Consider the following 60,948-nt stretch of genomic DNA (forward strand, 5'->3'; position numbering starts at 1 on the left):
ATAACCATTCTGGCAAATGGTTGATAGGTAGAAAAATCTGAAATGGTTCAGGAAGATGGTTTCCTGAGATGATTGATCCCATTCACCATCCACCCAATAAGAGCTCCAGCATGGAACAAATGCTGTAGGGGCTTTGCGGCACTCAGTTGACCATACAAAGGGCCAGAGCAGGTAGCAAGTGGCTTGTGAGATGGCCATGGTGTCAAAATGCTGTAATATGGATTATTTACATGTATATGTCTGTGCCTTCAAAACAATTTTGACTCCTAGCAGCTATGTTTACTAAACCTTGCAGGTGTTTTAGCAAGGTTCCAGAAGTAGGGGCTGTCATTGCCTGCTTCCTAGGCTGAGACTAACTGGCCCAAGGTCACACAGCTGCCTTTGGGCACAGGTGTGCTAGGACTCAAAGTGCCTTTATTTCTAGTCTGATGCTAAAGCAGTAGAAAAAAATGGGTATTAGATTTTTTTTTTAATGATTTCGGTCTCACCTTTTAAATTTATAGGGCAAAATAAATTTGAAGAATAGTATTTTGAAGCGTGACCATTTTTTCTTTTTAAAACATAATTAGAAGAAAATGTGTAAAAGGCAGGAAGAAGGACACGGCCGTCAAAGGAAGATAAGATGACGACTGCTGTAAGGGAGAAGACACAACAAGTGAGCCAGTGTTATGAAGCATCCTTGGATGGAAGCTGCATTGAATGAAAACAACTGCCTCAAATGGGTTGTTAAGTAAGGTACCGTATATACTCGAGTATAGGCCGACCCGAATATAAGCCGAGGCACCTAATTTTACCACAAAAAACTGGAAAAGTTATTGACTCGAGTATAAGCCTAGGGTGGGAAATGCAGCAGCTACCGGTAAATTTCAAAAATAAAAATAGATACCAATAATGTTTTTGAATATTTATTTCAAAGAAAAACAGTAAACTAGCGGTGTATTCAATGAAATACTTCACTCACCTCATGATGCTGATGTCCCGCTGTGATGATGATGTCCCGTGCAGCCGCGGGAGCGATGTCCCGCCTCCTATGACACACGGCACAGTGATTCCTATCATTGGATCACTGTACCAGAGGAGGTGGGACATCGCTATGTGGCTGCTTGCCATAACAAGGAGGAGGTGGGACATCGTTGCAGAGCGGCAGGAGGGGGAGGAAGGGGAATCATAAGACAGCCCTGCATTACATTAGAACGTGAGGAGGGGGGATGGTGCGGTGCGCGCTGCGCGGCAAACTGACACAGAGGGAGGGGAAACTCACAGGGGCACTGGGCCATTCACGAGTGTCACCCAGCGGCATGGCCCCGCCCCTTTTTCTCCTCCATTTCGGGCAAATTTTTCACTGACTCGAGTATAAGCCGAGGCGGCTTTTTTCAGCCCAAAAAGTGGGCTGAAAAACTAGGCTTATACTCGAGTATATACAGTACTTGAGATTTTGCAATGGATCCTATTGTTTTAATAGCAATATTGAGTCTTTTCATAACTTTTTGCAAGTCGGGATGATTAAGGTACAAAATTTGAATCAATTGTCCATAAAGAGATTCTACTTAAAAGTAAACTGGTGTGCATACCAGTTATAGAATGCAAGTAAAGAAACTAAAATTAATTTGAATTTACAATTGCAACATTTTCAATTAGCGTCTTGTCACTCATTGCAGAAAAAGAAATACAATTAGTAGAAAGATTAACCCTACTACTAATACAACTAAGAAATCCCACATGTGAAGTAAAATATCAAACATTTCATCCTTCATTTCTGGCACATTAATTATTCAAATAACAATGTTATAATGTAAATTAATCAGCAATATACACTTATTGTAGATTGGAAAATCAAAATACAAATCTAATCATTTGCCTCAACTGAAGTCTTTATTCTAAGTGGCTTTTAAGGTAAAAGATCCATATAAATGATCAGAATGTCTAATTTTTCCTTCCCTCTCACCCACTTTCTATACTGTATCTTTTTCCTTGGCACATGAGATAAACTGAGCATAGTGGCAAAGGAATACATTCCCCACAAGCAAAAAATAAAATAAAATAAACTTGCTATCTGTAAGGCTAGCCTTGGTGCTGTAAAGTTATCAAAAGAATGGAGGGAAGAGTGGTTGTTTGAAATCAACAGGGTCACCCAAACTCTTCCCTCCTGACTATTCCAAATGTCATGGCTCTAGGTTTTCTTTTTCTACAAAAATGAAAAGATGCCGCTTTCCCTTTTGCAGTTTTTCACAAGGAGCATTACAGTACCCAATCAGAATGGGAATGTTTAAAATAAAGGCACAACACCTGGCAAATTCAAAGTCCAGGACAGGAGCTGCAACTTTTCGCCCCTTCTTCAGAAATAAAGGCTAGGAAGGACAGGATCTGTTGGTAAAGAATAAAGATGATCAAGCACTCATTCATTTATTGGAGGATTCAAATCTATGTAACAAATCTTTCCTTCTTAGCTTTAGAAAACATGGTCTTTTAAAGGAGTACATTGTTTTAGATCTTGGGCTTCAAAATCGGAATTTGCACATACTGGTAGTCCTTGACTTGTGACTACAATTCAGTCCAAAATTTCCATTGCCAAGAAAGACAATTGTTAAGGGAGTTTTGCCCCAACAGTGAATCTATTTTTCCCATTGATTCTGATAGTCAGAATGTTGCAAAGGTTGTAAATCGAACGCAGGAGTGCATCTGTCTTAAATAGAGGCCAGCTGCCATGTGTCCAAAGTTTGATAACATGACTTTTGAGCCAAGGTGGTGCAGTGGTTAAATGCAGCACTGCAGGCTACTGCTAGATCAGCAGGTCAGCGGTTCAAATCTCACCGGCTCAGGGTTGACTCAGCCTTCCATCCTTCCGAGGTGGGTAAAATGAGGACCCAGATTGTTGGGGGCAATATGCTGACTCTCTGTAAACCGCTTAGAGAGGCCTGAAAGGCCTATGAAGCGGTATATAAGTCTACTGCTATTGCTATTGCTATTTTGGATGCTGCAATGGTCGTAAGTGTGAAAATCATTTTCTTTAGTGCCATTGTTTTATTTATTTTATTTTTATTTATTTTATTTATTTGTCAACATGTACAAGGAAACAAGTATGAAAACACATTAAGAATGACACAAATAAATAGGTATAAATAAACAAAACATAGCCATAAACACAGAAAAAGAGTATATATAAATGGGACCGTAGGACAGGGATGGTAGGCACGGTGGTGCGTTTATGCACGCCCCCTCAGGGAGATCTTAAGAAATGTGTAAGGTCCACGGTAGACTACTTAAGGTAAAAGGTATGAGGGTTAGAGGAACTAACAACAGGATCAATACAATACAATACAATACAATACAATACAATACAATACAATAGCAGAGTTGGAAGGGACCTTGGAGGTCTTCTAGTCCAACCCCCTGCCTAAGCAGGAAACCCTATACCATTTCAGACAAATGGCTATCCAACATCTTCTTAAAGACTTGGGGGCATTCACAACTTCTGGAGGCAAGTTGTTTCACTGATTTATTGTTCTAACTGTCAGGAAATTTCTCCTCAGTTCTAAGTTGCTTCTCTCCTTAATTAGTTTCCACCCATTTCTTCTTGTTCTGCCCTCAGGTGCTTTGGAGAATAGTTTCACTTCCTCTTCTTTGTGGCAACCCCTGAGATATTGGAACACTGGATCAGATAGCTGAAATCTGGGCTTTTTAGATTGTGGCTTAGAATCCTAACCATATTCCAGCTTTGCTCTTAAAATGACATTTAATGAAGGAAGAAACATCTTAGGAATTTTATACAAGTCATCATAACTGATTTAGCCTAGGTAGAAACTATTCAGAAAGATGAGGGTTTTTAAATTAATTTATACCTGGAGTTTAACAGCAATACTGGAAACTGTTCTGACCCTAAGAAATTGAGTTTTATGTGGATTCTTTGTGTTTTCGTGTCTGTGGGTTTTCCTATTTGTGTTTGACCCCTACGTGGACAAGTTAATGCAGGTGTTTTAGCAAGGTTGTGAAAGGGGGTTGCCATTGCCTGCTTCCTAGGTTGAGAGTAACTGGCCCAAGGCCAAAATTTACAAAACAAGACTGAGGTAGGCACTATGTTGGTGGCTGCAGAATTCAAGGAGTACCTTTATTCCCAAGCAATTTTTTACTTCATTTGTTGGTTGTTCAAAACAATTGCAGTTTTTTCAGTGATCTCTTTTAGGAAAAGATTTTCTTGAGTGACCAAGATAAACCCATACCCCAAATTCCCCATCACACATGTAGATAGCTGGTTTTCCTTTTTGCATATTTCAGTAAGTGATTATTTATTTGCTCTTACAAAAATAATATAAAAGAGTCAATTAAAATATGTTTACTCACTGTTGTTTTTAGCACCAGTAGTCTAAAAAGATTGATTTTTAAAAATGAATTGTTAAAAAATGATTTACAACTGGTTAATCTTGATTTCTAATAACTTCTTAAAATATTTTAAAACCTATTATTTGTCTTCTCATAATATTAGACAAAATGCCCCAGCATGCTGTTTATTGTTTATTAAATTTATAGGCCGCCCAATCCCGGCGGCTTACAGAAACAAAAATTAAGAAAGATTAAAAATAGATAAAACACGACAAATTTTTAAAAAGACACAACATGCACCCAATCTAAGCGGGGCTGGACCTCAATCCAGAGGTCAACAGCCCCAGGCCTGCTGGAATAGCCAGGTTTTTATAGCTTTTTGGAAGGCCATGAGAATGGGTAGGGTCCAGATCTCTGGGGGTAGCTCATTCCATAGAGCCGGAGCAGCAACAGAGAAGGCCCTACTCCGAGGCGTCGCCAGCCGGCATTGTCCAGCTGATGGCACCTGGAAAAGGCCCATCCTGTGCAATCTTATCGGTCTTAGGGAGGTGTGCGGCAGAGACGGTCTCGTAGATATCCGGGTCCTAGGCCATGTAGGGCTTTAAAGGTGATAACCAGCACCTTGAATCGTGCTCGGAGACCAATAGGAAGCCACTGCAGCTCGCGGAGGATAGGTGTAGTGTGGGTGTACCTAGGTACACCCAGTATCGCTCGTGCTGCTGCATTCTGGACTAATTGTAGTCTCCGAACACTTTTCAGGGGCAGCCCCATGTAGAGTGCATTACAGTAATCCAGTCTTGAGGTGACGAGGGCGTGAGTGACTGTTTGCAGTGCCTCCCGGTCCAAATAGGGCCGCAACTGGTGCACCAAGTGAACCTGGGCAAAGGGCCCCTGGTCACAGATGATAGATGATGTTCCAACGTCAGCTGTGGATCCAGGAGGACCCCCAAGTTGCGGACCCTCTCTGAGGGGAGCAAATTTTCTCCTCCCAGGCTTAGGGATGGACTAGTTGGACTGTCCTTAGGAGGCAACATCCACAGCCACTTGGTCTTGTCAGGATTGAGTGCAAGTTTGTTCACTCCCATCCAGCTTCCAGGCACTGGCACATCACTTCCACCACTACGCTGAGTTGGCACGGGGCGGACAAATACAACTGTGTATCGTCCGCATATTGGTGGTATTTGATCCCGTGCTGGCGAATGATCTCACTCAGTGGCTTCATGTAGATATTAAATAGGAGGGGGGACAGGACCGACCCCTGCGGCACCCCATAATTAAGGGGCCTAGGAGTCGACCTCTGCCATCGCTCCCATGGCCTTGTCCACTTCATCAGGGGTGACAAGCTGGAACTCATTCCAGGAAATCTGAGCAAGACCCTCCCCCATCATCTCCGCTGGTTCTGTCCAAGTGGAGTCAAGGTCTGTCCGAATCTGAGTGATTTTGTCCAACAGAAACTGGGCAAACTAATTAAGGGGCCTAGGAGTTGACCTCTGCCATCGCTCCCATGGCCTTGTCCACTTCATCAGGGGTGACAAGCTGGAACTCATTCCAGGAAATCTGAGCAAGACCCTCCCCCATCATCTCCGCTGGTTCTGTCCAAGTGGAGTCAAGGTCTGTCCGAATCTGAGTGATTTTGTCCAACAGAAACTGGGCAAACTCCTCAGCCGTCCCTGTAAGGCATCCCCCGCTTCCCCCCCTTTCAGGAGGGAATGGGTTATCCTAAACAGGGCGGCTGGGCGAGATTCTGCGGACGCAATAAGAGCGGAAAAATGTACACTAAATAAGTCCTAGTAAAGGCTCTTAGTAGTGTTCGGTCGGATTCGGAGTTGCTAGCCCTCCAGCGTCGCTCTAGGCATCTCTTTTGGCACTTCATCTTCCGGAGTTCCTTGGTGAACCAAGGTGCCCTCCTGGATCCACTGCCGCGGAGAGGCCGCAAAGGCGCAATCCAGTCTAGCGCCTCAGTCGCCGCTGTATTCCAGGCGGCGACCAAGGACTCTGTCGGATTGTGGGCAAGAGAGTCAGGTATCTCCCCAAGCTCCTTCTGAAATCCCAGAGGGTCCATCAGGTGCCTGGGGCAGAACCACTTAATCGGTTCCACCTCCCTGCAGTGGGGGAGTAGCTTTGCTAGTTAAATACAGTAAACATTTCAGGTGCAGCACATCTGTGTTTTATCGGTACATCACTCTCCTGATTTTAATACAGACAAAATTCATATTTGGTTGATTATCCACCACCCCAAGGGTTTGATGGGAGGCATCTATGCTACCTCTGAAGTTTTGCTATTTGAGATATTTTGGAAGCCTTAAATTTAATGAGACATTTATCATTAAAACTGCAGTAAGATGATCCTAGTCTTTCCTTTTCTTATCTATTTTAGATGCTACTATGTGAGTCTTTTGCTACTTTAAAATGTGCACAGCTGTTGAGAGAAGAGCTAACAAAAACATGCAAGGTGGAACTATATCCGGGGAAGTCATTGCTTAATAACTGGTCACATAGCAAGTGTTCTAAGTTCAGGTAGATCCTGGAACAGTTATTTATGACCAGTGCCCTCCTCCACTATCTACCCCCATCCCTAAAAAGTATGTAGAGATTCTCACTCATCCAGGTCATGGTTGTCCCAAATGTGTTTTTTTCAGGAGGCAACTGGACTTTCTGGTTTTTTCTTTGAAGATGTTTTGCTTCTCATTCAAGAAGCTTTTTCAGCTCTGACCAGCTGTCTGCAAGGAATATAAATCCTTCCATTCCATCACTATCATGTCAAAACTGAAGAAACTTCTTGGATGAGAAGCGAAACATCATCAAAGAAAAAACAGAAAGTCCAGTTACCTCCTGAAAAATATTTGGGTACCCCCATCCCTCTTCACCAGATCCCTGCAGACTTGTGCCTGCTTTCCACTCTGCCAGACTCCACACCTATGTCCTTACTTACCTTTTGAAGATCTGCAGAACTCCATGGCTTGGGTTAGGGAAGTGAATTGTCACTTGAAAAATGGCTTCTGCCTTCCGAATTGCATGACATGGCTATACAACAAAGTAATCCATTCTACTTTCTCAAGGCATTCTGTGCAGCACTGTGATATGCTCCTGAGCTCCAGAAATCTTCAAAAAATATATGTGTGATGGGGGTTGGGAAGGAGGCTTAAGCCCTGCAGGAACCTTTGCAGTGGGGTCGATGGGTGGGTGGAAAGTCGGCCCAAGGGCAGTGAAGATCTCAAGGTATAGGAAGTCTCAAGAGATGGGAGAGGTCTTGTGAGGCCTCTGACAGGCAGGCATGCCTGGGCCTGTGCTAGGCTGTCCAGGTTCTTCCTATTCTTGAGATATCCCATACAAAGCTTAATGACCCAAAAGGTCATTTAACAACTGCATCAAACAGAGCAGAGTGTGTAGGTCATCAACCAAGACCATCTTGCTTAATGGACATACCATTTGCGACCATAATTGGCAGACTTCTTTACTGTTTAAGTTTAGACTATCTGGTAAGATAGGGTCCTTCTTTTAAAGATAGATTATTCTCTTTTAATTATAAATGCCAACTGTTTAACAACTACATCAGGCAGTGGGTGGGGTCATTAAGCAAAATTGTCTCATTTAACTGCCATCACGTGATTGCAATGGGCAGACTCAATCATGGCCATAAGTTGAGGACTATCAGTGGTGAGAAAAAGTTCTTTTAAACAAAGAGGAATATTCTCTTTTAAGATTTATAATAAAATATAATCCAATATTCCTTGGATTATACTCTCAAGAAATATTGGATTACATCTTATTTTTTAAATAAGCATTTAAGAAAAATTATATGTTATTGATCATATTGAGTACTTCAGAGAAATATTGGATTATATCTTATTGTTGAAATAAGCATTTAAGAGAATCTAAATTAAGATTCCAAATGGAACATATATCTGCATCAAACTAGCTATGACTGGCAAATGTTGCAAACATTCACCATAAACCAACAATTGTTGCATTTGAGAAATCTTTTTCTTACCTTTTTGTATTTTCTGCCTCTGCCACTCGTAAAATGGGCATCTTATTTAAGTTATTGTGACTATAACAGTGCTTTTTATGCTTAATAATACTGTTTAATATGGTTGCATCCCAATTTTTGGATTGTGCTGCCCATAGTTAGTATGAATTTCTTTTTTGGTATGAAACCATGCAATTTAAACAAATTTTGATTTGTTTGATTAGTTTTCATTTTTCTTATCATTATTATACTTTTATAACTATATACCTATTGATGTAAGATCCATTGAGAATGAAGAATATTTATCTTAGGATTCCTTTTTCATTTTGATTTCATTTCATGAATGTTGCCATTTTTCAGTAGATATTAGCGCCACAAAATAAAGAGAGCAATTTCATGAAAAAAGAACCGTACATAAAACAACTCCTGTCCCAGAGAACAAAAGCAACCTTGCACCCTTCCTTCCACTTAAAAGGGCCTGCCCAGCCTCAAGGCTTGGGGGAAGAGTCATTTAAAGAATGATTCAGCAGGTTCTGACCAGTTCTGGAGAACCGGTAGCAGAAATTTTGAGTAGTTCAGAGAACCAGAAAATACCATCTCTAATTAGTCCTACTGCATCTATTCTCTGCCTCCCGAGTCTCAGCTGATCAGGAGGAAATGGGGATTTTACAGTATCCTTCCCCTGCCACACCCACCAAGCCACACCACACCCAGCAATCCATGCCCACAGAGCCGGTAATAAACTTTTTTGAATCCCACCACTGACAACAGCATCCCTGTGGCCAATCTAGCGCAAAGCCAAGGAGTGCAGTGCATCCAAACCTATAGTATACATCTCCTAAATAGTCTCAGGCTGAGGAAAAGCATCAAAACTAGCCTGCACCAGTGCAGCCAATTCCCTATTTCTACTCAATATACTTATCATTTGATTTTGAATGGCTTGACTTTTGTATAGCAAACATCTTAATTAAGAATTTATGTGGATCAAAACATTTCTAGTATTCTAAGTACCGGAGGTCTTACTTGAATATAAGATCTGGTTTTTTTCTGCCTGCAAAAGTAATGATAATCTAAAGTGTCTAAAATTGATTATCCAGTTTTATGCTGCTAACTTTATTGGTGTAGTTAACTGGCCAAGTGCTATTACACATTGCCAGTAGGCCATATTCTATGCAAAGCAGATTAGATAGGTATGCTTTTAGATAGCTATCTAAAAGCAAATATAACTTTGATGAAGCTCATATAATGTCATGTCATAATAATGCAGGATTCAGGATAGTTTTAACAGCTTAAATTGTGATTAATGGAAGTTGAAGGTTGTCAAGAACTGGATCCCTAGTGATTAGCATTCCAAAAAACTGATAAGAGAACCAAAAATTTAGATGTATACAGTAAAAAAAAAACCTATGTGTGAAAAAGTCCATCTATTAGAAAGGTAAAGTGAACATAGTTTCTGGAATGCTGAACAGGACATACCCTGCAATTTTTGATGCAGCTTCCATTTGTATTATATAAACCTTAATTTTCAAAATATTGACAATAAAACTCTATGACTTTTTTAAAAAGTTTAAGATGACTGATTTGATTTAAGAAGGAATAACAAAATGTTAAGTGGGAAAATGTGGAAATAGCTACAGGTATACACAGTAAGATTAATTAAAAGAATAAAAATCTAAATTTGAATATGAATGACCACATCAAACTGTTTAATGCTCCATTCTCTCTATTTATTCTGAAAAACAATGCATGAGGATTTAACAATCTCAGATAAAATTGCTATCCTCAAAGAAATGCTGCCTGTTTATTACTCATATATATATGAAAAATAAAACAAGTGCAAGCATTAAGAAATTCAGAAATGATATAATATATGAATATAATATAGTATATAGTTTGTTGAATAAGAATTGTAGATTAAAAAGTAGAAAGTTGAAATAAAATTCAATAATCTAGATACAAGTAGTCCTCAATTTACAACCTCAATTGAGCCCAAAATTTCCATTGTTAAGCAAGACAGTTGTTAAGTGAGCCTTGCCCAATTTTGATCTTTTTGTCACAGTTGTTAAGTGAAATATTGTAGTTAAGTTAATAACACCATTGTTGAGTGAATCTGGTTTCCCCATTGACTTTGCTTGTTGGAAGATAGCAAAAGGGAATCACGCACAAGCATCACAAATACTTTTTTTCAATGGTGTTGTAACTTTGAATGGTTATTAAACAAATGGTTATACATTGAGGACTGCATTTATACCTTAAAGGATAGTATCTCTTCAGCTATGATCAGCATGCATTGAAAAAACATTGTGGTTTACAGTTTAGACTCGGTGATTATTTAACATCCGCATGCCAAGCTGTTCACGATCGCGACAATCACGACGATCACGACGATCACGACGATTGAGGCGAAGAGTTGGGATGCTCTCTAGCAGTTTCTCCTCCACAATACGTTTCATGATGATTTGTGCAGCATCCACAATAAACAATGTACTTGCGCAGAAACCAAATGTCTGTTGAATAAAAATAAACCACAGTCACCTATGCGTCATCCCCTTATATTGGCTTGCACTTACATAGAAACAACCCATACATGCATACATGTTTGAAACAGAAAAATCCTGAAATGTTTGTCATTAATAAAATAATTTTGAACCATGGATGGCAGGCAATTTAAGGAAGGAGATAAAAAGTCTCTGAAGAGTTTCAATCATCCAGGTTATGATTGTCTCAAAGGTGCTTTTCACAAAGGCAACTGAACTCATTTGGGTTTTTTCCCTTGAAAAAGTTTTGCTTTGCATCCAAAAAGCTTCTTCAGTTTTAACTGACTGGTGGGAAAGAAAGGATTTCTGCAATCATCTGATTTCTGCAGAGTGTTCAGGCCTTCAGAGTGATAAAGACCAGATGATTTTCATTGCAAAGGACCAATAAACAGGTTTTTTTTGCTGCAATGCCAAATTACAGGGCCAATGAATTTCCATTTCTTTTACATAGTAAGTGGTTTTATATTATATGGGGCAAGTTTACATTTTAAATCAGGTGAAGATTTTTTTTTATAGTGTCAATTTTATAAAAGTAAGATATGTTCACGCTAATTTAAATGTTAGGTTCTCTCTTAGTGTGTTTAATAGCATTATAGACCGGCAACTTGTCCTTCCTTTCTTTAAAAAGAATCCTGGCAATCCTAGCAATCTGTTAAATATGAACTCACAATTGCAGTATTTTCAATCAGTTGCTTCTCAGCGGTTACAGTAAATATAATTGAAGCCAGGAAGAACAGGAATCCTACTATTGCAGCAACAAAAAAATCCTACAAAGAAAAAAAAAGTAAAAGTATCATACATGTCATTTTTATCCTTCATTTCTATCACATTAATTACAAGTAGTTCTCAACTGACTACAGTCCGCTAAGTGACCATTTAGTTAAGATGAGAAAAGTGAGTTATGACTGTTTTTCACACTTACAACCATTGCAGTATCCTCATGGTCACATGGTCAAAATTCAGATGCTTGGCAACTGACTCATATATATGATGGTATTGGTTTCCTGTGGGTCATGTGATCACTTTTTGTGCCTTTCTGACTAGCAGAATCAATGGGGAAGCCAGATTCATTTAACTGAGTTATTAATTTAACAATTGCAGTGATTCACTTAACAACTGTGGCAAGACAGGTTGGAAAATAGAACAAAATTAACTTAACAAATGTCTTATTTAGTAACACAAATTTTTGGCTCAGTTGTGGTCATACATTGAGGAGTACCTATATAAAATAACATTTTTATAATCTGAATTAATCTTCAACATATATTGCTGGTCGGAAAGTTAAAATAATGATATTTGTCTTAGCTCAAAATCACCTCTCACCCATTTTTTACTGAGTAACTTTTTAAATGGCATGTGAAATAAGTTGAATATAGAGACAAAGCAACAATTCCACACAAGCAAAATAAAATAATCTTCTGTAGGTTGAGCCTTGGTGCTACATAGTTATGAAAGAAATGGAAGGAAAGACAGTTTATGAAATCTTTAAAATGGAATCACCAAAACTCTTCTCTGTTGACCATATTAAATTTTGTGCTTCCAGGTTTTTTTTACAAAAATGAAAGGATCCCTCTTTACCACACAAGTCACTCTCTCTTCTCCAGCCTTTTGATAAACAGCAGTACAGTATAAAACCAGGATTAAGATGCTTAAAATAAAGGCACTGCAGCTGGCAAACTCAAAGATGTAAAGTCCAGGACAGGAGTCAGTTCTCTTCACAGCTTCTTCAGCCATAAAGGCTAGGAAGGATACCATCTGTTGATAAAGAATAAAGATGATTAAGCAAGCAATCATTTATTGGATGATTCAATTCTATGTAACAAACCTTTCTTTCTTATCTTAAAAGACACATTCTTTTAAATAAATGCCTTGTTTTAGATCTCAGGCTTCAAGAAAGGAATCTGCATTTATTGAGAATACAAGATTATGTCAAAATTTGAACAAAGCTTGAATGACTGAGTTATCTACTAAATTATATTTATCTCTTCTATTAATATCAAACTACAGGCATTATCTTTTTCTTTTAATGTGCATTATTTGAATCAAATAGAAAGAGAAATGTGTCTTACCTATTTTTGCTTATCTATTTTATTCACACAAACAAATATTTGAAAGTGATATGATATGGGAAGAAATACTGCTCAGCAAAAAAGCACAGCACAGCAAATGATATCTTTACTTAATCCATTTATTATTGATAATCAATCACTGAAGCCACTCTAGGTAACATGCAGGGTAATAACCAGTTAAAAGTAAAGCAAAATCTGCACAATAATAATTATAAATATAAAAATTATTATCAGAGAATGAATGCAACCTAACATTCACCAACTGTGGATGACAGAGTCAGCACGATATACTACTTACCAGGACTCTGCAATGCTTTGGTTTATTTCAGAAATGGAGCTGTTGTTGTAGGTATGACATAGTATTTAGCTACTACTCTTTAAAACAGTTGTGTCTTTACAAAGTCTGCACATCTGGTTTAAGAAATAGCAGGCAGCTGCTGTGAACACACCTTTCTGCATTCTGAAACACTTTTCCTGTGTATTGCAGAGATCTATGGTTTATATTACTGGTGAAAAGCTGACATTGTACCAAATGCCTATGAAATTTATAGAATGTGTGACTTTTTAGGCAAAGGGTGAAATGTCTGTGTTATTTTAACATGCTATATACTTTCCCTAGGCATTGAATAGAATACCTAGGTATTATGCAGAGTGATAAATACTATTTAGACCAAGTATGAAAAGAGAGTCATGAAAAGGGTTTGGGTTATCCCTAATCCTTTATTGAAAAGATGTATATGAAAATGAAAGAAGAAATGCAAAATAAAGTACAGGACTTTCCTACCAGAAAAAAACAAGAGAAAAAGTCTAGTATTGTTATACTTATTGTAACAAGGAGGGTTAGAATGGCATTTTAGCAGGAGTATTTATATTTTGCTGGTTTATTTTTGGTATTGCACAGAATGTCAAGGATATGTGTGAAATGTTAAAATCAAATTACTTTGACCTCCCATTGTTGGCATTCTATAGATTTTCTAGGCATTCTACAAAATGCCTAATTTCCCCCATTTATAACATAATGACCAATTCAATAGCCAAGACATTTGTCACTTCTCCATATCTCCAAATTTAAAGTATTTAAAGATTGTAGCATTCTCCTAAAGAGACTTGGGTGTGAGATAATAAAACTCTTAAAAGATCTGATTATTTCATGAAAATAATGTGTGGATAAATTAAGTTATTAAGTGCAATTGTAAGATGAATTCTGAAAAGACTATCAAAATTTGATTAAGAATGTCAAAAATAGGAATGAGAAAACCAAATTTCAAATCTCCACTTAGCTATGAAACTTGTATGGATTTAGACCATACATGTCTGGTCTAAAGTTATAGTTACTTAGACTCTGGGGAAAAATATTTGCTAGCTGCTTAACACAAAATACTATGGGTTGAAGCAAACAAGAGATAAAATACCAGACTATCATATTATAAAGTTTTATAAAATATGGGGAAAGTTGTAGCAAAATATTATAGAATTAATTTTCTAGATGGGCTTAATCAAGTAAGTGTAAAGCAGGCTTCAATTATTTTTCCTTTAAGACTTCCTTTCCAAAGAGGAATTCATAATTATCCCATAATCAATTTCCTGACTGGAAAACTTAACACATTTGAGTGACATCCTGGTAATGTGCTTCTTCATTTGTTAGCACTATTTTGGTATTGAAATGCTTTTAAACTAATGTCTTTCTCACCATACTTTAAAGACTCTCATATCAAAGTTAAAGAAATAATTATGGAACCATAAACCGCAAAAAGCAAATAGAGGGACAGTATGTTAGAAAAACGGTACCTGATACAATAATATAATGAAAAAGAAATACTGCCAATAAATGGATTGGTCAGTAGTTCACCAGAAAGCAGTGGAATCAAGTGGGAACTTGAATCTAGATCACCCGCTTTCCCCCCAACCTTTAACCACGAGGGTATTGAAAGTAGTCGAACAATTCCTTTATTTCCATGCAAAAACTGCTCGAATCGAGAAGCTGTCCTCTCTAAACTTTAGCGAGCCGCTTGTAATACGGACAAAGATTAGAATTAATCAACCGTCTAAGCGCAGCTTCTCAGAATGATGTGAAAACAGCCCCAAATAAGCCGCACGAACGGCGGCTTCAGACCCGTAAGACAAGCGACTGCAAAAATGGCCCAGAAAATAAGTCACTTTCTCAGAAAAAAAGCTATCCAGAAGCTGACCGAGTTTGCAATTTTGCAAGAGTTTGCAATTTTACGTGTTTACTGCGTTCGATGAGGTGCCAACAGGATAGTTCCCCCTTCTCTCCCGGACCCTCCGTGTAAACATCGGTAGTGAGACAGTGGGCTTCACTAGAATTAGAGACGGTTTAAAAGACACGAAAGGGCCAGTTTGGTCTAGTAGTTAAAGCACCAGGCTAGAACGGAAGATCGTGAGTTTAGTCCCTAGTCAGCTGAGGGACTTTTGGATCAGCCACTCTCTCAACCCAACCCATCTCATAGGGTTGTTGTGGGTAAAGTAGGAGGAGGAAGGTGGGTTACATGCGTTCACCGCTTTGAGATATTTGTAAAAATATTAAAAGCAGAATGCAAATAAGTAACAAATGTAAAATAAATAAAATTTCGAACTCTTCTACGCCTAAGAACTGCTGAAAACGAATACAAGATAAACGCAAAGAATGGAAGACGGCGCCGAAGTCGGCTGTGCCACCTGCTTGCTTCCTTCCTCTCCTACCTATTCATAAAACCCAACTTACCAGTTGCGCAAACTTGAGGGATAGTCGCCAGTTGCTCAAGTTCTTGAGGGTGCAGCCCTTCAAGAAACGCCACTTGTTCGGTTCGGTCATTGCGCCGGGTTGCTCGAAAAACGGCACTCCGTTCTCCATGGCCACGAAGTAATAGAACGGTCAGACGAAAGCAAGTTCTGTAAGACAATAGAAAGAAAAGGAGTCGCGGTTTCAGCCCAGAGGACCCCAACTGCCCTTTGGCTGCTGCCCCGAACCTAGAGGAGGAGGAAGAGAAAGCGGAGTGGATTGCACCTCTGTCTCCAAACTGAGCGAATAGCCCTGAATTTCTCCGCGCGTATGATAAAAAAGCACCGCATTTTCCCCCCCAGCCAATCAAAGCAGCAGGGAGGTCCCAGAAAGTTTGGCTCAGGACCAAATGCTCCCCGCAAAGTTTACGGCGTTGAAGCATCAGTTTGGGAAAGGGGTTATGCCCAGAGAAAGAGGATGAACTGTGTCCCTCTCCTCCTCCCTCCTATTTTGCAAATTTCTGGATTTTTAATTATCTTCCCTGTTGAATAGCCCTTGAAACTGAAGGCACACAACTATTAACAGTTTTTTTTAACTAGGGCAAAGGATATTTTGTACAAGTCTAAAGGGGTATAAACACTCTCATTGTAGACATTAATATAGATGAATTAATACACAAGAATTTAAAAGGCTAACAAAAGCAGCAATTCTTTATTGCGGTCATACAAAATTGCACCTTATAGTGGCTTTCCATTTTCCATCCCCTTTTCAGCATTTGAAATATTCATATATGATTGGCAAGTTTACATTTGAATTACAACCTTGGAAAAATGCAAAAAATAATCATGCTCTTTGCTTTAAACAGCTTTTAAGGGGCAGCTCATTTACATGAGTATAATATTCACTATGAAAATGACTAGAAAAGATATATTATCAAGGTACACTTGGTTTAACAAGAATCAGTAGTACTACTTAACATTGAAAAAATCAGAATAAAAGATGCAATTAACTAATGTAGAATTATTTCCAATCAAGAACATGTTTGTATTATTCATGCATCACTATAGTTCCATTGTTCTTTATTTAAAATATGACACTTCATATTTCCATTTTAGTTTTATTTCTAAGCTATCCTTTCTACATTGTATAATTATATCACATCCCTGCTGCTTCATTTTTTAAGCAGAAATGGAAGTGTAGCAAACATCTCTAATTAGCAAAAGTATACAGATAGTAAACAATTCTTGTATACATATTAGTATCTGACAAACAACTCCCATAATAACTTTGAAAGATTACAGATTCAATTTAATTTGTCATATTAATCTTTAAAACTGTACTTTTCATGAATTCCTTACAGCACTGAGAATTAGTTGAACAGAGCTTTATTTGTTGGTCTTTCAGAAAGTACTGCAGTGACTTAACTACACAGTTTTATTCAAAGCATACTCCATTGAACTGCAGTGTAATTCATTGTAAAGCAAATATATATGTAGAACATAGGATTATTTAGCATCTTTGAAGCTAAAGAAAGGTATTCTACAATGAAGTTTCATCATTAATATTCCATACAAAGCAGTGGGAAAACCTTCTTTGCTATTTAAATGTTGTTTTAATACATATTGTGCTAAATCAGGATTTTAAAATAATGGTTTATTGAATTAGCTGTAATTAGTTTATATATTCTTAAGTTTCAATGTCTCTGTTCATACCTTGTACTAAGCTAAAAATAAACTTTATACAATGTGTGAATCTAAACAATTAATATGATTTTGTTCCATGCTTCAGTAGATTGTAATCTGAACTACACTTGTCTATTTAACATGAGGTACAGATTGTATTTATATGAAAAAAATGGCAATAGTTTTCTGGTGGCAAATTGGGGTCAGTCTTACAGTGCTTACAGACTTAATAGCTAGATGGGTAATTCCTCTGTAAAGCATATACAAGGCTATGTGTGAAGATAAGTTATTAAACTTTATGTATTACTGCCCTCTAGTGGTGCTTACTTTGGAAGATTGCAGGGAAGCTTCAGAGTGCTTACAACTTTTCAGGAATAGATGTAACACCAGTAACTAATTAATGAATGCATTAATCACTTTCAATTAATTTTTTTTCATACAGTTGCATTTGATTTTTGGAGATTGCCTGCACAGGTCCCTGCAGTTTTTCTTGGCAAGATTTTTTCATAAGTGGTTTGCCATTGCCTTTTCCAAGGGCAGAAAGGAAGTGATTGGCCCAAGATCATCCAGCTGGCTTTGTGCCCAAGACAGGACCAGAATTCACAGTCTCCCAATTTCTACATCAAATTGGCTCTAAATTTCTGTTTACTTGTTTTTTAAAGAAAATCCCTTATATTTGGGAATTGTTACTTTTTAAAAATGAAATTGTTAATTAAAGTTCAAAATGTGCTTTTAAGCTCCAATAAATAATAATCTGCAACAATTAAAATGAAAAATGCTGATCCAGATAGTCATTTGTGCCACTTACCAAGTCTCACCTTTTAATTCTGCATATTTGTTTGTTTTGGGAACTTTTACTTGATGTAACTGCACCACGAAGTAAAAGCTGCCAAATATTATTCTAATATTTCTTAGAATAATAACCTAAGGCCACTTAAATTACCTCAGAAAGGTTACTTCTGCTCTTAAATCTCACAGGAAGCTTTGATTATCAGACATAAACCACGTGTCAAATTGAAAGGAATAGAGAATGACATTTGCAGTAGTAGCTATACAAATAACACATTTCCCCAAAGGGCAAGCAGAACACATAAATGTCAATGTAGTTGGTTTCAAGCATATACAGTATGTGCGCATGTGCGAACTACGAATGGCTGCTATTCCTTCCCTGCTCCGACTAGGTGGACGGAAAAACATCGGAAACATCACCGAGCCTAGTCAGAACAGATGCGGGAGGGAATCCTAAAGGTAGAGGGTGATTCAGGGGTCATGAATGGGTGGCTGTCAGAGGGTTGCGGCTCTCCGAACGGCTCCCAGGCTGCACGATTGCCCTTGGTAGTCCTCCGACTTTCTAGCGATAGAGGAAATGGCGGCATGCTGACGACGCTGCTCCCTGGCGGTTTTCAATGCTCCCAGCGTTTTTTGACTTCGCTGCGGAGTTCTCGACCAGGAGAAGCCCCAAATTCGGATTTTCGGTGGGCAGTGGTGCCGGAGAGGGGGTGGCTGATTTCGGGTGGCACTGAGGGGACCTGGCGGTTGGCTTTGCTCGCTTCGCCCGCCGCCGTTGCGTTCCTCCCGGAGGCCCCCCCCATCGCTTTATCAGCTGGCGACGATCTGGACGCATCCCAGCCTTTTCCTGGCCTTCTCCAAGCTTTTGGTTTTGCTGCCCACAACTGAGAGGAGCCTGAAGGAGCCCCTGGATTTTTTACAAGCTGACTTGGGCCCGATAGTGTTAACGAGGCCGGTGACTTACATCTTTATTCACTGGGTGAGAGACCAAATAGTCCTTTCATGGATTGAACCGAACTGGGAACTAAATTGGGAACTGTCGTGTCAGGGAGGGGGTAGCTGCCTTGGATACCATCAGAGGGGATTGTCTGGCAGGCCCTGGTGCCGCTGTTACGCCCCCCCCCCAGGCGCCCACCCCTCCCTTATATTACTCTAACGACTATGGAGATTACTTCCTTTATTTTGCCATCTTTACCATCTGACTCTCCCCTGGTGCTCCCTTGCTGGATACCTGGCATCCCCCTATTGAGGTACTCCATCACCTGGCCGCCCCCAACTGTGGACTTTGGACCTTTTGGCCTGTTGGTACAGCCGCTCTTGACATCCACCGCTATTACCATTATTTTCCATCATTGCCTTGGGGGCTTTACCCGGAACACAACTTATGGAAAAAGCCACCTGTCTGCTCCCAACTATCTTGGACTTTTCTGGCCTATAAGAGGAGGACTCAACTTATTCCTCCGTAAACCCCGCCCGGACTATAGCTGGACTTCAGCCATCCTGAACGCTAAGAACTATTTAGCCTTGTCAGATCTCGCACTTTAATTTTAGCGCAATTTTTTCTTCTATTCTTTTTCTTTTCTTGTCTTCTTTCTTCCTTTTGTTTGGGATATGTTTGGAAGATGCGTGTGATTGCGTGAATGTGCCCACTTTTTATTGCCCTATTTTGCTGTATTTTATGTGTTTTTAACTATTACGTGGGGATTGGTTGAGTGAACGAATGAGTGTGTTTGATTCGGAGGGCCTGGCAGGGAATGCGGGAGCTATAGGTGTGGTTGAGGGGACCACGGACACGGGAGTGGGTCGGAGCATTACGGTCGTAACGGGGAGGGGCAGATATGGCGGGGACTTTAGGGCTGGCCATTACCGGGGAAGGAGGGCTCGCTACGTTATAGAGATCCCTCCTTCCGGCCCTATGAGTCCCACTCCGAGGCCAGATGGCACGAGTAATAAGGACCCTGGTCTCCGGCTGTTGTCGCTAAATGCCAGGTCTGTAGTTCACAAAGCTCCCCTCGTCCGGGACTTAATTTTAGACGAGGGGGCAGACCTGGCATGTATTACTGAGACCTGGCTGGGCCCGGAGGGAGGAGTCCCCCTCGTAGAGATGTGCCCAGAAGGATTTCAGGTGCTTCATCAGCCGAGAGCTCAGGGAAGGGGTGGGGGTGTGGCTATTGTTATTCGGGAGTCTTTAGTACCTCATAGGATCCCTGCTCCGGAGCTTGTCGGGTGTGAGTCCCTGCTGGTGAAGTTGGACCTCAAGGGTCAAGTGGGTCTGCTGTTAACGTACCTGCCTCCCAACTGCATTGCAGCAGCCCTCCCCTCGCTCCTCGAGTCGGTAGCCGAGCTAGCAATTGAGTTCCCCAGGCTTGTGGTCCTGGGGGATTTCAATTTGCCTACGCTCGGTGAACACTCTGATGGGGCGCAGGAGTTCATGGCTTCCATGACAGCCATGGGCTTGACCCAGGTAATTCGGGGTCCAACCCACTCAGCGGGTCACACGCTCAACCTCGTATTCCTCTCGGAGCAGTGGATTTGTGATCTTGGTCTGAGGGGTAATGAGATCATACCCCTGTCGTGGTCAGACCACTGCCTACTGAGGCTTGACTTCCGGAGACCAAACCCCCACTTTAGGGAGGAGGAACCGACCAAGTGGTTCCGCCCCAGGCGACTTATGGACCCTTTGAGGTTCCAGACGGAGCTTGGGGTTATTCCTGATACTCTCGCCCACAGTCCGGTGGAGACTCTGGTTGCTGCCTGGCACTCGGCAGCATCAGAGTCCCTGGACTGGATTGCGCCACTACGGCCACTCCGAGGTGGTGGATCCCGGAGGCCTCCTTGGTTCACCGAGGAGCTCCGGGAGAGGAAACGCCGAAGGAGACGCCTAGAGCACCTGTGGAGGTCCGATAAATCCGAATCGAACCGAGCACTTTTAACAACTTGCACCAAGGAATACATCAGGGCACTTAGGGCAACAAAAAGATCATATATTGCCACCTTGGTTGCGTCCGCTGAGTCCCGTCCAGCCGCCCTGTTTAGGATAACCCATTCCCTCTTAAATTGGATCCATCTTTGGATCCAGCCGTACTTAACAATTACCGTCCAGTCTCCAACCTCCCCTTTATTGGGAAGGTTGTTGAGAAGGTGGTGGCCTACCAGCTTCAGCAGTCCTTGGAGGAAGCCAATTACCTTGACCCCTTCCAGTCCGGCTTCAGACCTGGTTACAGCACAGAAACTGCTTTGGTCGCATTGACCGATGATCTCTGGAGAGCCAGGGATGGAGGCCATGCCTCCATCTTGGTTCTCCTTGACCTCTCGGCGGCTTTCGATACCATCGACCATGGTATCCTTCTGCGACGACTGCGGGAGGTGGGGGTGGGAGGCACTGTTTTGCAGTGGTTCTCCTCCTACCTCTCAGACAGGTCGCAGTCGGTGTTGGTTGGGGGACAGAGATCGACCACGAGGCCCCTAACATATGGGGTGCCGCAGGGGTTGGTCCTGTCCCCCGTACTATTTAACATCTACATGAAACCGCTGGGCGAGATCATTCGGAGGCACGGGATAAGATACCATCAATATGCGGACGATACGCAGCTGTATCTGTCTGCCCCGTGCCAACTCAATGAAGCGGTGGATGTGATGAACCAGGGTCTCGAGGCCGTTAGGGACTGGATGAGGGCTAACAAACTTGTACTCAACCCGGAAAAGACCGAGTGGCTGTTGTGTTTCCCTCCCAATAATTTGGCTAGTGTTCCATCGCTCAGGCTGGGGGGCCAAATTTTACACCCCTCAGACAGGGTTCGCAACTTGGGAGTCCTTCTGGACCCACAGCTGACCTTTGATTACCACCTGTCGGCTGTGACCAGGGGGGCATTTGCCCAGGTTCGCCTGGTGCACCAGTTGCGACCCTACCTGAACCGGGAGGCTCTCACAACAGTCACTCGCGCCCTCGTGACCTCTAGGCTGGAATACTGCAATATGCTCTACATGGGGCTGCCCTTGAAGAGCATCCGGCGGCTTCAGCTAGTCCAGAATGCGGCCGCGCGAGTGATTGTGGGTGCACCTCGGTTCGCCCACATAACACCTATCCTCCGCGAGCTGCGCTGGCTACCTGTTGATCTCCGTGTGCGCTTCAAGGTGCTTCTCACCACCTACAAAGCCCTTCATGGTAGTGGATCTGGGTACTTGAGAGATCGCCTCCTGCCAATTACCTCCTCGAGACCCATTAGATCTCATAGATTAGGCCTCCTCCGAGTGCCATCCGCCAGCCAGTGCCGGCTGGCCACTACGCGGAGGAGAGCCTTTTCAGTAGCAGCTCCGACCCTTTGGAACGATCTCCCCATGGAGATTCGTACCCTCACCACCCTCCAGACCTTCCGCGCAGCCCTCAAGATCTGGCTATCCCGTCAGGCCTGGGGGTAAAGATTATAATTCGCCCCCACCCGAATGCTGAATGTTGCTTATTTTTTTAATCACATGTTATGTTATATGTCATTGTATGTATCCCCTCCCATATAAGTTGTTAGCCGCCCTGAGTCCCCTCAGGGAAAAGGGCGGCCTATAAATAAACTTATTCTAATTCTAATTCTAATTCAGAAAGTATTCAGGCCTCCTTCATTTTTGTTACTTTGTTATGCTGCAGCCTGATTCTACAGTTGTTGAAAGTCATATTTTAATTTAATTTACACTCAGTACCCCACAATGACAAAGTGAAGACATTTTAGAAATGTCTGTAAACTTATTAAAAAGAAAAAAAACCCTGAAATATCACATTGACATAAGTATTCAGATCCTTCACTCAGTACTTTGTTGAAGCACCTTTGGCATCAATTACAATTTTGAGTCTTTTTGGGTGAGACATGACACACCTGGATTGGGGGATTTTCTGCCATTCTTCCTTGTAAATTCTCTAATGCTCAGTTAGATTGGATAGCGACAGCCGATGGATAGTCATTTCCAGGTCTCTCCAGAGATGTTCAGTAAAGTTCAAGCCAGGGCTCTGGCTGGACCACTCTAGCACATTCTTGTCCCTAAGCTACTCCTGTGCTGTCTTGATTGTGTGCTTAGGATTGTTGTCATGTTGGAAAGTGAACCTTTGACCCAGTCTGACATACCGAGCATTGTGGAACAGGTTTTCATTAAAGATATCCCTGTACTTTGCTCCATTTAAGTTTTCTCTTAGGCCTCACCAGTCTCCCAATCCCTGCTGCTGAAAAACACTCTCACAGCATAATGCTGCCACCACCATGCTTGGGATGATATTAGGCATGTGATGAGCAGTGCTTGTTTCTCCAGATGTTTAGAATTGAGGCCAAACAGTTCAATCTTGGTTTTATCAGACCAGAGAACAGTCTGAGAATCTTTCAGTTGCTTTTTTTGCAAAGTCCAATTGGGCTTTCATGTTTTTTGCAGAGGAGAGGCTTCCATCTAACCCACTGGTTTCCCAACGTGGGGCCCATGCCCCACAGGGGGACAATTTGATTTTTAATGTGGGCAATTTGAACCTTGCTTAAACCAAATTAATAGCCTTTTAGGCTTCCTCCATGTGAGTAGAGTTCACTTTTTGAATAAAGTAAGAATTATATGTCATGGGCGGGGGCATCAGGATTTTATAGATCCTTAGGTCGGCCATGGCAAAAAAAAAAAGGTTGGGAACCACTGATCTAGTCACTCTGCCCTAAAGCCCAGATCAGTGGAGGGCTGCAATGATGGTTCTCCTTCTGGAACTGTTCCATCTTAACACAGGATCCCTAGAGCTCAGTCAGAGTGACTATCAGGTTCTTGGCCACTTATCTTACTAAGGCCCTTCTCCTCAATTGCTTCATTTGACTGGGTGTCCAACTTTTGGAAGAGTCCTGGTTGTGCCAAACCTCTTCCATTTGAGAATTATGGAGGCCACTGTGGTCTTAGGAACCCTCAATGCAGCATAAATTTTATTGTAGCCTTCCCCAGATCTGTGACTTGTAATAATCCTGTCTCTGAGCTCTGCAGGCAGTTCCTTTGACCTCATGGCTTTTGCTCTGGTACAGTGCGCATTGTCAGTTGTGAGGCCTTCTAGAGAGGCGTGCTCCTTTCCAAATCATTACCATCAATTTAATTTACCACAGGTAGACATTCAAGGTATAGAAATATGTCAGTAAAAATCAAGAGAAATGGAAGGCACTTGAGGTAAATTTCATGTATTGTTGCAAAAGGTCTGAATACTTATGACAATGTGATATTTCATTTTTTTCTTTTTAATAAATTTACAGACATTTCTAAAATTTTGTCTTCACTTTGTCATTATGGGGTAGTAAGTGTAGATTAATGAGAAAAAATAAATTTCAACATCTGTAGAATCAGGCTGGAGCATAACAAAATTGACAAGTGAAGGGGATCTGAATATTTTATGAATGCACTGTATATAAAAATTAAGCCACTTCATTTTAATGTTATCTACTTTTATTTTCATTTTTTTAATAGGCTGCTTCTTAATCAAGGCCTTCCCCTCGTGAGGTTTCATTGACGCAACTTCTGATCTGTCTTTGCCTTTTTAGATATTTTCCTATTAAAATTTATTTAATTAAATAGCATGGAAAATATATCTGCTGGTACTTTTTTATGACTTTTGTTAGTTAAGTGAATCAGTAGTTGTTAAATAAATCTGACTTCCCTATTGACTCTATCAGGTCACAAAAAGGTGATCACATGACCTTGGGACACTGCAATCTTCCTGAATGCCAGTTGCCAAGTGTCCAAATTTTGATCATGTGACAATGGGGATGCTGCAATGGTCATGTCATATTCCTTTTTTCAGTGCTGTTGTAATTTTGAATGGTCACTAAACTCAAGGACTACCTGCACACAAATTCTGTTTATCCCATCGTGTAGTGCTTGGGACTTGAATTGCCCACTTTCTAGTCGACAACCCCAGAATCTTAGCCACCAAGTCCTTTCTTTTCTATAAACTTTGTTATAAATTAAAACAAATAATAAAGTTAAACACAAATAATTCAACTTTTAATATATAAATGCCTGGAGATATATTTCTTACCTCATCAGACTATAAACTCATGTACATCTTAAACGCACTCCAAATGTTTATATTGTATTTATTCCATTCAAAAGTTTAATTTATTTAATGTATTTCATTATTTAACTGAAGAAAACTTCTCTAAAGAATCTTCTGCAAATATGTTCCTTGTTGGAGTAAGTCTTCTTTTAGCAGTTAGATCTTAATGATGCAAAACAATTGTAGTTTAAGTTTACTTCATCAATTTTTAAAAAATAAAAGTAAAAAAAGCTTACATTGACAAATGATTTTTTTAAAGTGTTCTTAGAAATGTCAAGAAAACCCCTTCAAATTGATTACATTTTCAAAAAAATGTTGTCTAAGAATTTAATATATTTAAGAGACCTTAATGTTATTTGAAAATTTTAAAATAGTGCTTTCATTTTTATTACAATGCTATGTGAAGATCTGTATTTTTCTTCCCTTGCTGTCATACTGGCCAATGATCCGAGTTGCACAATCATGTAATTATTTAAGCATGCTTTGAATTTGTTAAACATAAACCATAAATACTGTATTGCATATTACTTGTAAAAGGCAGAAGAATTTCATAAGATATTGTTTGAGGAAGGAGGAATCCAAAGGAGATGCTTAAAAGCTTATGAATGAACATATAGCAGTGTTGGCGAACCTTTTTGGCATTAAGTATCAAAAGGGGAGTGCGCGCATGCATGCAGGGAAGCACCAGAAACCGCAAAAACAGCTCCCCCGCGTGCACACACAGGAGTGCTGGGAACCAAAAGAGCAGTTTCCTGGCATGCATGTGCACACTAGGAAGCTGACCCAATTTCCAGCATGTGCATGTGAATCGGTCACCTGGTCTTCTGATTTCTGGCATACATGCATGAGCAAGGACCAGCTGGCCAGTGGGTGTATGCGCACCAGGAAGCTGCTCTTCCAGTTTCCAGTGCTCCCACGTGGATGAAGACCAGCTGGCCAGCGTGCATGTGCATGCCAGAACTTGGAAGAGCAATGGGCAATGGCTGGCATGCCCAGAGAAATGGCTCTGCGTGCCACTTCTGGCACACGTGCCATAGGCTTGCCATCACTGACATATAGTATTCAGAGAACTTCTATACTGTACAAGACCACCAAAAGCTAATAAACAGTCTAGAAGACAACATTAGAATTTAATTTATTACACTAAAGAGGGGTTTGGTCAGTTTGCTTAGTGGTTAAGGCACCAGGCTAGAAAGCAGGAGATTGTGAGTTCAAGTCTTGTCTTAGCCATGAAAGCTAGGTAGATAACTTTGGGCCAGTCACTCTCTCTCAGCCCAATCCACTTAACAAGGTGGTTGTTGTGGGGAAAATAGGAGATGGAAGGTATTGGATATGTTTGTTGCTTTGAATTATTTGTAAATATAATAAAGATGGGATACAAACAGATAGATAGATGTGACTTTCCCAAAATCAAAGAAATAGGCACTACAAAAACATGCTGAAATGTGTATGGAAGATTTTAAAGGAGATTTCTACCTAAACAATAAAAATGAATATTAAGGCATTAAATGTGGAACAAATCTCAGGATTTTATTTTTGTTAATTTGAGAATAATGTTCACATGTACTTTTTATTTATTTTCAAAATTTAGAATCCCAAAGTTCCCATGCCAATAATTTGAAATGAATCTTCAATACTGCAGTACTTAATTCAAATAGTGTAATGCAGTTGGATTTCAAATGAGATCAGCATAATCTGAAGTCATATTCCAAAAGTGTTAACATTTGAGTTAGTTTATTGATAGTGTGCTAAAGAACAATAGTTGATTAACCTTTCTCCAACAAAATTAGATCCTTCCCCAAGAGGATTTGTAAAACTGAGTTAAGTTAAAACGAGAGTTCAATATAAATTAAAATTGTGCCTGTGTTTTTTGCATATCATTTTGCCAACTCTTCAAGCAGCTTTATGATTTCAAATGATTAAGTGGACACCTTCAAATTTAGAAAATGGCACTGACTTTAAGGAATAAGCAATTTGAATGTCACACTGACTTGTGAATAGTAGTATTACATTGTGTAATGATTTTATCTATGCAAATTCCCATTTACAATGTTCAGCAATACAACAGATATTATCTGTTTGTCCTTTTCTGAAAGTATTTCAGTTTTCCAGTTCCAGACATTGGATGAAGAAGCAGGATCAATTAAATAATCCCATAAAAATGAATAAATGGCTATATTTGGTGACTTCAAGATGCCCCATCTTCTGTGGGGGGCGTAGATGTGGTTGGAGAAACCAAATCTGGTTTTTGTGAGATTCTATCCAATTCAGCTTGAACATCAGTCAAAACAGGCTTTTGCCCTATAAAAAAAAGAAGCAATAATTTTAAAAATAATTTTCCATTCAAGCATTTTATGTGAAGTATGTTTTTATTACAGAATTTGATATTACTGCTGCTACATATTTTTAACTAATACTAAAATGCATTTCACATTTTTTTTTCAGTTTGAAAATACATGCTGTGGACTTAATTTCATAAACATAATCTTGCAACAACAATTTTTTTATCTGGTTTCTTTGAGGTTCATTAGGTTTTTCCCCCCTCTAACTTTCTTTGGTGAAACAAATTGCTTTCCCAAAGTTGTGTTCTGATAGCCATATTCTATTGAACAATTTATCTTACTATATTCTTAAAAACCAATTTCATCTCTAAGATACTATCTGCAATCTTTTATAAATGTAAAAATTGTGATGAGAATATTTGAAGTATACAATCTTGTAGTATGAGATGATTTTTAATCTTTCATTTCCAATTATGAAATGGGAAATTAACAAGGAAGAATTGGTAAAGTCTTACGACAAGTCTGAGAAGGAAAGATATTCCATAAAAACTGTAAAAAAATAGTATCAAAAATAGCATGTCTATACTGGTGACAATAATTTCCTATACTAACTTTCTATCAATGTATCTTCAAAATACTATAAGAAAACATACATATACGTATTCTAAGCTTTACCTGCCTGTAAAGTTGAACAATACCTCACTCATTCCCATTAACACACAAAAGAACAATAAGAGACACAAATATCTGCATAAGCTGTAGAAATAATCATTGCAGAGTATGGAAAAATATTTAACAATCAATAAAGATACTGGAGTATTAGCAATAGTATCTTTACTGTTACAAAGATAATACATTATCTGTCTTGATGTCAGTTTGCCATGCCATAGTGCAGGGATGTCAAACTTGCATCATCATGGCGTTGTCACATGACATACCATGACTTCCCCCCCCTTCGCTAAACTGGGTGTGGGCATAGCCAGCTTATGACGCATCTGGACCGCAAGTCATAAGTTTGACAGCCCTGCTATAGTGTATCTCTGTCATAATTGTATCTAAACAGTCTTTATAATATGACTTGGAGAAAACAGAAAGAATAGGAAATTAGTGTGTGCCTGTCCTTTGGAACATATTGTCTCTGTGACTGAGGTCGACTCCAATCCTCCTGACCTTTCATAAGAGCCTAAAGACCTGGCTTTTTGCAAGTTAGCTTGGGGCTCCAATGCGAGAATCTTACAATGGAGAGGGGTGATAGATTAATAATAGATCCCATCTGTTCCCCATCCTACTTATGCCTTCCCCATTTTTAATTGGGGTACAGTGTTTGGATCTTTTACAGTCTTATATTTATCTCTTTTAGTTTTTGTACAAGTAGTTGTCAACTTACAACAGTTTGTTTAGTGATTGTTCAAAATTACAACGGGACTGAAAAAAGTGAATTACCGTTTTTCACACTAATGAGCGTTGCAGCATCCTCATGGTCATGTGATCAAAATTCAGATGCTTGGCAACTGACTCATATTTATGATGCTTGCAATGTCCCAGGGTCATGTGACCACTTTTTGGAATTTTTTCAAAAGCAAAATCAATAGGGAAACCAGATTTACTTAACAACTGAGTTACTAATTTAACAACTACAATTATTAATTTAAGAACTGTGGCAAGAAAGATGATAAGATGGGACAAAACTCACTTAACAAATGTCTTAGCAAGAGAAATTTGGGGTGCAATTGCAATTGTAAGTCAAGGATACATATATAGTTTTTATCTTTTTAAGATCATAAGCAACCCAGAGTTACTTTGTGGTAAGACGGCGCCTAATAAATTTTGCAAATCAACCAACCAACCAACCAATCTTTTTTGTTTTGCCAAAACCACATGCAATAAATGTTTTCCATAAAACATGTTTAAAACTTTAATAAATTCAAAAGTTATAGGCAAAAAGAGTCAGAGTTAAAGCTCTAGAAGGATTTATAAGTTTGTACATTCGATTATTTGTAACAATGAGGAAATCAGCCAAAATACAAATCGCTAAACTTAAATGTTAAATCATTATATGTTTTTATGCTGTATTTATAGTAGTTGATTGAGCATTTAATATGACTTTAGTTAATCTAAATTCAATTCAGCTAAAATTCTTACCTGACTTCTTTGCAGATGGTGGCAGGTTACCATTGCTACCACTTGCAGTGCCTCCTATTCCTCCTGGACTACCAATGTTACTGGGTCCACCGGGTGCTCCAGTTTTCTTACTCAGCAAACTGTTGAAGAAATTTGCCAATACTCCCTCGCTTGTGGCTCCAGCTGAAAAATTTCCATGACACAGTGATAATATATTGTAGCTTAATTTGAAATGTTTAAGCATATTAAAATGTTGTTATACAATAGATACAAATATAACTAAATAAATGTCAATTATATATAAAGGCTTGCCTCATCAACTGAGTATTAAATCAAAATCCCAAACCATTACAATAAATTAATAATATCTTCAGTGTTTTACCTTTCATACTAGGATCTATTTTTTTAGATCCAGCAGGGATGGATGTAACACTGGTAACATTGGAGGTTACAGATCTGTTTTGTGTCCTGGGTGATCCTCCAGGGACCCTTTGTGAGGTGTCCTACACAGAACATGAACCTAATGTAAATCTCTTATCTCGTGGACATAAGACCATCTGGAAAATGTTAAAATGTTTAAAATATTCTACTTAGATCAGCTATCTATAGGGGAAAAAAGCCCTCTTAAGACTATAGTTTTGAATCCGTTTATCTATAAAGGATTAGAATAAATGGCATTTCATTTCAGGTTAGCAACTTGAAAGAATGAAAATAATCAATTCCTTTCTTTTTCCTATAAAATAAGTTTTCTAAAATAACTTTTTTATCAGATGTGTTAACAAAAATTAGGAAAAGGGGGACACTGTATGCAAATACAAAAAAGAAAATGAGATTGTAATTTAAGGCATATAGATTGATAGAATGAACAAGAATAGACTGATGAACATACTTCAACAGATTAGGAAAACCTTTTAATATAATACTTATATTAAACATGAGATTCATTATAAACTTCTTTGCCGATCTTGACCAAATAAAAAATTGAGTGATTGATTGAATATTAACTGCCACCATTAACACCTGAATAATATTCGCAACATTGGCAAAACTTTGTGAAACATCTCAATTTGTCCTATATCTCATGTCCTCAAAATCTAAAAAATTAGAGTTAATTTTCTCATAAGTGATGTTCTGGGGAAATATTTTTTAGAATAAAAAGTGATTCAGAATGATATAGTAAACCAGAGGATAAATGAAGACATAGAGGCCTTTTAAAATAAAATTAATCTACCACATTTAATAATACCCCAAAATAACTATTATTTCCTCCACTATCTGAGGTAGAGATTAAACCAGTAATTTAAAAAATGGCAAAAGGTAAAACACCAGGATTAGATGGCTTCCCATTGAGTGCTATAAAGCCTTTATCTTTTGGTACCAAAACTTTGTCAAGTTTGAAGAGAGATCTGGTAAGGAAAGTTTAGAAACGACTTTTAATCAAGCTTAGTTATATTAAAAGCAAGTAAAGATATTTATCATCCAATTTCATTGATTAATGTTGATACAAAGAGTTAAAAAATGAAATGAACAAAAGATAGGACATACAGTTTGGCAGAACAATGCTTTACATTTACTCATAAGTCCCACTGAATTGAAAAAAAAAAGTTAGGTATGTTGTTACAGAATATATATAGTCTAAAAGAAGCAAAAGGTTGAAGATGCAGAAACAGTGAAATATTATTAGAAATGTATCACTCTACCACATTAGAACAAAACATCTGTAAATTATTAATACCAGAAAGTTTTTTTTTTTTACTAACCACTGGCCGTCCAGTTGTAGAAGGTGGCTGTTTGGCTAATAGAGTCTAAAAAACACAATCAAACATGCAACAACATAAGAATTTCATAAACATTAAATATACATTAAAATTAATTCAAATTAAAATACATTTTAATGACTATGAAAAGTACAGATTAATACCTGTTGCTTCATAAGAAATACTTGATCATCTTCTGCTACTATTTCCTTTTCATGTACAAACTGTAACAATAAAAACTTATTAAAATGAATCTAGCAAAATATGAGACACAAAAATTTCAGAAAGCCATCCTCCCAGCATTATTGTGACCTTTGTAATTTTTAAATAGCCTAGGCCTCATTTAACCATTTAAATCTTTTTAAAGAATCTCTTATCTTGTTGTTACTTATCATAAAATATTTATAACTCTGGGATGAATTTCTCAAGGCAATGGTTTTGCAAGTTCTAATTGCTAAGAATCTTAGCAAGGTCTCATGTAAATTTACAAATAACCAACACATCACTGGGTATCTTGTATAAAATAAGAACTTTCATATTCATCGATAGTTTAACACTGGACAGAAATGAGAGAACCTCTTCACCACATGCTATGTTGAAGATTCTTAAAAGATTATGAGTGGCTGGGCTATTAGAAGGAAAATATACCTAACATACAAGAAAGCTCTGTAAGACTGCATTATTAATTTTTCTGTTTAAGTACTATTATAAAAATAATAAAGGTGGTATTAAAATCTAATAAATAAATAAATAATAGTATTGGAGTTAAGCACTAAGCTAATTACTATAAACATTCAAGAATAACATCCAAGACTTCCATACTTCTGTTGCACTAATGCAAAAATACAGCTCTCTGCCTTTTCTTAGCAGTCCAAGTGCTTTTTGTATAGTTATTTATAATGTTACTTTTTTGAATATCAGTTTTAGTTGATATGGTTCAAGGATCCTATATCGTCTTGATTACAGCAGAAAAACAATATATTCTTATAATATAAATCAAGAATACTATTTGATTTATGTATTTATTACAACTTTTGTAAAGCCAGAATCTAAAACCAACTCTGGGTAACATACAACCAATATTATTTGACAAGCTTCATTTCTTTGGCAAACAGAAATTCATTCATTTATCTGAAATGACATTTACATTAACAATGTAGGATTTTGTTAAGAAAAATGATTTTTTTCTTAAAATTTATTGTTGAAAAACAGTTATAAATAATGCTGTCTTCTTAGTTTTTTGATCCAGGTAAAGCAACAATTAATTATGCTCTTGAACTCACATGCAGCATCCTGAAAATGTTTCTTTTTGTTTATTTATAAAGTTATGTGCTAAGTTATTATAGCTTTTGTATTTTAAGCATGATATCAAGGCAACCAACAGATATCATGTTAACAACAGGAGAAATAACTATTTAAAAACAAATTTATAATATATCCTAAATTAAAAAATGAGAAAATCCCTCTGAAACAATCTTATAAGTAAAATTTATGACAACATTTTATAATATCAATTTTATACCCTACTGAAAATATAGTTACAAATGATATTCCCAATCCTACTTTTGATACCACAGCTATGGACTGATTGAATGATTGATGGATAGATTGATTTCATGTATTTCTATCCTCTTGCAATTCAAAAAGATTTCTCTAGCTTACATAGAATAATTAATATAGTTAAGATACCCACAGTACAATCTAAGAATTCAACATTCGTAAGTAAAAATAACTATAAACAACATAAGCCAAAAACAGAATATCAAGAAAGTAGAATATACAAAAATAAAAATGGAAAAGGTTCTCTAAAACAGCTCAGTTTTCAGCAACTTTTTTCAAAAAGACCAGTAAAGAGGAAACCAGACTAACCTGGAAATTAAAATTTAGCTTTATTAAATCATAATTATTTCTTTATTAAATCATAATTATTTCTTCTATGATTCAGATTACAACCAAGAAATCTCAGTTTTATTTTAAATAGCAGGTCATACATTATTATTTAACATTTTCTAAGATTGCAAATAAACCAATGTACTACACAATATACAATATAGTAATTTGACTTTAATTATGTAAATAATTACCTTTCTGACAGGTGGCTTTATTACAATATCTTCAAAGTTGTCAGTGACTTTTAAAATCTGAAAGTTCTCATGTAATATTCCTATCTTTTTTTCATTGTCCCACCCTGTAGGACTGAAAGCAAAATTCTATCACACTACAGATTTCAATTGTTCACTTCTCATTCTCTTCCATACAAAAATACCTATTATTTTCATATTAAATTTATGGAGTCTCTTTTGAAATTTAAAATAAAAAATTAACAGTAAAAATTCACACACAAATGCATAAAGAGAGAATTTATTTATTACTATTTTGAATATACTTTCCCCTCTTAGAAAAAATAGAGCAATGAAATACTTCATTTAGAAGCCTTTAAAAATGTATAGGACAAAAATGGGAGGTTTCAGTGTGACAAGAAAAGTGTTCTTTTGTCTTAAAGTTCTCCACCCAGTGAATCTATTTTTTTTTCCAATTTCAGCAATTGGAAATCTAAATAGAAAACTCATCGAAAAAACAGAAAATAAACAACAATATTTTAAAGAACTAATTGTACAGAAATCCAATTACTAAATAACTTACATAAATACTGCATCTTTTTCCACAACAATAGGAGGAATGTTGAAAGGAAATCCATACAATTTCTGGACAATATATTTATAAACTAAATCAATATTCTTATTCTCTTTTACTGAAGTGTAAATAAGTGCTGCACCATCTGAATTATTTGTTAAAGAAAATCTTACATTTTCATTTTTGCAAATCTACATACTTTGAAAATATTACCTTCTTAAAGATAAACCAATATCCACCAAGTTTAAAAATCTATAGTTTCATAATTGTACCAAATCTAACAATTTAATATTTTGTTTTAAAAAGTTTTATCATATACCATATATTTTAGAGTATAAGACGCACCAAGGCTTTGAAGAGGCAAATAAAAAAAAAGTTTTTACACTCTGCAAACCTCCGCAAAGTGGCCCGTTTTTCGTGAAAATGGGCTTATTTTTTTCCCAAAAAATAGCCTTTAGGAGGCTTGTAGAGTACTTGGGGGGGGGGGCAAAAACGAGCAAAAAAAATAGGACATGGCCCATTTTTTGCTCATTTCTGTCCTCCCCAGCCCCCAGGAGCTCTCTGAAAGCCTCCATAAGGCTATGCATGGCCATTTTGGTGAAGGGGACAGGGTTTCTGGAGGGAAAAAAAATGCTGTATTCAGTAAGATGCACACAGATTTTCAGCCTCCTTTTTGAGGGAAAAAGGTGAGTCTTATACTCCGAAAAATACAATAGATAGTATTATATGTTTTTATCATATGGATAGTATGAGTGCCCCATATAATGTCTGTTTGGAATTATGGCATGAAATTATGGTGAAAAAGTAATTTTGAGACCACTTTTTGCATTTACAATCTTCTCAGATTTTTAAAGCAAAAGAAAGCTGAAGTAGGATGATAATTTATTTTAGCGATCACTTACTTAACATCTAAGTTGCTGATTCCAATTGTGGACACTAAGTATTGCCAGTTTTTACCTGTACATTAATGTGTACAGTATACCAATAAAACAAGAAAAATCCATCTGGCCACTCATATAGACCTTTTATTCCTTCTTTTATGACATAGGCAATTAAATATTTTAATTAATAGTTCCCCGTTTTTCTTACACAAGACTTGATAGTGTTTAACTTTAGAATGAACATAAATAAGACCAACTTCAAATGATTATTCAACAATTTTTCTGTATAAGATGATTAAAAGATAACTCCTGGTTTGATTGTTTGGAAAGGAAGTAAGAACAAAGGCTATATAAAGGTGAAACATTTACTGACATTTCAGTCTATAAAATCAAGACAGAATAATCTTATCACCTTAATCTTTTTTATTTCAGTAGAGTTTGAGAGAATGACCTCTACAATAATCTAAATTGAAAGTTAATGCTAGGTATATCTCATAAAGGATACACTGTAAACAAAATCGTCGGATATGTGACTGAATAAAGTCAAAGTGTTCGTCTCTGTAATCGTGTTCTTTTTCCAGAAGGTTAATGGCATCACACTAGAAATAAGTAAAATAATTATTGTTGGGGTTAGTAATTAGTTGTTGGGGTTGAGGTTAATGTAGAATATTGGGGTAGGGGTGTAAATAGTTATAAATAGTTGAACTAATATAGATAGCTGAGTTTAATGTAGAATTTTATTTTTACTTGCATATCTTGGAACTTCCAATGTATAAAATAGTATACAATATTTACATTAACATACTGGATTTCTATTGTTTCCAAAATCATAATTAGAATCAATCTAAAATAATTCGATGCCTCCATGCAAACACATATAATCTTTACATTTACCAGTTTACAATATATTGAGAGTAAAAAAGATAGGAAATGACTAAAAATAAGATTTTTTAAAAAAAGCAATATATTAGTTTCTCTTAAAGAGTGTTAATGAACCAATTAATTTAAAGGTTTCATTAAATTATTTGAAGACATATAGCTTTAATTAAAATGGAACAAACCTTTGTACAAACTACTACAACAGGAATGCCTAAGTTACACGTTAGTGTATCTGCACCCAGAGGTAAAATAACACTATCATCTTTGTCTTCTTGTGATGAAGTATTTCTCCTTTGTGGAGAAGCTGGAAAATCTTCTGGTTCTGTATATTCTTGGAAATCTCTAATGACTGGGAAAAAAAAGAAAAGAAAAATAAATGAAAAATAAATTATTTTCTCCCTAAACTTTGCATTTTTATCACAAATATTACAGTTAGTCCTTCACTTATTACTATTCACCTAACAATAGTTCAAATAACAATGGCCCAGGAAGGGGTGTTCTACAGCCTGTAAATATCACATCTCTATCAATATCTGAATGTTTGACAACCTGTTCATATTCACGAGAGGTTGCCATGTAATCATTACTTGCAATCCTCTCTGCTCAATTCTCCAGAATATCAATGAGGAAGCTGGCAGGGAAGATTGCAAGCTGATGCATCTTCCAAGAGGATTCCCTCTGTCTTCTGGGCTGGCTGAAAGAGTTGCCTGGTAAAGGATTTCAATTTTGTGCCTAATGGGTTTTCAGCAATCCAAGCAGCTATGGAGCTGAAAACCTTTGACAGAGAATCCTTTTACTCTGTGGCCTGACTGAAAAAAGCTGCTTGCAAGGATTTCAGCTCTGGACTTGCATGAATTGCTGAAATCCAAGCAGGTAGGGAAATAAATTCCTTTGACAGGCAACTCTTTCAGCCAGTCCACAGACAAGAGGAGTCAAAATCCCTGGCTAGAGTGGTAGCAGAATAAGGTAACAGCATGGTGTGCCTCAGAGGGCTGGGGAAGGCCTCAAGAGAAACAATGCAGCAGGGATGGGTTCCGGCAGTCACTACTGCCGCTCGCTCGTGGCCATGCCAAGATTTTTGCTCCAATTGAGGCTGTAAGTCAAGGGCTGTATATACTTTTCAATTATGTTTGCCTTTTTCCAGAGAATGTTGTTATTCATTCCAATTTTTTTTAAAGAAAACTAATTAATAGGTATCAGAGAAATATTATATAGCAATAACACTTAGACTTATATATCTAACTCACTGTGTTTTATACCATTCTTTAAGCAGTTTACAGAGTCCAATAACAATCTGGGCCCTCCTTTGAAAGGAAGGATGGAAGGCTGAGTTGACCTTGAGCTGGTCAGAATCAAACTCCTGGCAGTGAGCAGTAAGTTAGCATTCTAATCACTGTGCCACCACGGCTCATATATATAACCAGGTTTTTAAGCACAAGTTGCAATCTATAAAAAAATTCTGAGTACTGCATAATAAAACAACTGGAAATAGATAATAAAGGCAAATATAAACACAAGCTTTTTTTTTTTAAAAAAAGAGAACAATTAAAAAATCATTGCAATCATTCTTTGCTTACACCTTACAAAATATCAATTCTGAGGATTTTTCAGTGCAGAAGGTCATCTAGTTTACATTCACAATGTTTCAGTGAGACATTGCACCTAAGAAAGTTAGTCTCAGAAATACTGCAGGAAGTCAGTATAATTATTTCATTAAAATGTTTATGTATAATAGATATTTAAAAAACCTTTAGTACTGAAATGAGCTTTCTTATATTGTTACAACCTAAAAATAGTTAGACTTCAACTACAGTGTATCTTTCATAGTATTATCTTGGATCATCTTTAAATTGTTACACAAATAAAATTAAGTTAGATTTTTCTTAGGGTGCTTCCTGAGAGCTTATTTAAATGTGTATTATTTTAATTTTTTTAAGGATTACAAAATTTTATATTTAGGATAAGACCTAGAGTGTAAATATACTCTCTCTTTCCCTAGCTTTTTTTTTCTGTCCTAGGTACAGGGCTAATGTGATGAATGAGGAAATTAAGGAATTAATGGATGTGATAACTGCTGGTCAAGATATAATTCAGGGGCTGCAACATTCATTCATATGATTGGATATGTCTTACTATTGCTCTATTTCAATTTAAATTACTCTTATTAGCTTGTCTTTTGTTTGGTTAGTACTGGGATTTATAAAATGACACAAAACATGACATTTGAAGTATCTACTGTAGAAGGTTTTTGAAGAATGGGATCAGAAATTAGTAACTACAATGTCAGCAATGATGTCTGTTTCTATGGAGAGATTAATGAAGGATTTGAAACAAATTTTGCCTAGTGTAGAAATATTAGAATCATAAATATTGAATAATAAAAAAGAGAACTAAAGTAAAACACAAATGACAACCCAAGAAAATGACCGTTGGTTTATCTGAATGGTCGTTCTCTAGGTGCTGCAGGAGTGTCCAAGCATCTGATAACTTCAGCTTGCTGCCCAAGGACTGAGTTCAAAGTTTGCGTAGCCATGCCTCCTGCTCCCTTTAGAGGCTCAGTTTTTTAAAAAAAGTATGAGATCTGGAAAGATGCTGTAAGGAGTAAGATCTATGCCATGAAGGTGATAATTCACGCACCGGTAGGTGACCCCAGGGCGGGGTTGGACACTCCCGCAGCGCCTAGAGAACGACCATTCAGGTAAGCCAACAGTCATTCTCCTAGGTGCTGCTTGGAGTGTCCAAGCATGGGACATCCCCAAGCTATGTAGTTCCAGGGTGGGAAGGAGGAATGTCCTGGTTAGCAGGAGCCGCGAGGACTCGCTGTAAAACTCTCCTTCCAAATACAGCCTCTACAGAGGCAAAAGAGTCCAGTCTGTAATTCCGAATGAACGGTGATGGCGGACGAGGTAGCCACCCTGCAGATCTCCTCAATAGGTGCTTGAGTGGCCCAGGCGGCCGTAGTTGTGGCGCTCCTTGTGGAGTGTGTTGTTATATGAGGAGGAACAGGTCAAGAGCCAAGGTGGCGCAGTGGTTAAATGCAGCACTGCAGGCTGACTGCTAGATCAGCAGTTCAGCGGTTCAAATCTCACCGGCTCAGGGTTGACTCAGCCTTCCATCCTTCCGAGGTGGGTAAAATGAGGACCCGGATTGTTGTTGGGGGCAATATGCTGGCTCTGTAAACCGCTTAGAGAGGCCTGAAAGGCCTATGAAACGGTATATAAGTCTACTGTTATTATTATTATTATTATTATTGGATTGTTGCTCGTAAGCCAGCTTGATGCAAGCGCACAGCCAACATCTTATGGTGGAAGATGATACCTTCCTGCCCATGGAGGTGGGCTGGAATGATATGAAGAATGATTCTGATTTGTGAAAGGAAGCTGTCGTCTCTTTGTATACCCGCACAGGGTGGCGCACATCCTATTTGTGCCAGATGCGCTCCCTGGGATGATTGGGGTGCGGGCAAAAATTGGGGAAGATGACCTCCTGCGTTCTGTAGAATAAGCTGTTAAGTTTTGGTAGAAATGCTGGATCCAATTGTAGAATTACTCTGTCCGAATGTATAATACAAAGGTCCTCCCTAACGGAGAGCGCTGCTAGCTCCGAAATTCTGTGCGCTGAAGTGATGGCTACGAGAAAGGTGGTTTTTAACGACAAATGTCGTAGGCTAAAAGAGCGAATTGGTTCAAATGGCGCTGGATGTTAAGGCCTGCTAAGTGGTTGAGAATCGTCTCTGGGCAAGATGGTAGCTTGGGCTGCCGTCTGTCTCCAAAGGGTGTTGGGGGCGAGACCCTTGTCCAACCCCTTCTGGAGGAAGTCTAGAATTTGTGGAATTGTCACTGTTGTGGCATCAATGTGATGGGACTGACACCAAGAGGAGAAGATAGCCCAAGTTGTGTCATAGATCCACACAGTAGAATGTCATCTGGATGCCTGGATGTCCTTGTCAGAGAAACTGTCCCACCTCAGGAGGTGCCCCTCAAGCGCCAAACGGCTAATTGAAGCCCTTGAGGATCCGGGTCTGGGATGGCCCATTGGCTGAGGGAGATTTGCTCCTGAGGTATGTGCCAATGCTTGGTTACTGACAGGCTGACAAGGTCGGCGAACCAAAACCTCCTTGGCCAGTATGGGGTGACTAGCAGTACTTCGGCGCCCTCCAGCAAGATCTTCCTGACACCTGAGGTATCAGTGGGAGGGGCGGAAACACATATAACAGGTCGAGAGCCAGCAGCATAGAAGAGCGTCCATTCCTTCCACACCGGAGCATTGGAATCTTGAAAAGAACCAGGGGAGGTGTGTGTTCTTGGGACTGGCGAACAGGTTTACCGTTGGAAGTCCGAACCTCTGGGTCAGTTGGTGAAACAGAGACGGATGAAGCTGCCACTCTGAATTGCTGATTGTCGTTCTGCTGAGCCAGTCCGCTGTCATGTTCTCCTCCCCCAAAATGTGGTCCGTCTTTATGGACTGGAGGTGGTGCTCTGCCCACCGCCCCAGGGCTTCTGCCTCCGGCATCAGGGCCTTCAATCAAGTTCCGCCCTGGTGATTGACGTCGGCCTTGGCGGAGATATTGTTCGTCAGTAGGAGGACGTAAGAGCCTTAGATGAACTGCTGGAAGTGGTGCAGGGCTAGTCTAGTGGCCCTGAGCTCCAGCCAATTTATGTTGTGGGCGAACTCCGCCAGAGATCATCTGCCCTGCGTCATGTGCGTCTGCAGGTGGGCACCCCAACCGTAAAAGCTGGCATCTGTTGTTATGACTAGACGCTCTGGTTCCTTGAAGAGGGACCCCTTCTTCAGCAGCGCTGTCTGCCACCATCTGAACGACCGGAGCACCCTTGGAGGAACGCTTACCACCCTTTTGGAGTTGCTGGGCTTGCGTCGCTGAATTGGAAGCAGGAACTACTAAAGCTCCCGTGCATGCAGTTGTGCCCAGGGATCCACTGTGACACACAAGATCAACTTCCTCAGCAGCACTGTGGCCAGATGCAAACTATGTTGTTTGAGCATGTGGATGGTAACGCTGAGATCCCGACACGCCTGTTCCCTGGATGATGACATCAGCAAGATGTCATCCAGATAACAAATGAGTCTGACTGGACGAGATCGAAGACATGCAGTGACAGTAGCCAAAAGCTTGATAACGTCTGGGGGCCGATGAAAGGCCAAAGGGTAGAGCCTTGTACTGGAAATGCTGGACTGCAATTGGAACCTCAAAAACCTGCGATGTGCTGGATGAATGGGAACATGCAGGTACGCGTCCTTCAGGTCGATTGACGTCAGGAAGTCACCCTGCCTGATGCAACCCAAGATGGTCTGGAGCGATTGCATCTTGAAGCGCTTGTACGCTAGATGGATGTTGAATTTCTTGAGGTCCAGTATGGCTCTCACCCCTCCCAAGACATTGGGAACGAGGAAGAGGATCGAGTAAAATCCTTTGCCCTCCTGGCCCCATGGTACCTGTTCGATGGTCGCTATGTCCAGCAAATGCCTGATCTCTGCCTGCATCAGTTGTCGTTTGTGGGCAGATTTCAGAAGGGGACAGCGGATGAATGTCCACGGAGGTAAGGAGAGAAAGTCCAGGGTAAGTCCGTGACGGATCATGTTCAAGACCCAACTGCTGCGTTTGTTGGAGGAAGGACCTGTCTGATCACTGACTTCAGCCACACTATTGCTGGCCATGGTCCACTCCAAGCTGTAACACAGGCAAGTTGAATAATTAAGCCTTGGAAGTGCCTGGGATATAAGTGATGAACCCCTTATGCAGTCACAATTCTGAGGGAAGGGCCAGACAGGGAGCAACAGCGGTGCAAGATTTGGCGCCAAATTGGAAAGTCCCAGAGCGCCCGCAGATCTGCGCTATAATAAAACAGGGAATGGCCAGAGCAAAGCCAAACTCCCTGTGGCCGCCTTCAATAGTCTTCCTGGGGAGGGGGGGACCTGCCTGGAGCCCCAGAACAAGATCCCAATGTTAAATGCCCTCCCAGTGGCGATCTGCTTTGAAAACCAGGCTGCGACATTTTAAACAGCTGGGAAATGAAGCCCGCCACTTTTTTTCCTTTCAAAATGGCCACCACAAGCTTTGGAGCGGCACTGGGAAACTGTCGGCAATCTGGATAGCTCAGTAGAGCCTCTAGGGCTAGAAACAGTCCTCTGACAGCATCTGGGGGCTCTCTAACCTTCCTACCTGCCCCCTGAGCTCGCCAACGGCCGCTGACAAGCCTCCCGGTGGTGTCTTGACCGTGTGGTCACAGAAGGCAGCCTTGCTCCAAGTTGCCTGTCCACACGTCAGGAAGGCTGTATGAGAAAGTTTTCACTTGCAGGGAAAAATAATAAAACCCTAATGCTTCTTAAACTATCCACTGACAACAAAAATAAAAAACTAGGCTACACTAGACTGTTTCGAGAGTCCAACTTGCTGTCCAAGAACTGGATCTCCCCAACTGCGTCCTTTTAGGGTGACTGAGTTTTTTAAACTGAGCATCTAAAGGAAGCAGGTGGCGTGGCTAAACAAACTCAGTCCTTGGGCAGCAAGCTGAAGTTAACCCATGCTTGAACACTCCAAGCAGCACCTTGGAGAATGACCTGGACAGATTTTCTATTGGTACAAAAGAAATTGTAACTCCCCAAAATTGGGTTAAAGTTTAGAAAATTAAAATGGAAATACAAATGATAAACTAAGAGAATTAGCTGGATAATGACTTTTTATTGGATTTATAAAAAAGGTTTGCTAAAGCCTCGAGGAAGCCTTTGGGATGGTAAAAAGAAAAAGAAAACCAAATCCTACAAAATATCTGAATGAATTAAATTAAACTGAAGAAATATAAAGTTGGTTTGTTTGACCATGGTTAAAATAAGACATATTACTATAAAGCTCTAGTAACCCTTTTTGTTGACAGCAGATCTGAAAAGTTGAGGATATATAGATTTGCATATAAATCCAGTATGGGTTAGAAAAAGAGATATTTGTTTATAACTTGATAGATGAAGAGTTCCTAAATTTGTTTATACAGGTAGTCCTCGATTTATGCCTGATCATTTAGTGACTATTCAAAGTTACAACAGATCACTTCAAAAGTACTGATTTTAAAATTACAATGGCTGTAATACAATCCCCATTATCACGACAGCAATTTGGATACATGGCAATTTGCTCATGTTTACGGTGCTTTATGGTGTAGACTGTGATCATATTAGTGTGATTTTTAACATTCTTTGATAGTTTCCAGTTTTTGGTTTCTGGCAAAAATGCCCAGTGGGTAAAATGGATTTGTTTAATAACCATGGTGTTCACTTAATGATTGCATTATTTTCTTAACAACTGTGCAAAAATGCTGAAAAAATGAGTCTAGTCATGTGATGTCTCAACTTATGACCACAACAATTTACAACTCAACTCCAAGCTCAATTATGGTAATAAATTGAGGACTACCTGCACTGGGGATGAAGATCAGAAATCACATCTTTAGGAAAGAAGGAAGAAAGGAAGGAAGGAAGGAAGGAGGGAGGAGGGAGGGAGGGGGGGAAGGAAGGAAGGAAGGAAGGAAGGAAGGAAGGAACGAAGGAAGAAAGAAAGAAAGAAAGAAAGAAAGAAAGAAAGAAAGAAAGAAAGAAAGAAAGACTGGAAAAAGTTACGAGGGAGAGAAGAAAGTGGGAGTTTTGGAAAATAACTAAATTGGGGATCCAATTCTTCCAAAAAATGATAAGCATTACAAATTTAACAAAAACTGGCACAGGGAGGAACCCAGCATCCCAGCCGTCTCTAGCGGCTGCCAGCCCTTCAAACCAAAGATTTTTGGAGGATATGTTACAGAGAGAAAGATCCAATTCAACTAAGAAGCTTCAGATGATATTACAGACTATGCAGGAGTTAATGGCTAAAAATCACAAAGAACTAAAAAAGGATATTAGAGAAATAAGAAATGATACTGGAGAACTAAAGGAGAGGATACAGAAAATGGATGATAAATTTGAGAAGTTCCAGGAACAGATCAATAAACACAAACAAAGAATAAATGTAATAGAAGGAAGGTTGGAGAATGAGAGGGGAAAAATGGAGCAGCTGAGTTCTAGGCTGATACAGACAAACAAAGAACTTGAGTTAACGGTCCTCACATTAGAATCAGAGAAAGCAGCCCAATTTCTACGGTTTCAGAATGTAAGTAAGAAAAAGGTGAGGATTTACCAGACACGATGGCAGACTTTATGGCAAAGGCTTTGGGAATAGGAAAGGATGAGATGGCAAGTGAGATCAATGAGACATAGAATCCAGACAAACTACATAAAAATGAACAATCTACCGAGAGAAGTCCATGTAAAGTTTGTTAAAAAATCAATACGTGATGAAGTGTTGAATATAACAAGAGATGATCCGATAATACACAATCCTAAAACAGGTACCAAGGAGAATCAGAGAACTAAGAAGGCCCTATCAATTTTTAACATCTGTCCTGAATAAACATGAAATTAACTTCAGATGGCTGATGCCGGAGGGCATACTGGTAACTTGGAGATAGAAGGTTCAGAATAGACACGGTGGAACAAGCGTAAGATTTTTACAACAATCTTGTTGGGCAGGAGGATGAGGAAGACGAAGGAGAACAGTTGGGAGCAAGGATGCAAGGACTCAGGGCACAGATAAGAAGAGAAAAGGAACTAGTTGAGACAAGAAAGGAGAAAGAAGTTATTTTAGACAAAAAAGGGGAAGAACCAAAAGAAGTGAGAGATATAAGGGCAACAAGAAGCACACGACCTAAATATAGATAGAATCATGTCGGGAGAAATCAAGATTCTATCATTGAATATCAATGGTCTAAACTCACCCCAGAAAAGGAAAACAACCTTTAATAAACTAAAACATTTGAATTATGACATAATTACAATGCAAGAGGTCCATATAACTAAACGACAGATCCAGATCTTAGAATATCCCAGATTGGGTAAACTTTACACGGCATTAGCTGATCAAAAGAAAAGAGGAATAGCACTATATGTTAAAGACACGATCCAGACTAAACTAATTTATCATGATGAGGAAGGGAGGATATTATTGTAGAAATAATGTTAAACCAAAAAAAGGTTTCACTGGTTGTAATATATGCATCTAATGAAGGTCAGGAAAATTTTTATTATAGATTACATAGCATTATTTGAGAGACGAGAAATGAAAATGTTTGTTTAATGGGTGATTTCAATGCTATAGTTGACCAGAAATGGGACTACAAAAGTGGAAAGAAGAGAAAAGAAGATAGGAGAATTTTGCCAAGGTCATCCTTCCAAATGGCTGAAGAACTTAATATCTATGATGTAAGGCGAGAAAGATGTCCAGAGGAAAAGCAATATACCTTCTACTCGAATAGACATGAATCCTGGTCAAGAATAGATATGGTCTAGATATCGATGGAGTTAATTTCGGAAGTGAAGGAGATAGACATAGAACCCAATTTATAGGCTGACCATAATCCCATGAGAATTATATGGAAAAAACAAAAGGGCAGTTATTGTTGGTTATTCAATAGAACAATCCTAAAGGATCAGGAATATATTAAAAGAGTTAATCAGGAATTAAGACTGGCCAGGAGACACATCTATACAAAACCTATGGGATACAACTAAGGCATTTATAAGAGGGGGTCACAATATCGGCTACAGCCAGGGAAAAAAAAATTGAGAATCAAAAAATAAGAGAGTTGAAAGAAAGGTATAGAAATTTAGAGAGTGAACTTCAAAAAAACCACAAAATAGAAGTATAAAAGGAAGTATGGAATTGATCAAACATGAATTGGCTATATTTGAAAAAGCAAAATTGGCATAGTCTATAAAAAAAGCAAAACAGAATTTGAGAATGCAAATAAACAGTGGCTAAGAAAGACTTAGAAAGGTGGAAAAACCTACAACTGTCCTTGATGGGTAGGATCGCAGTCATAAAAATGAATGTATTACCAAAATTTCTTTTCCTATTTCAGAATATTCCCATTAAATTAGAAAAAGGTTTTTTTTAAGGATTTGAATAAACTAGTTTTGAAATTTATTTAGCAGGGAAGAAAACCAAGAATAAAACTCAAGGCTATGCAAGACACTAAGGAAAAAGAAGGATTTGGCGTACCAGACTGGGAACTTTATTTATTATACTGCGGCCACTCTAACATGGCTAAGAGAATGGATAATGTTGAGAAATAAAAGATTACTCAAATTGGAAGGTCATGACCTCCAAGTAGGATGGCATGCCTTCCTTTGGTATGAAAAAGGACCTGCACATAAATATTTCAGTAGACATTATATCAGACAGTCCCTGTTATTAATATGGAACAAAATTAAACATGAACACTACACCAAAATACCCATTTGGCTATCTACGATGGAAGCATACATACATCCAAATTTAATTAATATGGAAGATATGGTTACATATAAAGAGTTATTGAACAGACAGGGGGAGATCAAAACTAGATTAGAATTGACATCACAAGGGGCACAAGTAGAATGGTGGTCTTATTTAGAGATACAGTCAAGGTTTGCACAGGATAAGAAGAAGGAAGGTATTGCCAAAGATTACACATCATTAGATAAACTTTTGATACAGACAGAAAACAGGCTGATCAAAGTGTTGTATAGATTTTTGTTGGAATACAAGCTAGCGGAGGAACATGTCAAAGAAACTATGGTCACCTGGGTGAAAAATTTTGGTTATAATGCGGAATTGGTTAAGTGGGAAAAACTTTGGATACTTAATCAAAAACTAACAATGGCTACGGCGTATAAAGAAAATCTTTATAAGATGTACTACAGATGGCATCTCCCCTCAGCACGGCTCTCCAAAATGTTTAAAAATCTGGCCCCAAATTGTTGGAAGTGTAAAAAAACACCAGGCACTTTTTATCATATGTGGTGGATGTGCAATGAGGCAAAAAAAATATTGGAAAATGATTCAATCATGGTTAGAACAAATGGTGGGAGACCAAATCTTGTTTAAACCAGAAATTTTTCTCCTAGATATAATATCGGAGGGGTTTAAGAAAGATACACTTTACTAAATTATACATGTACTAACTGCGGCGCGCATAACTTATGCACAATATTGGAAAAAAGAAAATACACCACCAGAGCTCGATATAATCAGAAGTGCTGGCCTGTGCGGAAGCAGATAGGCTCACTCTTCAACTTAAAAATAAAGGGGAATCCAAATATTTTGAAGTCTGGAATAGATTTTATGACTGGTATAAGACAAGGTGACAAGACTGGAACAAACTGTATATATTGTGATTGGACAGAAGGATAGATAATGTATTAAGTAGGCTAATTGTTAATGGTTGAGACTAGCTGTATATAATGTGAATGTATGGTCACTTCGACTTCGCAGTACTGCATTGTTTTAAATGTAAAAATAATAAAAATATATTGAAAAAAAAAAGAAATCACATCTTTAAATATTTCTTTTCCTTTTCTTTGTTTAATTTTTTTTCATTCTTTGAACTGTTTATTCTTTCTATTTCTATTTTTCTTTCTGAGTTTAGTTTGTATTTTTTATTATTGTAAAAATTTTCAGTTAAAATTATTAAGAAAAACAAATCATTTTCAAAGTACTCATAGCCCTAATTAAAATTAAGCATTAATTTAAAGAGAAAATTAAGTTAAGAAATATGAGGTATAAACAAACAAACAAACAAACAAACACATACATACATACATATATACTCTATCTACAACCTAGACTTTTGAATTGAAGGATCTTATCTATTTCTTAAAAAAACCCATTCCGTATTTTTCGGACTATTTCATGCACCAGCATATAAAACACACAAAAATTTTAAAGAGGTAAATTAAAAAAAAAAAAAGTTTTTGCTCTCCTTGGACCCCAGGAGCACTGTGCAAGCCTCCAAAACCCTCTGCATGCCCTGTTTTTTTCTGAAAAATGGGCCATGCAGACTTTGGGAGGCCTGCAAAGTGCCAGGGAAGGCAAAAATGCGACACGGAGGGGGATGTTGAGAAGTGAAAAGTGGGCCCATTTTTTTTACAAAAAAATGGGGCATGGAGAGAGTTTGGGAGGTCTGTAGAGTGCTCTTGTGGACCGGGGAGGGCAAAAATGAGCAAAAAATCTGGTGTGCAGAAGCTTTGGGAGGCCTGCAGAGTGTTCCTGGGGGCTTGGGAGGGCAAAAACACCCATTTTTGTGAAAAACGGGGCCGTTTTCACTAGTTTTTGCCCTATATACAGAAGCCAAAGGCCTCCCAAACTCTCTGCAGGTCCATTTTTGTGAAAAACGGGATGCACAGGGGAGGATTTTGGGAGGCCACAAAAGCTATAATCAGTGTATAAGACGCACCCAGATTTTCACCCTCTTTTTTGGGGCGGGAAGGTGAGTCTTATACGCCAAAAAATACAGTAATTCAAAAAGTTATCTACTATCCTATAACTCATAGATTAGGAATAACCTGCACATTCAAGTCCAAAATAACTCTCTAGGACTATCAGGTCAAGCTTCTATCACTCAACCAGCATCACTAATAATTTATATGCTAAACGTATGAAGAGCACCAATTTGATTTGCAGCACATCAAAGCTGATTTAGTAAAAAAGATACTACAACATCTTCTTTATATAAGAAGTTCTTATTTATATTAAAAGTAGGATTTAGTGGATATAATGGAAAGGTCACATCTCTGAGTAACAATGGAGTTCATCAATTATGGAGCAGGCTGTTAATATCAGAAGTATATTTTGATAATGTTTATTTTCAGATATTTTGAACCAATTGCATTTCCAAAATGACAATTTTTAGAAGATACAGGTAAATATGTGTGTGTGTGTGTGTGTGTGTGTGTATGCATGTATTTAAAGATTTTTTTAAAAAAAATTTTAATTAACTAGTATATTTTGAAGAGATATACTGATTCTATAGCTTTATAATGAAAACTATTTCAAGCATATTAAATTGAATTGTTTATATGCTAAACGTACTATTTCTAGTAATAATAATCTCATACATAATGGCATGGTAGCATTTTCAATTGCAGTGAAAATATAAATATATTAATAAGGTCAATATAAAATATTAAAAATAATTATTTTTAATTAAAATATAAGATTTATATTGCCTCTTAGGATAAGGTCTCCTCCAATTAGTTTTTGGCATAAAAATGGATGCAAGATCTAAAGTCATCATTAGAGTTATAATAGCTAATATCTTCCAAATGGAAAAAGATGCCTTTATAATTAAGATAAAGCTATAGATAATTTTCCACATGTATTAAATAAATGTTTCTATAATACTTACCTTTTTGCTCCATTTCTTTCATTTCTTCAGGAGGAATTTTTAATTTGTCAATATGATCTTTTACAACGCTTGCCCACTTTTGTAATGAATCTAAAGCAGTCCACGGTTTAGACATATCTACTACCAGCATAATTAAAGTATCCTTTAGAGAGGTGGCTTCTGTTGCAAATTTGAGCAGGTCTTTATGATACAGATCACCATCTAAAATCCATATATTGCATCTTGTCTGATCTAGAAACAAAGCAAAAGTTGAATAGCTCATTAATATAAATGAATAAAATAAATCATAGATCTATATAACACAATTATGATTACACTGAATTTTAATAGCAAATATCTAAAAAGTTTCTTATGAAAGAAAACATGGTAGCACCTTTCATTAAAAATAAGTTCTGAATTCTTATCTGATCAAATATATATTTAAGTAGCTGAAACTAAAAACTTCCTTATGATTCACAACAAAATAGTTTTTGTTTTGTTAGCTGAAGTATACAAATCTGCAAATTGTCAGGTGACTTTTGACAATGGTCATGTTTTAAGAGAAACAACAGACAAAGCAGGAAAAAAACAAAATAAAAGCAAGTAAGAAATATTGGAATTGAGGGAATGATACTCTTTAATGTAATGCTCATTATAAAAACTAAACAGTTGGGAAAATGATTAGAAATGATGGGGAAATGATACAGAGAGACGCTATAGAAGTGCTTTTGAGAGTAGAAAAAATAGCAAGTAGCAGTCATTAAAGATAATGAACATTTCTTATCTTATATAGTTACTCTCAATCAGTCATCGTGTTTTCTATAGTGTAAACCATTCTTTCAAAATTCACTTTTTTTCTTGCCTACCAACTCCCATAGATAGTCCCTGACGTTTATGGCTGGGTAGCCTGGTGGGGGGAGAACTGGCTAATACAAGTTGAGCTCCAAACGTGCATGCAGACTGGTCTGCTGCTCGCCAAATTGATCCGCTTGCGTCTGTGTGCCAGCCATGTGGCTCGGTTCCAAACAGGTCACAGCCTGGTAGTAGACTGTGGCCTGGGGGTTGGGGACCCCTGTACTAAGGGATATTTTATTTGGTAGTTGTTGATTAATGAAGATGACACACATTTTAAAATACTGAAATGTGCCCCAAGTAACAATATAACATATTCATGTCTCAAATGTACTTACCATCTCTATCTTCATCATGTACAGTTAGGTACAGATATTCCATTCCTCTTCCTTTCTTGTATTCCTCAATTCCCTGAAGTTTTCCAATTAAGCTAGTTTTACCTGCTCCATCTTCACCTACATTTAAAAAACAAAAATTGAGCATTTATTAACAGGCCCCTGAGGAAGGTGACCAATATGCTACTGGGGAAGAGCAGAGAGCTAGTACTAGTAGTGTCATAAAGAGTGAAGTGGCTGGGCCAAAGCTGAAAGGACACTCAGCTGTGGATGTATCCAGTTGTGAAAGGAAAGTCTGATGCTGTAAAGATCTATACTCCATAGGAACCCGCAAATGTAAGATCCATGAATCAAGGCAAGCTGGAGGTGGTCAAACAAAAGATGACAAGACTGAACATCAACATCTTAGGAATCAGCGATCAGATATACTACTGCGGGCAAGAATCCCTTAGAAGAAATGGAGTAGCCTTCATAGTCAATAAAAGAGTAGGAAAAGCAATACTGGGATACAATCCCCCGAATGACAGAATGATCTCAGTTTGAATCCAAGGCAAACCATTCAACATCACAGTAGTCCAAGTCTATGCCCCAACCTCTGGTGCTGAAGAGAATGAAATTGACTGGTTCTATGAAGCCCTACAGCACTTTATAGAATTAACACCCAAAAGTGATGTCCTTATCATCATGGGGGATTGGAAAGCTAAAGTAGGAAGCCAAAAGTTAACCAGAATAAGAGGCAAGTTTGGCCTTGGAATACAAAATGGAGCAGGGCACAGGCTGATAGAATTTTGTCTAGAGAATATGGTCATAGCAAGCACTCTTTTCCAAGAGACGACTCTACACATGGACATCACCAGATGATCAACACAGAAATCAGATTGACTATGTGCTCTGCAGCCAAAGATGGAGACCCTCTATACAGTCAGTAAAACCAAGACCAGGAGCTGTCTGTGGCTCAGATCACGAGCTTCTTGTTGCAAAATTTAGGCTTAAATTGAAGAAAAGCACTAGGCCACTCAGATATGAACTAAATCATATCCCTGGTGAATATACAGTAGAGGTGACAAATAGATTTAAGGAATTAGATCTGATAGACAGAGTGCCTAAAGAACTATGGACAGAGGTTTGCAACATTGTACAAGAGGTAGCAACTAAAACCATCCCAAAGAAAAAGAAATGCAAGAAAGCAAAATGGCTGTCTGAGGAAGCTTTGTAAATAGCTTGAGGAAAGAAGGTAAGCGAAAGGCAAGGGAGAAAGAGAAAGTCACACCAAATTGAATCCAGAATTCCAGAGAATAATTAAAAGAGATAAGAATGCCTTCTTAAATGAACAGTGGAACAAAATAGAAGAAAATAAGAGATCTTATACCAGATATCTCTTCAAAAAAACTGGAGATATGAAGGGAATGTTTCATGCAAAGATGAGCATGATAAAGGACCAAAATGGCAGGGACCTAACAGAGGGAGAAGAGATTAAGAAGAGATGGCAAAATTACACAGAAGAACTATACAAGAATGAGCTTAATGTCCCTGACAATCACAATGAGGTGGTCACTGACCTAGAGCCAGACATCCAAGAAGGAGAAGTCAAATGGGCTTTTGGAAATCTGAGCAACAACAAAGCTAGTGGAGGTGACAGTATTCCAGCTGAGCTATTCAAAATCTTAAAAGATGGCGCAGTAAAAGTGCTATATCCAATTTGCCAGTAAATTTGGAAAACTCAACAATGGCCATAGGATTGGAAAAGATCAGTTTACATTCCAATTACAGAAAGACAATTCCAAAGAATGTTCAAACTGCTGTACCATTGCACTCATTTCACATGCTAATAAAGTTATGCCCAAAATCCCACAAACTAGGCTCCAGTAGTATGTGGATTGAGAACTACCAGAGGTACAGGAAGGAATTTGAAGAGGCAGAAGAACTAGAGATCAAATTGCCAACATGGAGAAAGCTAGGGAGTTCCAGAAAAACATCTACTTCTGCTTCATTGACTATGCGAAAGCCTTTGATTTTGTGGATCACAACAAATTGTGGCAAATTCTTAAAGAGATGGGAGCACCAGATCATCTTATTTGTCTCTTGAGAAACCTATATGAGGGTCAAGAAGCAACAGTGAGAACTGAACACAAAATCACTGATTGGTTCAAAATTGGGAAAGGAATTCGGCAAGGACTGTCGCCCTGCCTACTTAACTTATATGCACAGCACATCATGAGAAAGGTGGAGCTAGATGAATCAAAATTTGGAATTAAGATTGCTGGGAGAAATATAAAAAACCTCAGATATGCAGATGATACCATTCTAATGGCAGAAAGTGAAGAGCCTCTTGATGTGGGTGAAGGAGAGTCAAAAAGTTGGCTTGAAACTCAACATTAAGAAAACTAGAATTATGGCATCCAGCGATCTCAATTCCTTCCAAACAGATGGGAAAGGGAGGTTGTGAAAGATTTTATTTTCCTGGGCTCCAAGATCACCGCAGATGGGGATTACAGCCAAGAAATTAAAAGACCCTTGCTCCTGAGAAGAAAGGTATGGCAAACTAAAAAACAGCATATTAAAAACAGAGACATCACCCTGCCAACAAAAGTGTGAATAGTCAAAGCTATGGTTTTCCCAATTGCAGTGTATGGCTGTGAAGTTTGGATCATAAGAAAGGCTGAGCACCGTAGTTTTTGAACTACGGTGCTGGAGAAGACCCTGCAAGTCCCTTGGACTGCAAGATGATCAAACTGGTCATCCTAGAGGAGATAAACCCTGACTGCTTTTTGGAAGGCCAGATCCTGAAAATGAAACTCAAGTACTTTGGGCACCTAATGAGAAGGAAGGAGTCACTGGACAAGAGCCTGATGCTGAGAAAGATTGAAGACAGAAGAAGAAGAGGACGACAGATAATGAGATGGCTGAATGGAGTCATGGAAGCAGTGGCCATAAGCTTAAATGGACTCCAGAGGATGGTAGAGGACAGGAAGGAACATTGTCCATGGGGTCACGATGGGTTGGACACGACTTCGCAACTAACAACAATAATAACATTAACAGGTCTAACACATATTTTGCAAGAATTTACCGAAGCATAGCAGCCTTTTACAGCAAAATAAAGAGCTTTTTATGTTAGATATTAACAATGATCAAATACATTTTATATAAATTAGTATATGCATTGGCCACATCCAGTTTAACAGTGGAAAAAAGTCCCGATACATCACATGACACCACCATGATGATGTGAGTTTGACACCCCTGTTCCAGATATAAAAGATTTTTTTTTTCGGTTCTCTTTCTGGCATTCTCTAAAAGTCCTCCCCAGACAGTCGACTGACATTCCAGAGCAGCAGTCAATAAGGTACAAATGAATGTCTTAGAGAATAGGAAATTAATGTACAATATAAGGATTTGTACATTTCTCAGAATGTCAAGTAAGACTATCTAACACAGAGATAAAGTATCAAATATAAAGAGGTGATAATGATTTTGAACTAATTTTTGTCAAGTAATTTACTCCTGCATGGCATAGTCATTTACTTGATAAATATTTATAATTTATCTTTTAGAGTACAATTCATAAAATAAGCCTATGGGATAGAATATGAAACAATTAAAATCAAATTTGCATTAGCCAAAAATAACATAGTTAAATAAATTGATTTAAAACAAACTAACAATGTAACAATATATATCAACAGTATATGTCACTTCTGTAAAAAGTGTACACTTCTGCAGATATAGGTGTAAAAAACTTCTGTATTTATAGGAGTTTTTGTAAAATTCAGCAAAATTATTAAAATATTAATCTAGGACAGTGGTCCCCAACTTTGCTATTTGGCTGCCTGGATGGGGGAAGGAATGAACTGGGCCACACAAACGTAGGCCGGGGTACAAACATATAGCTCCACAAACGTAAAAGAGAAGCCTTTGAGGGGCAGTCTCGGCTCCTTCAGGCTTCTCCATGCCAAAACCTTTTGCAAAAGGACAGAAGGCCTGAAGCTGAATGAAATTACTCCCCCAAAGTCGTTTGTCCCTTTCCAAAGCTTTTAGCATGGAAAGTGAAGTCTTTGGGGGCATAATCTCTTGTTCCTTCATACTCAAGAGGCTCCCCAACGCTCCAAAAGCGGATCAGAAGCCTTGGTGAGTCAACAAAGCTGACAGGGTGCACTTGACCCACTCAGTATCTGCTCTGCTTTTGGAGCATTGGGAGCATGCAGCTTGGCAGCCCGGTTGGCGGTGGGAGAGGGAAAAGTGGGCCATGCAAGCGGCAGGACAGCACGTACACACATACAGTTACACTCATGCAAGAAAGAAGCATGATTAGGGCTGCAGGCACTGGCTGCTTGGATGAGTGGGGCTGCGAGTGGCCTGGTTGCAAAGGCCACGGCCCAGTTATAGGCCAGAGGCCACAGACTGGGGAACCCTGCTTTAGTACTTTGCATTACAGATAGTCCTTGATTTATAACCATTCATTTACTGTGTAAAGTTAGAACAGCACTGAAAAAGTGATTTGTGACTGATTTTCATGTTTATGACCATTGCAGCATCCCCATGGTCATATGATTAAAGTTTGGGCGCTTAGCCATTGGCATGTATTTATAACAGTTGCTCTGTCTTGTAGTCATGTGATCAACATTTGTAACCTTCCCTGCCAATGTCCAATAAGCAAGGTCAATAGGTGAAGATTCACCTATTCACCTCACCATCACCAGATTCACTCACAACCATTCACTTAAGTGCAGTGATTTGTTTATGATAAAAAAGTGGTGAAAATGCAACAAAACTCACTTAACAATTGCCTGCTTAGCAACTGAAATTTTGGGCTCAGTTGTGGTGGTGAGGAATACCTACACTTTCTTCCTTTCACTGAGGGAGGACAATTGGCTCAAAGTCACCCAACTGGCTTTATGCCTTAGACAGGAGTATAACTCATATTCTCCTGATTTCTAAAGTATCACACCAGTCTGACTTTTCTATAACATTCCTACCTCCTTATAAGTTAGTTCAAAATTGCTACCTTCCCTATTTCTGGAAAACTGTAGCACATTATGATATCAGCTTCTTACAATCTGTCATATAAGCACTTAGACTGAATCATTAATTTGATTTCTGTTCATCTAAAGATGGGTATATATACATATATTAATGAAGCCTATAATCCAAAATTCCAGAACTATATTAAAAACTTTTATTTCCAACAGCCAGGGCTAGCATCCATTTATTATAGAAGAAACAGCATCTTAAGTCCAATTTGATGTAGCCTCTGAAGTGCGATTCAGGTCTCCCAGAATATTGATATTTGACATCATGTAACTGTCAAACTGTATTTTTTTATCACATTAAAAACTACAAGTTTGACAGCAACATTTGGAAGAGTTATGAGAGTTATTAAAGTTCAATTAATAAATTAAGCCTGGAATATTTTTGTCATAGTTTGCTGCATAGTCAGATGTTTAGCCAGATTTTACATTTTTATCTACCGTTTGAATCCTTCCCAAGGACCTCAGATAGGCAGATGTTGTTGTTCAATAATGTCAAAGGTACTGTTCTAGGATCTAAGCTGTTCCAAGTAAAGTTGTGTTTTGCAATTGATGGTGGTTTTTGTCAGGGTCAGTGTTATTGCTGTTATTAATATTTTAATGACACTAAGGTTGTGGAAAATTGAATAAGCCTTACAGTCACTGCTAATGATGATTAAGTGACATTTGAGAAGAGAGATATTCCTTCCAAAATGGGGAAATTATATAATCACATATCTGATCCCAATATCATAGATGGCCTTTAGCTATCTGAAACAAAAAGTGATATCCTTATGTTGCAAGGTACGTAATAGTCATAGATATTTAACAAGTAATAATGTGCCACAAAACTATTCATGGAAAGATTAGCAATAGTGATCAGAGATAAGACGATCATTGTTGTATAAGAACAGTAAAAAAGAGGAAGTACTGATGGAAACATATTGGAGTTATAAAGAGTACTGAGAATTATAAATAATGTTGCTCGCGATGGAAAACTTGAATTAATTTGACAAATTAAAAGAACTTCATTGTTACAAAGTTATAGAAAGCTAGTGCACAGTATGTTGCTACTTTTATTTTTATAAATAATTCAATATGATGAGGTACTTTTTATCCACCTATTTTCCCCTCAATAACAACCCTGTGAGGTAAGCTGCGTTGAGAGAGAGGGGCTGGTCCAAAGTTACCCATCCAGTTTTTATGCTTAAGGTAGGATTAGAATTCTAGTTTCCCAGTTTTTGGTGCCTTAATCACTAAAGTTCTTATTCCTGGGAAAATAAACCTAGTAGTCTAAAAAGCATAACTTCCATTCATATGCTAAAGTAGTTTACCGATCATGCCTCAATAACATGTTCTGTGTAATACAGCACTGGAGGCAAAATTATAGATTCTTGAAATTTTGGATTAAAACCAAATACATTATTTTAATGTTACTATTTCATTAAACAATACAGAGATATTTTAATATTATCCAACTTTCATGTCCAGTAGATGGCTAAAGAATGTATTGGTGAACTTCAAAAGCTAAGCAAGATCAGACCTGACCAGTACAGACAGTACCTTAACTTCAATGGTGGGTTGCAGATGGTAAGCCCTGGCACGGGCATACCAGAGCCTGCCCGGAGCACCGGGTACCATTCCAATATGGTGCTCCGGAGGGGCCTCCACCCTCCTTACCTGTCTTTTAATCCTTCGGCACTTTGTGCACACACATGGTGCGTACAGCGCCTGCGCAATGCTCCGCCGAGCAGCTGGAGTGTCGGGGAGGCTCGCAGAGGCGTCACTAAATGGTAAGATGCATGTGCGCGCATTATGAGCACTTTCATGTGGAGGACATTGAGCCCAGAACCCACCATTGGCTTAACTTCCATGACTTCTGTAACTGATCCTGGAATTTATGGCCCTAAGCTGGTCATTAGGTGATCATTATGTGCCCGATTTTATGACTTTTGTGGCAGTTGTTAGGCAAATAGTTGTAAAACAAGCACTTTGATGGTTAAGAGAACAAGCAATGGGTGTTTGCTGGAAACCAGAACTAATCCTGGTTTCTGGCAAAAAACTGTAATAAATAGCAGGACTCTGCAAATGACTATAAGGGCAGGCCAGTTGTCAAGCATCCAAAATGCTTCGCACCGTCCAGGCCTTCCGCACAGCCTTGAAGAACTGGCTCGCCCGTCAGGCCTGGGGACAAGGATAGTTCCCCTCCCGAATGATGAATGTATGTTGTTTATTATTTTATTATATGTCTTATCTTAATGTCTGTATCTCCCCTTCCCCGATTTTATGTGAGCCGCCCTGAGTCCCCTCAGGGAAAAGGGCGGCCTACAAATATTAATAAAATCTCTAAAAAAAAAAAAAAAAAAAAAAAAAATGTTGTCACAGGCAGAGAAATCTTTGAGAGAACTTCGAATGCAAGTTGTAAATAGTTCTGGTAAGGTCCATTATAACTCTGAATATTTGTCACGCAACCTATCATAAGTTGAGAATTACCTTTTATATACAACCATATATTCTGAATGCTAGTTTGGGAAATAATTATTTTTAAAAAGTCACTTCCATATGGTTGTCAAATCAATTTGAAGAATATTTTTCGGTGTATAAGATGCACTCCCCAACACCCAAAGTGGATAGAAATGTCTGTGGAACAGGCTGAAAATGGGTTGAACGGAGGCCAAAAACAAGACGTGCGGAAGCCGGAAATGGGGTGCGTGGAGGCAGTGATAGGCAGCGGCGATGGCTGGCAGCGATCCCCTCAGCCTGGAACAGCTGGTCGGTAGTATTCCAGGAGACAGATCCAACCACCAATCAGCTGCTCATGCTAAATCAGGCTGTGTTGAAGCTGATCAGGCTGTTTGATGTTTGCTGCAAAGAGGCAAATTTCTGGAGGCAGAGACAGATTTTCCCCCCTTGTTTTCCTCCCCCAAAGCTAAGTGTGTCTTATGTGTGAAAAATACAGAAGCCCAAGTGATGTGTCATACATCTTTACAGTAGATATTTTTATCTATCATTTCTATAACTTAAATTAACTAACCTATACACTATTTAAAGTAGCTTTTTGAAAGCTAACCCAGAAGGGGCTTACACATTCTTGATACCCAAGTTTGTATTTCAAGAAACAGGTTTACTGCATGAAAATAGAAAACTTCCATCAGTAAATAACACTAAATGTTCTAAGACTTTATGAGGCTTCCCATGCCCCAGGACATGGTTTGAATAAATTTTGACAACTTCAAATATCAGACGACAGCATTAAAGCATATGCCTATGTATTAAAGCATAATGCTGATAAATCATTCATCAAACATATTTGACAGGTTTTAGACAAGTATTCAAAGGGTTTTCGCTCAGCTTTCTAATCAAGACATATATGAAGTCCACAAAAAAAGTGTTAACAGCTTATTTCATATATACTATTGGTTAAGGAAGAAAAACATTCTCCAGTGATGCATTTGCGTTTAACACAAGAAAATCTACTCTTATCTTGTGAGGGGAGGAGGATGAGGACGAGACCTCTCCCTTCGACACAAGCGGCGCTCTAAAGGAAGCGTGAAGCGGTCCAGCCCCCTGATGAATAAGGAAAGAGAATAATCAAAGGGAAGAATAAGCAGGAAATAGAAAAAAAGGGACCACTCACCCAACAGCACGACGTTTTTCCCAGAAGGCAGTTTAGATCGGGAACGAGTGGACACTTCGCTGAGAATGCAGGACCTGCCGCGAAACAAGAAGAGGCGTGAGGTTGGGCAAAGCCCGGGAAGAAAAGGATCCACTCCTGTCACGGCGCGACAGCAGTGCTGGGAGAAGGATGCGGGAGGAAAGACAGATCTTTCCTGGGGCAGAGCACAAAGGATCGGGCGACGGTAACATGGCGGAGGAATCTCCCGGCGAGGCCCCCAGCCCCCCCAAAAAGGAATCAATGGGGATGAGCGACGCGGGGGCAGTTGCTGGGCGATTGAGAAGAGAGGAGCGATCTGGAGCCGGCGAGGAAGAGGGGGACGGGTTCGATTACCAAAGATTCTGTCCATCGTCCTCGTCCACCCCGGCGCGCGTGTTTGCACCGCTGCTGTTAGTTGTGCCGAGGGCGGCGGCGGGAGCTCCGTAACCTGAACTCATCCCTGCCGAAGAAGAGGAACGAAAGGAGCCGGCTCGCCCTCCCACCACCGCCGCCATTTTCGCTGCGCGCACGCACACTCACACCAGCGCGGAGGAGGAGACACGCCTGGATCCCCCTCCTGCCGCTCTATGGGAATAGCCCTTTCTGCCAGCGCCCTCGTCGCCTTTTCTTCAATGGAGAGGTAGCGAGCCACCAGAACGAGCGGAAACAACAGTATCAGCAGCGTGGCCAAAAACCCGGATGTTGGGGGCCGAGGCGAGAGGAGAGGCGCTTGCATGCGGTCCCTTCTTGGACGCCTCCTCAATTCTCGCTGTGGCCTCGGTTTGTCCGCTTTCTCTGGTTCCTATCTTTCCCTCTCTATCCTCTTTTCACGGGCCGTAGGTATTATACATAGATGTCGAAAAGCAAAAGGGAAAAGGTCGTTTAACACGTCACTTGCAAATGCTCTATTACGGTGATAATCTCTCACCTCACCCACAGCTACTCATTAGCAGCCACGCCCATGGCAGGTCACCCGAGCCAACTCAAGTCAGTTTATTAATATGGCAAATACATGGACTTACAATAGTTCGAATGTTAATGTCCAGTCCACCTATCCATTCAAGGACAAGGTGGTCTATTTTGAAAAAATCAGACATTGGGCTAGTGTAGGCTCTTGATGGACATTTGGACAAAATATGGTGGATATTTTATCTAGAAGCACCACAGTCACCGGTAGAGACAAGAGTCCTGCCAGACACCATGTTGGGTATAAATCAAGTCAGTAAAGGCAGAGAAGACAAAAAGCATTTTTCAACTACATAGTTGCAAGCAAAATTATTTGATAACCAATGACATTCTTCAAAGAGAAACCTGTTCAGGTCATAACTGTCAGTTGCAGCATCTGGCCTTAAAAAAGGAACTATGTTACACCTGACATGCTGTAAATAGGTTTATTAATAGGTTTATTAAGACAATACAGATTTTATGAGCGGAAGTAAAAGTTTCTTTCAACTTGATTTCTGCTAGGAGCAGAGATCAATTTGGCAGCAATGACTTGCCTTACTAGAATGCAATAAGTATACAGTACACAGTACAAATGGAGTAGGGATTAAATTCATGTCTTTGTATGGAATTCACTGCAAGCAGACCATTTCCCGAAAATGTCTTTGAAATGGGAAATTTATTTAGGTTAGATAAGAATAAATGGTAGACAAAAGTTTTCTGTATATAATCTCTGGGTTGAAGCTGGGCTTAAATTCAGGAAGATCTTTCAGTATAAATGCATATTTTTTTCTTTTTAAAGTGTTATGCATTCACTACTTCTTTAGTGAAAGACTAAATTGTAACTTTGAGCAACTCCACTTCTCAATAGACATAAAAAACATTGAAAAATATTTATCTGGGAATATATCTCATATAGAACCATTCCTTTGGTCTGATATCTGATGTATAGGTAGTCCTCAACGTACAACCATTCATTTAGTGAGCATTCACAATTACAACTGAAGAAGTGACATGGCTGTTTTTCCCACTAAATGACCATTACAGCATCCCCATAGTCATATCAAATTTTGGATGCTTGGCCACTGGTCCATATTTATGACTGTTGCAGTGTCTCGGGGTCATGTGATCATTTTTTTGAGATCATATGAGCAAAATGGGAAAGCCAGATTCACTTTACAACTGTGTTACTAACTTAGCAGCTGCAGTGATTTACTAACAATTAGCTT

General features: G+C 38.8%; 2 protein-coding genes across 2 annotated transcripts; both read right to left on the reverse strand.

Annotated features, from left to right (window-relative positions):
• Positions 1–10,602: 10,602 nt before the first annotated feature.
• On the reverse strand, positions 10,603–15,705 carry CMTM6 (CKLF like MARVEL transmembrane domain containing 6). Its single transcript, XM_032235851.1, has 4 exons — positions 15,616–15,705; positions 12,403–12,579; positions 11,493–11,591; positions 10,603–10,794 (listed from the first exon to the last, which is right to left on the reverse strand). Exons 1-4 carry the CDS (start codon positions 15,703–15,705, stop codon positions 10,603–10,605), a joined length of 558 nt encoding a protein of 185 aa, XP_032091742.1.
• An 11,364-nt stretch (positions 15,706–27,069) lies between these two features.
• On the reverse strand, positions 27,070–59,721 carry DYNC1LI1 (dynein cytoplasmic 1 light intermediate chain 1). The gene is made up of 13 exons (XM_032237741.1): positions 59,132–59,721; positions 58,760–58,833; positions 50,120–50,236; positions 48,951–49,181; positions 35,868–36,034; positions 35,312–35,405; positions 33,935–34,070; positions 33,376–33,487; positions 31,456–31,515; positions 31,295–31,339; positions 29,917–30,037; positions 29,556–29,717; positions 27,070–27,432 (listed from the first exon to the last, which is right to left on the reverse strand). Exons 1-13 carry the CDS (start codon positions 59,290–59,292, stop codon positions 27,320–27,322), a joined length of 1,593 nt encoding a protein of 530 aa, XP_032093632.1. The 5' UTR covers positions 59,293–59,721; the 3' UTR covers positions 27,070–27,319.
• Between the last annotated feature and the right edge of the window lie 1,227 nt (positions 59,722–60,948).

The sequence above is a fragment of the Thamnophis elegans genome, chromosome Z (genome assembly GCF_009769535.1).
Source record: "Thamnophis elegans isolate rThaEle1 chromosome Z, rThaEle1.pri, whole genome shotgun sequence".
NCBI classification, from domain to species: Eukaryota; Metazoa; Chordata; class Lepidosauria; order Squamata; family Colubridae; genus Thamnophis; species Thamnophis elegans.

Excerpts from the sequence above, each read along its gene's own strand:
- CMTM6 (XM_032235851.1), bottom strand. The coding sequence starts at position 15,705 with ATGACCGAACCGAACAAGTGGCGTTTCTTGAAGGGCTGCACCCTCAAG. Across the intron at positions 12,580-15,615 it reads CCCTCAAGTTTGCGCAACTG|ATGGTATCCTTCCTAGCCTT; the intron begins GTAAGTTGGGTT and ends CTTTATCAACAG. Across the intron at positions 11,592-12,402 it reads AAGAGAGAGTGACTTGTGTG|GATTTTTTTGTTGCTGCAAT; the intron begins GTAAAGAGGGAT and ends TTTTCTTTGTAG.
- DYNC1LI1 (XM_032237741.1), bottom strand. The coding sequence starts at position 59,292 with ATGGCGGCGGTGGTGGGAGGGCGAGCCGGCTCCTTTCGTTCCTCTTCT. Across the intron at positions 58,834-59,131 it reads GACGATGGACAGAATCTTTG|GTCCTGCATTCTCAGCGAAG; the intron begins GTAATCGAACCC and ends GTTTCGCGGCAG. Across the intron at positions 35,406-35,867 it reads TTGTAGTAGTTTGTACAAAG|TGTGATGCCATTAACCTTCT; the intron begins GTTTGTTCCATT and ends ACTTATTTCTAG.